The 72,089-nt window shown below is 44.1% G+C and overlaps 1 long non-coding RNA gene across 1 annotated transcript; it reads right to left on the bottom strand.

Annotated features, from left to right (window-relative positions):
• Nucleotides 1–17,704: 17,704 nt before the first annotated feature.
• LOC136644773 (uncharacterized) lies at nt 17,705–64,965 on the bottom strand. The gene is made up of 3 exons (XR_010794110.1): nt 64,877–64,965; nt 22,572–22,772; nt 17,705–18,424 (listed from the first exon to the last, which is right to left on the bottom strand). It is a non-coding gene; the product is annotated as an uncharacterized lncRNA (long non-coding RNA).
• Between the last annotated feature and the right edge of the window lie 7,124 nt (nt 64,966–72,089).

Genomic DNA, 72,089 nt, shown 5'->3' with positions numbered 1-72,089 from the left:
AAATGCCACAGGGTACCAAAGGCCTTCCTAATCTTCTCAAAGATGAAGTAAGAATAATGCTTAAGACCAAGGGGCAAAAAGGCCTTTCACTTCAGCATGATTGGTGAACTTTTAAATCAGGAGATTGACCTCCCCTTCAAAGATGTTTGAGGAGCATCTGTTTGCATTAAAACAGGTATACTAGACCACTCTATTAAAAAAAAAAATCTTGGTTCTTGTCATAAAAATAAAGTCTGGAAAGTTTTGCCATGGAAACTTCTTCATCACCTCTCAGGTCATCACTGGTGAAGCAACCCTTGAGTAGGACATCAACTGAAACATGTTCCTCCTCTCACAGATGGGAGGATTGTCATTTTGCCAGGGGAAAAAAAGGGCCTGGCAAACCGCATACCTTGAATAGCAATTTCACGTGCCGGAATTAGTTGGTAGAACTTATCACATCATGGGTGAACAAAGTGTGCATGTAGCTATTTGGTAAGCCCCTCACCTGCATTATTCTGCAGACTGGTAATGAAAATCCTAGCACAGTAAATTTCACTCCTTTTTCATGCCACAACCCCAAAAAATAAATTCATAAAGTATGAAACTGGGGACCCGCTGCCACTCTTGTTCCCCTCCCAGGACCTGATCCACCTGCTTCCACCCATCCTGTTTCCACCTATGTCTTGTGCCTTCACAACAACCCTTTGAGGTAGTAGCCTGAGCAGGGCTAGCAAGATAGTGAGAAGAAGCTGTGCTGGGTTATGTCAAGAACAGAGTTTTAATAAGGCATTATCATCATTGGATTGGATCCAAGCCCTCTCTTGCACAGGCTTTGAAAGGTTGCCACAATCCCCCAAATGAGGCTGTGCAACCTCACTGGGTCGCTTTGCGACCCTATTCTTCTACCCCACAGGTTGAAGAACACTGTCCTAGCACATCTCTGAACATAGGGAGTAATATGATTCTTTTCACCACTTGCCAGAATGCTGCATCTGATCAGTTTACCAAGTGGTTATGTGTACACCGTAGCAAAACTTTACTTATCTGTAATCACTCAGAATTATGGACTGAGTATCAAATGGCTTCAGAAGGCACTGCTGAAGGGCAAGTTGGCCATTCTGATTGAGAAGTGGGCCACAACCTTCTGCTTCCTGGTGGTCTGCCTGATTCCTCCTTATCTGGTTTTAGTCCTGCTCCGTCAGATCCTATGCTCTGTGTGGGGCGAAAAAACCAGACAGAGCTCCTTCAGTTTGCACCAGCAAAATAGCTGGTGCTGGCTGGAGGAGACCCATTGTGGTCCCTGCACCCTTACTTGGGGGAAGAGGGCAAAAGTCCCCATTCCACCAAGGAGGCCTCTGGCAGCCCAAGTGATGCTGCTGGAAGCAGCGGTAGCCATTTTGGCACTGCTGCACCCAATGGAGCTTCCGGGGATGGGATTGGGCTGTAACACCACTACTCCTTTGGAAGAAGATACAATTTAAAAATGCATAAGTGAAAAAGTAAAGCAAGTTTAGACTTATGACATAGAAGAAAATCCAAGAGCAAAGCTAATGAAAGGAGCAAATAATTCTTTCTCAGTGAACAATACTGATTGAGGCTGAAAACCTATGCATATTTACCTGGGAGTAAGTCCCACTGAACTCAATGGAACTTCCTTCTGAGTAAACATGAATAGGTTTGGGCTGTGACACTACTACTTTCAAACATGCCAGTGTTTCCCTTATCCTAAAAACAAACTGTTGATCCAACCTCTCTACAACCACCACCTAATCCCTACAAACTCTTACCCATTCTCTGCTTTTAACTTCCAAGCTCTTGGTTGGTTTGACTGCAGCTTATTCTCACTGTCTTGAGTTTCTGCCCTCCAGCTCCACATGTGTTGCTCCTTAACTCCTGATACTGGCTTCCTATCTGCTCCCAGCACAAATTCCTTATCTACAAAACCCTTCATGGCATTGGACCCTTATCTATTAGAATTAATATCCACGTACACTCCTGTTTGTGAACTTTGCTCCAATAACTCTACCACCTTCAATCTCAGAATATTTCCTGCTCCCTTGATTACCTTCCTTGCTTCCCATGACACCTGGCTCTGAAAACACCTGCAAGATGCCACCTCTCTTTTATCCTCCCGCTCTACTCTAAGTACTTTTCCACGAAGATTTTGTCACAACCCATTAATCCCAACACCCTTTTGCAGTGGTTCCTAATTTTTTTTGACTGGTGGCTCCCTTGACCTACTGGTCCATTGGCAACATCTCCCCATTAGGGCTACAATCCTATGCATTGTATAGGGATGCAGATTTTTCACAAGGATTCCGGAGCTTCCTTGGCTGGTTTCTGCAGCTTCCCAGGGAGCCATGGCTCACAGTTTGGGAACCACTAACTAACCATGTAACTAAATCAAACACATCTTCTTCCTCTGTTTACTTGTGCTTTCATCTCCCTTCTCTGGACAGAGATTCGTCCTGCTGTACATACTGATAGCATAAAAGTGATAATATGCCCTGTATTAACATCTTTAACTTCCATGAATTGCATTTTTTTTAAAAAAATCTGCCCAATTATAGTTACTACAGCAACATTTTGTGGTGAAAATATTTAACAACTGCTATTTCAATAACTGATGAATGTCAAGAAGCATATATTTGGTGAATACAGGTATGCACCACTGAACGACAGGGATACGTTCTCCAATCTCCATTGTTATGCGATTAGGTCATTAAGTGAACATTCAGTACAATTTTTACATTCAGTAAATCAATGTCGTTACATTCAGTAAAATCATTATGCATTTTAACTAGAAAAAAAATGTGAACATCCCAAGCAACTTTGGAGATTTGCATTCTAACTTGTCGGAAAAAAAAAGCACTGGGTGTTTGGTATGGCGTTTTCTAATTGTTACTTGTCAGAACAAGAATCTCCAAAGATGCTTCGTGTTTGGACAAGCTGAAATCGGAAACTCCCAAGATGCTTGGGACAGAAGCTTCATGTTTTTACTAGCTTAAACAAGTTCTGACAGATTTTGCACTTTTAGTACAACAAGTTAACACAGACTCTTTCTTCCAGAGGTCGTGACAATAAGTTCTTTGTCACAACATGTAATTGCTGGGAAATGCCAATTCACCACCAGGGATACTGGTGTTATCCCTAGTAGTTCTGTGACCCCCCAAAAGGGATTTGTGTTGTACATTTGGGTAAACTGGACATGTGGCTAGAGCCGAGGTTCAGCCAGCAGACAAGCAGCAAGCTTTACTCTATAGATCACTTAAACTGCACATTGCTCTCTTCTTGATGACAGTTGATGGTTTTCTGGTTCCTATGGAAAATGCTATGTTTAGATTGACTTTTCCCTTCCTGTTCATGTGCAGGCTCTTGGAGTCAGCGGATCTGTTCTAAGAAACAGCTTTCACCCACCACCCAGGATGTTTAGAAATGTTTATTTGTCTGCCTCTATATCAGCATGTCCATGACTGCGTGGGCACATGTGTTTGTAAGTTTAACCAAGTTTAAGTAAACTTTCTGGTTTGATACTGATAAGGGTCAGATGAAAGTAATCAATGCAATGACTACTTTAAGAAATAATCCAAATGTCTTTGCACTTCATGACCACCTAAAAAGTAAAGCCTCTTTGACATTAAAGTATAAAATGGAGAATGGCAATACATGTAGATAACAGCCCAATCCTAATTAAATCCCCATATGGCGATGCACCGAGAGGAACTTTTGTTTGCTGGTCTCCTGAGGATAAGGAACACTGTCCCAGTAAGCCCCGGGAACCACTATGAATCGACTTGGACCTGTGCCAGTGATATTGCTGGTGCAAGTCCAAGTTGATCCACGCAGATCAGCCCCGGGTAGGGGCTGCTCCTGAACCCGCCTCCATCCTGGGCCTGATCCACCCACCCCTGCCCCATCACTTCCCCATTCTCAAATAAATTTACTTATCATTTATATCCCTAAGGTTGTTGTCTAACACAAGATGTCTACATGAGTCATTCCAGGTCTCTTGACCACATTTTATATGTCAGCAAAGCCAGATATTGTGCACAGCCATTTTGAAAAATACAGACTACTAAGGGGACATGGGGCCCAATACTATCCAACTTTCCAGCACTATCCAACTCGAGTGCAGCTGCAATGCAACCTCGAGGTAAAGGAACAAATGTTCCCATACCTTGAGGAGACCTTTGTGACTGCCTCCCCAACACAGGAAGCAGTGCATATCCCATTGGCACAGCAGCACCAGCACTAGAAAATTGGATACATATCAGAACTGCCAGAAAAAAACCCAAACAGCTGCATGTTGTGTCCCTTCCCCCTACTTTAACATGTGATTCAGCCAACCCTGTGCCTAGATGTCATTATGCAGAACCTTTCTTTTCCTTCATTGGCTGGGGAAGGAAAACTCTCAATGGAAAACTCTCAGGGCTGGAGGGAGTTTGTACTATATAGTGCAAATGGGGAGGCAGAACCCTACATGTGGTTGCCATTGACATCACTTTAACATGTGATTCAGCCAACCCTGTGCCTAGATGTCATTATGCAGAACCTTTCTTTTCCTTCATTGGCTGGGGAAGGAAAACTCTCAATGGAAAACTCTCAGGGCTGGAGGGAGTTTGTACTATATAGTGCAAATGGGGAGGCAGAACCCTACATGTGGTTACATGTGGTTGGTAACGGCTCCATATTTATTGTAACCCCTAGTTCCTCCTACTGAATCTAATGTTTCTGAGGACCTATTTGCAGATTTGTGCAGTCTTTTTCTGTGCTTCCAGGTACTGTACAAAGCGGGAATTAATGCAACTCTTCACAAGGTTTCAAGCCATTTTGGCCTTTTGGCATGTGGGTGGGGGACTTGTGAGGGGATCACCTCGGGCAGGCAAGCAGAGAATCCGCACCAGCCACTCAGACTCCTCCTTAAGCAGGCAGGCTCACTCCATATGTGGGTTCACTTTTCCTCCCCTGCACACAATAGGGCTTGCTTACACCCTCCCTTGGAAAGGAGATACTGCTATGGTACAAAGCCACCATTGTTGTGTCCTCTTCAGTGGCTGATGGAGAAGGGAAGGAGCCTTGCCACCCAGATATACAGCTATGCAGAAGTTGCTGAGCTTCCTCCCAGAGGCTCTTCTGTTGTCACAAGGGCTTGTGGAAGACGTCCCTGATTATTAGTGGGAGAAGGTAATGACAAGAGACCAAAGGAGACCAGAAGTTACAATCCATGAATCACAGATGTTGTGCAATCACAGGTTAGTTCAGCAGGCTCTGTGCAAGTGCCTGGCAAATTATTAGACACATTCCCTGAATTGAGGAGGTTTGTTGTGAGCATTTGCTTCGGTTCCAAAGAGGTGAATGATCTACAGAACCTTAGGTAGTTTTGTTCTGGAGATGATGTGGATCTGTTTCATAACACAGCTGGCTTTTGAGTCTATGTATACACTTTAATTCCTTGTTTAGCTTCTGATGATTTCAATGCACTGCTTGTTTAGCGCAACATGGTTCAGTGCCTCCAATCTACCAACAGAGCTGAACAAATCTGGAACGTACACGATGGCATTTGCATGTGGGTTGCATTTTCAAGTCTGCACATAAAGAAATGTAAATATCTGATGTTTTCATGATAATAGAAAAAGATATTGTACTAATGCATCCAGTCTGTTGTACAATACTCAAGGGTTTCTATAAATTGCCGTCTCCAAATTTACTTTTTAACAGAGCGCTATTTCTAAATAATTTACTACTAAAAATCTTTATAGATTCTTAGAGAACTTTAAGAACTCTGTAAAATATAATGGAGTAGGCTTTTTTTCCTCTCCAAGTCTCTAGCATGACATTGGGAACAAGGTCAGTAAAAAATGGATGTTTCTCTAGTATGATGATCAGAATGTCACCACAAGCTGCTCAAAATCATGCCATTTTCCAGCAAGATTATGATATTGATGAAATGCACAGCATGCTGTATCTGCTGGGGATAAACATCCAGGAAGTGACATTACATGCAGTATACATAAGATAGATTTGGGAGGTCTCAGTAGCATATGGGGGGGGATGGGACAAAACAGTAAATACTGCAGGCTTTGCAACGCATCATGTAAGTGGCCCCTCCCACTCACCACCAGAGCCATTCCGGACAGCGATGGCAATGCACAGGTGCTTGCCAAACCAAACAATGTCTCCTGCACATTGCTGTCACTGCCCGGAATGGCTCTGACGGTGAGTGGGAGGGGCTACTTACATGGTGTATTGATGCGCCTGCAGTACTTAGCATTTTGCCCCTCTCCAGTTATGCTGCTGGGAGATCTGCTCTCTTCTTGGAAGTTTCATGTGTACATTGATCTAGAAATATCTGCTGAGACCCTGGAGAGCTACAACCGGTCAGAATATGCTCTGACACGGTAGAACAAAAGAACAGAAATGATTCATGGGGCAATGTTATTATTAACGGTATGATTATTACTAACAGTATTTATATATCACTTTTCAACAAAAAGTTCACAAAGTGGTTAATAACCATGATGCAATGGTGCACATGTTGGGTAACATCAATCAAGCAGGTACACAGTTTTACAGTCCCATGGTAGGCTGAGCCATGAAGTGATTTGATGCATCGGCAGCAGATGCGAGGGGGCAAGGGGACAGCATATTTGGGGTGCCTTTCATCCCAAGTTTGCCACTACCACCCTCCAACACCCACTACAAATGCAAACTGCATTGATCTAATTCCTTACCATGCTCTGTCTCATGGTTTTTGCAAACTTGGAAATGCAGGGATTGTAGGAATGAAGAAGTACCTTCATCTGTGAGGTGAGTGAGCAAAGCAAACCAGCCTAAGAGTGTAGGGTGAGAAGGGAACTGGAGCACCAGTCTCAGAAAACCTAATCCTTAGCACTGAGCTCAAGAACTGTTGTGGATTCTTAAACTTCAGCAAACATTGGGCATCATACAGCCGATATTAGGCAGTTTTAATTTATTGATTTATGTTGCTACATTAACCACTTTGTGAACTATTTTTTGTTCAAAAGTGCAATACACATATTCCTAAAAAAACAGCAATAAAAATAAGGCCAATGGTTTTGAATCGTACTCACTAATTTCAAACATTTTTCCACAATTAATAAAGGGTATGAATCTTTAAAAAAAATTATGAAAGTTGTGCTTCTCTAAAAGGCATCTTTGAGCACCATGGACAACATTCCATAAACTTCATTTCCCAGGTCCTTCAAATGACAACAAAATGAAATGTGGAGAAAATGCCAGAATTGTGGCATTGCACTTATTCATTCTTTCATTCTGGGGGCTAACTCTACAGAGCTCATCATTTGATTTAAGTAAGGTTCATGGAGAGAGTCCTGCAGCTTCAGACAGAGACTCTTTTGTTTATGTAGGATTCCACTTATATGAAAGTCTTATGATCTGATCTCACTCCTAAACTGTTAACAAAATATTATTTATTCTTATCGCATTAAGCTTTGGAGGAAAGCTGAGCCCTATGTTTTCAGTTGGCAGATAAAATAAGGAAATATAGAGTGGCCTTTATTCTCAGCTTTGACTGGAATAATGAAGAAGGCTATGAGTTAAATCTTTTTAAAAAAAAATGACGAGTAAATGATTGATTATGCTGTAATGCAGTGGCATAGCCAAGGGGGTACAGGGGTAGCGGTTGCACCGCGCATCAAGCTTTAGGGGGGAAAGCTGAGCTTGACACTAGTGACCAAAATTGTGAAAATCTTGATATGAATGAATAATACCATCATGTTATATATCATTGGAAAGGTAATTTAATGCAGAGTGCAATGAAACAAACAGCACCAGAATATCTGTTTTCTATCAAATGTTATGGCCAATTAATCAGAAAATGAAAACACGACTGACTTGTGGAACAAAAAGTGGATTTGCTTAACTCCAAACTGACCTATTAGATTGTTTGTTTTGAGTGCCAATGAGCTGTTATTATGATACAGCATAGAACCAATAACTTTTTATTTATTTACTTAATTAAATTTGATTTAACTGAAAACACCTGCTGCCACATTCAGCCCACTCATGGCAGCCGTGGGTAGCACGTCAGGAGAAGGGACCCCTTCTCCTGGTTCGTCCCCTTCTCCTGGTTAAGGGAAGTAGCCCCGCAATGGGAAGAACGTTTGTGTAGGATGCTGAGCCCCGCACAAACACTCTGGATCTGGTGGAGCTCCACCAGACCCGTCTCCCTCCTTCCCACTGGCACCAGTGCCAGTAGAAAGAATCAGAAAGCACAGCCCAAGTTAATATACTTTGCTTCAAGCTCCCAAAAGCTACATTGAGATCACTGCACCACCCCGCTGTATTCGTACAGTTTGCCAACAACCCCTAGCAACCTTGCACAAAAGAACAATACATTTTGCCACTTCTCACTATGTGCTTTTCCCTATGCGCTGAAGCAATCATGCCTTTGTTTATGCCACTGTGAGGCCTGTCTGCTTTCCTTCAGTTGTTATTTTTCAAGGCCCCTCAGAACATAACGTTCAACTTGCAGTTTTGCCATAGCAAGTAAGTTTGAGCAAGGAGGCCAAACTGACCCCAGCTATGGATTTCTACTAGCTGCTTCTGACAAGAGGGAGAGAGGCCTTCTGTTTTTGAACCAGAGTTTGGAGGCCCAGAACTGAATCACTTCACCACCTTTTATTCCCATCACTTCTATGGTTCAGATTTACTTCGGGCCCCTGTCTGTTGACAACAAGTTCCACACCAAGGGTGAGTCCCCCCACAGCTCCGCTTCTGCCTACATGCAAATCAGGGAGAAGGCTGTGTTAATTTTTTCTTATGCTGGTTTACGACATGCAGCTAGGGGTTTTTTGTTTGTTTGTTTGTTTTTGTATACAGAGATGCTAAAACTAACACCTCACACAGACAGTCAGAAGTGAAACAGTCTCCCATCTCAGCTTCACTCATTGTAATGTGTAGACTGGACCTAAAACAGGGATGTGCAGTGAGGGTATGGCAGGTGAGGCAGAACCACCCCATCCATGGAAAAGCACTGCAGCTGCCTCACCTGCGCTCCTTACAACAGCTTTTTCAGCTTTCTCTACAATGGGGTGGTTCTGTCTCACCCGCACCGCACATCCCAGGCCAAAAAAGTGTGCTGATGAAGTACTGTATTAAATGTATAGGTAAAACCTTGTAGGTCTCAGAGATTGCTTCCACGCTAGCCTTTTTATCTGGGATTGCCATCCTTTGTTCACTCAGGTTTTTCCAGAGCATCCACATGATATCGCTGCATTCCACTGTTTTCTGTGTCTTTTTTTTCTTTCTATCGTGGACAAAGTGCTGTTCTTTTAACAGAAAGTTTCCTGTTTTCAGATCCGATCCATTTTTCCCCCCTTTTGGCTTCTAGGTCAGTACGGCAGATGGATTACTACTGAATTGTCGCTGACTGAGTCCATTTTTGTTCCTTGTGTGTATGCATATTAAACCAGTTTTCTTTCCACTATTTTCCTCTTTTTGTATTTTACCAAGCAAGGAAGAAAAGAGAAAAGAAGTGGAAAGAAACCAGTAAGACGCATACATTGGTGCTGTGCTCCAAATTAAGGCCTAAGCCTACAATCCTATCCACACTTTCCTGGGAGTAAGCCCCATTGACTATAATGGGACTTACTTCTGAGTAGACATGCATAAGATTGGACTAAGTGTGTCACCAATTCAGATGCTCCCTTCCCTCCTATTTCTTCTACTTTCCCAGAAGGCAAATGCCCACTGAGTTTTAACAGAGATCTTAGTCCTGGTTGTGTAGTGCAACTGTATGCAACGTCCACAGCAGGCTATACATTTGAACTTGCTTAAACAAGACAGTGTTTAAGGTAATTTGTTTTTTAAATGTGCATCAAAGCTACCTAAATCTCCAAAGGATAAATATAATTACATGGAATTATTGCCAAACTGCCTAGAGACAAGGGATTATTCAACTAGCCGTGGCCCTTGTGCATAACACATCCAGCTGTTCCTCCTGTAGGCAAAGCAGTACATCTGTCCAGGCAGTTTGCTAGTATACTCTCTCTCTCTCTCTCTCTCTCTCTCTCTCTCTCTCTATATATATATATATATATATATATATATATATATATATATTAAATTGAGCTTTTTTCCCTTGCATTAGCAATGCACCAGCCAGACCTTACTTTTGTGCCACACAATCTGTTTTAAGTTCTGGGGCTCAATCTCAGAGTACATGGACATGTTAAACTGTCTCTCAGCAGGTTAAGAGTGCATTTCCTTCAACTCTGAGCATCTATAAAGATTCTTCACATATCAGATCTTTGAAAGATCTCTTGCCAAACCTTGCCATTGGGCAGGCAGATAATGCTGCACCTATCCCACTAACCCTGGGGGATTGAGACTAGCTGGCTGCCTTCAGAGGCCTGGTAGGAATTTTTTGCTTTACACCTGATTGGCAATTGGTGGAAAGTTTTTTTTTTCCGCCTACCCCAGACTGCTTCCTGATGAGGGGTGTTAGCTTGACCAGGCTGAACACTTTCTGGACGTACAGTTTGGCAATGGGACTAGGAGTAGGGATCCCGTGTGCATCCTAGGGTATGCAAGTGCCAGAGGGTAAAGCAGATCCAACTGATCTCTAGAGGCTATTGGACATGGGGACGCTGGCTGGCAATGCCTAAGGCCTGAACTGCAAATACCATCCTAAAGGCTTTCTGGCTTGGCTGCCTTGACCCCTTTTCCAGGGGTTGTTAGGAAAAACCAGAGGTTGGTGTGAGCTGATCATTGTTTGGAACCAGGGGGCTAACACCCAAAGAAAAAAACAGTTGTGTCTGAATCTCTCAGGGTAAGTAATTGCACTAAAAGGGAAGGAGTTTAATAATCAGGACCCACTGCAGAATTCATTAAATTGATTTATGTAATCAATAAAGTGGCCCAAGTCATACCAAATATTATCTCATGTAGGGCAGGAGGTGTGGACTGATGGTTGAGCTGCTGGTATCTTCTGAAGAGTTAGGCAGGAGATACTGTGGTCTTGTTTCTGAACGGGAGACAGAATGACAGGTTGTGACAAGCTGCTGTACCCGCTGTGGCAGAACGGAGTCGCTGATGAGTTGGTTAGCCATCGCTTGAGAATGCAGGGGAGTGTGTGAAGGCCAGCCAGCAAAGAAAGGAAAAAAAGTGGAGAACCTGTCTGGGCTTGATTTATGATCCCTGCTGAAGCTTGATGGCGCACAGACAGAAGAGATAACCCACACTGTGAAGGCAACATCTGGTGACTGAGAGCTCTGTGAGTCTTCCACAGAACATATTGTAAAAACCACCATTTGGCTTAGACTAATCCTGCCTATGAAAACTGCTTTGAACGCTATCTATATATCTATAAATACTGGTGTATGTATGTGGTATGTAATATGTATGTATGTAATTTGAGGAGGTGCTTGAGCAATACAAAAATTACAATACAAAAATGTGCGGACTGCTGTACCCGCATGGTTACTCATGCACACTGAATGTGAAGATCCTGATGACATTGCCAGAATGCACGATCCCATTTTCCATGCAAGGATTCAGTGTATGCGGGGGGTACACTTTGCAGCCCAATCCTATCCCGATCCGAACTGCCTGTGCAGCTACTGCTATATCCAGCTCAAGCACAGAGACTGCTGGAGTTCTCCAGGAGGTAAGGTGACTTTTGTCCCCTTGCCCCGGGGAAAGCCCCAGCAGCCACTATGGGGCTATTTGGTCCTGCACCAGCAAAATCGCTGGCACAAGCACATGCAGCTCTGTGTCAGGCAGATCAGGCCTGGGAGGGGGATAGGATCTGGCAGAAGCCTCTGTTGCTATCCCGGGCCTCTCCCAGGCTCAGCCCCGCACCACCCTCCCCTGCCCTGTCCCCATTTTGCTCCTTCCCACCCCAGAATGCTTCTGTGACACTCAGCCACAAACAAAATGCCATTGGCTCCCAGGACTTCTCTGGCCAACGTGCAGGCCCAGCACCTGCCTCTTCTTGGCCGCTGCAAATAGCGTTATGGTACTTTTGCAACTACTGTTGCCAGGGCAGCACACCAAAGACCAGGCTTCAGCCCTCACGGATTGGGCTGTTAGCGTAGGATTTATGAGGAGGGAATTTTTGTATGGAAGGACATTCAATTATGTTTAGTCCAAAGTATTACAGTCCAGATCTAGGTTTTTTTACCTTATTGAGAACTAGTCCTATGACTTTCTTTGGAAAACAGTCTCTTGGAAAACACTTCTGGTAACAGTAGAAGATTTTGAGTTCTGAGGGTTGAGAAAGCAAAGGAGAAATAAATGCCAAAAATGAAAAACATGCGCTTCTGCCATGCGCTTTCCACTTCCCTGCTCCCTTTTCTACCCTTGTTATTATAGGTCTCTTCTGAGAGACCTTGCAAAGTTTGTGGTAGAGAAGCTTTTGCCAGAGCTGATCACTTCTGAGAAGGGAAAATTTTCTGGCTTCCAGGACCTGCCCTCAAATTTCCTAAATCTTTGCATGCTCGGCTGGCGGTCTGCAGCAACAGCACATCTAATCTCAGTGCTGATGGTTGGTTTGTACAGACAGAAACCGGAGAGGCAATATTTACAGAAGTCAATGCAAATATTTTACACTGGAAGAATTTGGTTTGCCATTGGTTCTGAAGAAGGCAAACATCTTCGCAACACATGAAAAAGCCTTCGCATTTTACCTTTACCCATGAAGAAGTCAAGGACAAACTTACAGCTCAGTTGTATGGGGGAGGGGGACTTACTGTGGCAGATCTCATGAAAAAAAACCATGCTGCCATCATGCAGTTTGGGATGGCTGGCACATAGAGGCACAAGGCCCTTGGAGCACGATAGCCACTCCAAGATGCCCTGCAAGAGCAGGCATACTGGCAGTTTGGGACAGGGAGAAGGCCATGCAGTGAGTGGGAGGGGAGGATCGATTTGAATGGTAATTCTTACAATAATTCCTGTGACTGTGTATTGAGATAAATAGAATGGCAAAAATCTATCTGTGAGCCCTTTATTTAGCCATCTCTCAAGATATACCCAATTCATTTTTTGGCATGTTTACTTTTGTTTTTTAACACTTAGGCTCACATTTTAGTTTTGCATGATTTACCGAATTGAGGGTAGTTTTTTACACAAACATTTTTCTAGCAAACATATTTCTAGCAAAAGTGCCACATTCACTAAATATTATAGTCAGAGGTTCTCTGTGGCTCAGCTTAAGCGAATACAATTCAGTAAGTGCTCCTTTTCTTTCCTACAGTAAAAACATGTGCATGGTTTAAAAAAAACATGTACATGTTTTTAAGTGTCTTACCTGAAATTAGCCTGACTTTCCTGAGAGTAAAAAGAAAAGTAGAATTTGCTCAGAAAAGAATAACAAAAACAAGCCCACAGTTGACTTTTCACTTGACTAAACCAGTTAATTTTATGAGAGCTGTTTGGCATTCTAAGATGGGCCTCCCTGAAGTCTCCTTCCTAAATCAAGGAGAAAGTTTCAGATGAAAAAGGTCATTTCTGGAAAAGCAGACTTGATTTTTTGCACGCAGTGACTCTGCCAGTAACATCAGGGACACAGTATTTCAAAATGGAGATGGCAAAACATGTATCCACTTTTTTTTCTCATCTACTAGACTATTATATAATCGCAGCTATTATTATAGAAGCCAGTGTTAAAATATTGACCTTTTCCAAAAGCAATCCAACATAAACCAGGGCTTGCACCTGTTTAGCAGCTATCCTGAGATAGCAGCCTCTGAACTTCTTTCATTGTCTGCCTTGCTGACAAGCCCAGGTGCTGAATCGCACTGAAATAGGTAGAAGAGATGCAGCACATGGTAGGAGTAGCAATAGGAACAGTAATAATCATAGCAGCAGTAATGTAAGAAATGCATAAGAAAAGTCTTGCTGGGTCAGGCCAAAGGTCCATTTCTTCCAGCATTCTGCTCTCCAGCATAGCCAGCCAGTTACCTCCAGGAAACTCACATGCAAGTGATGAAGGAGATGGACCTCACCAGCTGTTGCTCCCCAGTTTCTGGTATTCAGTGGCTTCTGATCAGTATTAGTATTTGGCAAGCATCCATGAAATGAGGCACTGTCCAACATTTGCTAAAAGATCATGGGCTTCTAATTCATAAGAACACAAGAATAGCCCTGCTGGAGAAGGTCAAAGGCGTATCCAGTCTACATCCCACTTTGCACAGTGGCCTGCAAGGGGCTTCTGGGTAGCCCTCAGGCCAGAGGCAGATAGCCCTCTCCTGGGGGTGGGGCTGCAGGAAGAAGCAGCACTACAATCCTATTTTGATCACACCCTTCCAGGAACACTCAGAACAGAATTGCTTCACTTCTTCTGCTTGCCTCCTTGACTCTCCAATGCCCTTCCCTGCTGCTCAAGTACACAGGCTCAGTGAATCCTGCTGGGAGCAGAGTCTTCTGTGCTCAGTATGATGCACTTGAAGATGTGGCTAGGTGGGAAGCATCAGCTGAAGGTAAGGGCAAATCTCCCTCTCATTGACTTAGATGCCTGGGCTAGCAAGGATGGAGGTGGAATGGGGCATAATAATAATAATTAATAATAATAATAATACAGGCATGCATGTGATGCACATGCAAAAAAGAAGAGGAGGTGGAAATTAGTGTTGGAAGTGGAGAAAAGTGCAACAATGCTGCACAAGCATCCTGCACCTGAAGGGGGCAATACAGGGGGCCCTCCTTATATGTGGGCTTGGCATCCATGTATTTCATAATCTGCAGATGCTGCGGCCAGGCTTCAGAGGACCTTCTGAACTTGACCAGAAGGCACTTGCGGTTATGCCAGCAACTTCTGGTCACATCCAGAGGTGTTCTAAGGTAATACTGTGGATACCGAGGGCCCACTGTATAGCTAGGAAGCTCACCAGATGGGATGTGATAGTATCCCTCTAATTTTTTTCCTGTAAAGCTCTCTTTGGTATGCAAGAGATGGCCTTTGACATCATTTCCCTTGAGCTGGGCCTGGATGTACTGCTTCTGGTCCTGGAGGAGGAATACAGCCAGCATGAATGGTAGCCATGGATTATCTTGTCCTTTATAAAAGTGTCTAATCCTCTTTGAAAGTCTTTTATGCTAGCAGCCATCACTACATCTTGTGGCAGTAGTTTCATAGATTAATTATGAGCTGTGTGGAGAACTGCTTCCTTTTCTTCCTTTTGAAGGAGTACATTTTTCTTCTGTGCCGAGATCATCTTAGACAGGGCTAAGGGCATGCTTTATACGTAGAAGGTCCTAGGTCAATTCCTTGCATTTCCAGTTAGATGAGTCACATCGACTGGGAACAGGGACTTAAAACTCAAAATTTGGATGGCCACTACAAAGCAGAGCTGACAGCACAGGGCTAGATGGATCAATGGTCTGCCTTTGTTTATTTAATAAATATGATTTATACCCTGCATTTTACACACTCAAGGCATGTGAATTAAAAAAAACCCTAAACATTAAAACAGCATGGAATACATCTAGATCAGTGTTTCTCAACCAGTGGTACACGCACCACCAGTGATACTTGAGATGGTGTCCAGTGGTATTTGTGGGACCCCAGATCCCTGCCACTTGGCAGTGAGACCAGTAATGTAACATGACAAGCAGCAGGAGGAGGCTAGACATGGAGGGCAGAGCTCTAGCATGCACTTCCCACATGCTTGAAACAGCCCTCTCATTTGCCTTGAGCCTCTTAGTGGTGTTTATTGCATTGCATCTGGGCTCCCTTTCTGGAAGTAACTGGAGATGACATCATCGCCAGTTACTCCTGGTGGTACTTCCAATAGGTGGACCATGAAGAGTGGTACAGCAGAGGACAAACATTGAAAAATGCTGATTGAGATCAATCAGATTTTTTTTAAAGGCACCAGAATAAATTCCATCTAAAATATCTCAATCATGATAACAATGGCAGATTTGTTATATTTGTTAGATGGAGCTGTTGGAGTTCAGTCCAATAGAGACACAGAGCCTGTGAATTACCCAAGACAGTCAGCAAGGAAGTGTAACCTCCAAGATCCTTGTTCTAGAACATCTTATAAACCGATTGTGTAAACAAGCCCCAGTGAGATTGACAGCCCAAACCTTCCCTCGCCGCCCGATGGCAGTGACGATCCCCCAACAGCACTGACTGCCATAAAGCAGCCAGCGCCCGTCACACATGGCACTCCGAAAGCGTTCAAGTCAGCATGCTGTTAGGATTAGCAGCAGGAAGGCCTGTGCCTTCCTGTCCCCACTAGCGAGGGAATCGCCACACACCAGAGGAGGTAGGACGATGGGAGAGGTGGGAGGGGGAGGTGGGAGGATGGAACAGAGGCAGGGAGGGGCAAAACCAGGTGGGGAGGGAGGTGTTAACAGGGGTGGGGAGGCCACAGGAGCGGGAGAATCTGTTGAGGCAACCTACAATGGATCATATCCCTTCTGGCAGCAGCCTCTCCGTCCCATTTCTCTCCTTGGACTTGCGCTGGCACAGCGAATCATTGTGGGTTGGGAAGCTTACACAGAGGAATGGAGATTTTATAATCCTCTTTCCCCACTGAAACCTCCTGGCCCGCCCACCCCCCACTATGGATGCAGCGTTTGCCAGTTTGGTGTTGCTCTGTTGGTGGGGCGGGGGGAATACATGAGATTAGCCTCTGAGTTGCAAATACAGCGTGTGTCCATTATTTTATGCCGGAAATCATAATGCAAAGTAATTTCCTCTCATCTGTGGAAGAGACAGTATCAACCAGGGCCTGATTGCATGGTGCTCTGAAACATTAGTAGCTGAACACCTAATGGTGAGCAATGCAAGGGGCAAATTTGGGGCAAAGTGGTTGGAACTGGAGGAATGAGATGCTTGCTCAAAACCTCTGCTAGGGGTGAGCAAACATTTTGGCAGGAGGGCCACATCATCTCTCCAACACTGTGTTGAGGACTGGGGAAGAAAATAATTAATTTACATTTCAAATTTGAATAAATTTACATAAATGAATACATTAGAGATGGGACATATGAATGAATGCATTTTACTGAGCCTATTTATAATATACACAAAAACTATAATACGGGCATGTGGAACCACATGAGAACTATGAACTGTTTGCCACACACACTTCTTGCACAGCAAAAACATACAGACCAAGCCAGACCAAGTCAGAAACACCTGGAGACCTAAGTTGTTCAGAGGAAATGGGCAGGGGTTTAAAATAATGGCTAGGGAAAAGCAAAAAACACATGGAGAATATAAAATGCCTTTCTTTAACTAGGCCCCCAGCTCAAATCTGGCGGTCGCGATCAGCAGTTGTGGGCCAGTGCAGGCTCCAACAGTTTCTGATGGCCCAAAGGCTCCCTGGAGACTGGGGGCTCCTTGCAGGCCAGACTGGGAGTCCCTGAGGGCCGCAAATGGCCCCTGGGCCAGGGTTTGAGTCTTCTAGCAGGGGACAGCAGGGACTTCCAAAGTGGTAATGTGTGGAACTGGTGAAAAATAAATGTTATGTGCTCTTATCAACTTGTGTCCATCAATAATTTGGCAGCAGCATTCTGGATGAACTGACTCTTCTAACCATTTTCCAAGGCAGTCCTGTGTGCAGTGCGTAACCAGGATGTGACCATGGATAACTGTAGCCAGGTTTGAGTCTTCCAGGTGGCACAGGTGGCAAACTAGTTGAAGCTCGTAAACAAAAACACTGCTTGCCCTTGCCATTTGAAGTGCTGAACACTAAATCCACCCATTGGATTGGGGCAGAAGTGATTTTTAAAATTTCTTTTATTTTTTCATGAATACATAAAACAAAGTTGAAGATACAATTGTGGTTTATTTCTCTTATCTTTACAGTATACAAATCCTTCCTTCCAAGGAACGGATGTCGTTTCAATTACAGTTCTATCAGAATATTCTCATATTTTTGTGGATGTGCTAAGGAATAGGTAATTTATGGAAATACTGAGGCATGCAGCAGGGGAAGAAAGCAGATACCTGTGCTTTCTCCTGGCCTCCACTCTGAGAAGGTAAACGGAGACCACAGCAACAGGTGAGGGGAGGAGAAGCAGAAATAGAAAAAAGGATGATGGGAATTGTACTGGCAATAATTCTAGTCAGCAGGGAAGTTTTCTAAAAGTCTTGAAATGCAGGGGGTAACAATTTTGCTTTGAATTTGGAGGTGAAGACCTTAGGTAGGATTAACTTCCTCATGATCTTTCTCTTACTCTCATTACATTTCCGTGATCCAAATTGTAAAAATATACAGAAACGCAGATAACAAACATAGAACCACAAAAGCATCACAGGAGTACAACCTGCTCAATTCAGTGCTTCATCAGCAGAGAGAATAGTAGCGAAGTCTGTAGAATGACTCCATTCACCAGCTATTATGAGTGGATACCTTCCATTCTGCTGCATGACCGTTCTGTGGGTTGGCTCTTCCCCATATTCTGTTCCATCTGCCTCCCAGCTTCTCTTGGAAAATTTCTAAAATTAATTTTGGAATTAACAGGCATACGGTTTGCTGGCGTTCTCAGTTCACATCATTTTCCCCTTCAAATGACTTAACTATACAAGCTCATTTGCACATTGGACTATGGTTGGATAAAAATGAGGGACATTGCTAATATTGATGGTGATGACCTAAAGCAGAGGTCTCCAAACTGGAAATCGCTGTGTCCCAAAAAAGCCTTCCTAGTCCCGAGTGACGCTTAGCGTTCTGTCACTGGCGCCAGGTTTCTTTCAAGCTGATCTGGGCACAGGAATGCAGAACGGTAAGCACCACTCATGGGGGGGGGAGGGCTTTTTTCAAACCCTGGATCCGGCCCATGGGCCAGGGTCTGGAGAGCCCTGACCTAAAGTAATGACCTAAAATACCATACCTTACTGCAAAGGTTCCCAAACTGGGCATCATGCTGTGTTTCAGGGGCATCGTGGGACCCATGCTGGCCAAAATGCTTGGCAGCACGAGTGTGATGTGACACACTGGAGTGCCACATGGAGGACTGGAGCAGTGGGCTGGGCTGTCTGCAATGCCACAGAAGGACCCACATGCCCTCCCTGGGCCATTTTTTTTGCAATTTCCAAGGCTTGGGGGGAGCACATCCCAGAAGTGTCACTGGTGTCAACATGTCGTGTATCATTGGCACTTCTGGATCCAGAGCGCAATGAGGGTGTCACTGGCTGGATAAGTTTGGGAAGCACTGCTTTACTGTGATGTTGCACTGCAGACTTGTCTATGTATTGAACAAAGAAGGGAGGAAAGTGTAACCCTGCACAATTACAGAGGGAAGGCCCAGAGGGTATGTACAACCAGGGCTGGTGCCAGACTATTTTTGTGCCATAGGCAAGGTTAACTACTACCTTCCTCCCCCCTCCAAAAAAAATTGCCAACTTCAATTTTTATAAACAGATGTCTTGTAGCAAAAATGAAAATGATATTAAAATATATATAGTCAGCTGTATTTTTTACATGGGTTAAAAAAAACCTAATCTGTATTAAACTGTGCCCCTCATAGGTTGGTACTGCACTCTTCTGGGGTCTGCGCCCTAGGCGGCTATCTAGTGAGCATAAGGATAGTACCGGCCTTGTGTAACCTCTCATCAGAATCCTTTGCTCATAGTACACCTTCAATACAAGTAATGATTGTATTGCAGGTCAGCAGAATTAGGCAATGAGGACCGGCCCATTGAACTGAAGGGACATCTGGGATCCTCACTTGATAGCTCACATCATGTGAAGTCCTGTCACTGTGTGGAGCATGACCTGGGTTTATCCCAGGTTATGAGGTTGCTTTCACCATATGAACAAAGTTTTCTTAGGCTGCAATCTTTTGTGTACATACGTAGGAGTAAGCCCCATTGAATTCAGTGACATTCACTTCTAAGTGAACATGCTTTCAGCCTTTCCAGTGCTGATGCAGCCACAATGTAACCCTGAGGTAAGATAACAAATGTTTCCTTACCTTGAGGAAGTCTCTGTGGCTACGGTCCCACTGCAGGATGCAGCACACGTCCTGTTGGCAAGGCTGCATCAGCATTGGAAAGTTGGATAGGATCAGGCCCTTCGTCTTTGGGCAGAGTTACCCACATCACACAGAACATTTTATAATCTTAATTTGGAAACAGGCTTAAGTGCCTCACTGGAACTATTATTACTAGCGTGGATGTTTTCTTCAAAGCAATACATAACGATGTTTTTAATTACACAACCATGGCATCGCCATCATAATTTACTTAATAAAAATAACTGCAAGGTCTCCACCTATGTAAACAGCCTTTGGGGAATGTAAAGCATCCAATTTTATTTTATTTTAGTATTATTATATTTTCTGAACATGTTGCCAGATGTTTTGGGGCTGTTTTTTTAACGTAACCAGGAGGCATCGTTTATCATGTCAGCGTGGAAAGGTTCCTTTCCAGGTAATTCAACCCTCTCCTTCAGAAAAAGTACTTATTAGGTTACTGTTTGGGAATTAGCCATTGGGCCAGAGGGGAAAAAATATTTTGTTTAATAGCATGTTTGCGGAATGTACTTGTTGTATTGGCACTATGTCTTTTTAAGGGAATGTCAGCTGAACACAGAGATAAGAAGTTGCACTGGGCCTTCCTGTCTGCATGTATCTTATTCTTCTTTTCTTATATTTAGACATACGAGATCAGCTAAGGGAGCATGCTTCAAAATGAATAGGCTGAAGTTTTGGGAGGCTGCTTCTTACATTTCCATTCCATCTCACCTTTCTGTGGGCAGCTGTTCTGCCTTTTCCCTCACAAAAAGCCAACTCTTTTCTACAATTCACAGTTTGGGTTTATAGAGCAAATGCTTTTTCACTGATTCCATATAAGAGGCAGCTATGGGAGGAGTCAGTGTTAGGATACCTGCTCTGCATGCAAAAAGTCCCAGGTTCAATTCCGGGTTTCTCAGTTAGCTCTGCCTGAAAACCAGTGAAGCTCCTACCAGTGAGTAAGCATCACTGACCTACAGCCCAATCCTATGTATGTCTACTCAGAAGTAAGTCCCATTAGTGTCAATGGGGCTTACTCCCATGAAAGTGTGGATAGGATTGGGCTGCTAGATAGACCAATGGCAAATTCCTATGATGTAATACTTTATTTCATCACATCCCACCTTTCTTCCACGGAACTCCATGGAAGACAGCATGCATAGGATTTCCAGCAATTTCTTATACAGGCAGTTTCTCACACAGACTGAGACTTGTATAGCTTCAGCAATGATACTTCATCATATGCCTTCAGACCCATATCCTGTGATACTGAAACCTAATCGTAGCATTAACTAAACATTGTTAACATAAAACCTGACTAGCTGTGAAGCTGGTGTGACCAGTTGTAAATATGCTCCTGAAGGGCAAAAGAAAGAAGTCACTTATACATTGTTGCCACCAGTCACTTAAGTTTTCACTTTGGGACTTTCACCCCAGGAAAGAAAGATCAAGGCAGCAATCCTATCCACACTTACTTGGGAAAAAGCTTCTTTGACTATAATGGAACTTGCTTCCAAGCAGACATGCACAGGATTGAGCTCAAAGGAACAGAAAGGTTTTGCCTCAATTCTTAGTAACTGAGGTAAGGAGTTGTAAGAAAAAACAGTACCAGACAGAATCCTTTCATTGTTGTTCTTCAGGCCATTTTCTTGGAGGGCCTTGAAGATGTCTGTCCTGCATGGTATCCTTCTTCTGACTGAAGAGTTTCACATGCAGTTAATGATCCCCTCCTTGTGTCAGTATCAGGATCAGAATTGAAAACATTTCCCCATTATTTCAAATTTAAATTGTGCATTTCTAAATGCACATGGAATCTGACCATATTTCCATGTACCTTTTATTAATCTTCCATATAATTTCTAGTCTATAGAAAGCAGATTCACAACTTCTGGTTCTCCACTTTGTTCGTGACAAAACAAAATCCAAAGGAGAATGGAAAATTGTTGAGCCAGAAGCCACCATGACTGTTGATTAACAGCCTCACTACAGTCTGGTGGAAGCTTCTGGAAATTACTTAGAAGGTATTTTGTGTAACCACTGCAACAAGATTTCCTCAGAGGTCACCCCCCTGGAGCATGCCCGATGGAGTCACACCTACAAATTGCATTTGTAAGGCTAACTGAATATTAGGTTAATATGAATATTTCAACTTTGAGGACCCTTGAATACAAGTTGAATAAAAGTCTGGAATGCTTCTTGGGAATAAGCATTAAAGCAGCTTTTGTCTTCCTTAGAAAAGAATCTAGGGAAAATGAAATGCATTTCATATGGTCAAAATATGTTAAACTTCAAAGAACTAATATTAAGAACTGCAACAAGTTTCTGATTTTTTTTCCTGAGGTTTGAACATTATGCCAGATTTAACATTATAAAACATTAATGTTTTTCTACTGAAGGTCATTAGGCAGAAAGAACATTTAGCAAAACAGAACATCTTAACAATTTTCCTTGTGGCATTGTGTAACCCTCAGGGGTGGTAGCATCTTCATAGTTCTTTAAATTATGAGACCAGAGCTTAATAAATAAATAACTAATTATACTCCTTAGTTTCATGAATCTGTTTTTAGTATTTTTTCCCCCACTGTCAATTGGCCCATAGGCCAAACTGATGAACCCAAACATGTTGTTACCTGAAATCATGGCGTTTCTCCCTCCTCTTTCCATTCCCAGTCTTAGTATCCATTGGCAAGCCAATCCATCCATGACTTGAGCTGAGGTGGGTGCCTCAAGTTGGCAGATTGGCAGGGACTGAAGGAGACGCTGCCACCCACCAGTCGACTTCATCCACTTTACCCATACTGTTTCTGCCCCTGCTCTTACTCTCACAGCTCCTGAATTTGAAAAGGGGAACAAAATAGAAGATTAAATGGAAGAGAGGATAGTCATGGACCATCACAAGAGGTCTCAAAATCACCTCCTGGAAGATGCACTAGACCACCAGTTTCCTCCATATTTCCATTTTTGATCCACCTTCTTCTGATCTGGTTAAGGTTAGGCTCTAATGATTTGAAAATGACCCCCCCCCCCCATCAAGAAAACCTGGATCATGTACTGAACCATTTTAAGCCTGCTATCTCACCTGTCAAGCAACCTCCCCCAAAGCCTTCCACTTACATTCCTAACATATCCTTTCATTACTCCTGTGATAATAGTGGCCTCCTTTCTTTTCCCCTTATTGCTATAGAGGCAACACCTCTACTGTTCAAATGCAGCAAGCATGGGAGAAGGTCAGAATAAGTACAAACATGACTTCCATGTCAGATGGCACTGGCCACTGAAGAGGAGGAGGAAGAGGGGGAGAGAGTGGTGAGAACAAGGAGATGACCGGAGACTTCAACACCCTGCAACAGGTTCCTACAGCTCTTGGACTGCTGCTGCTTACACAGCCCACCTCCCCATGGCTCTGTTTAACCACATGACTAGTACTCAGACCTATACTACCCAAATGTTCTAGAGCCAGCTATCCCCCATCCCAGCATTTACCTTCTTTGAAAATCACTGTGATTACAGGGTTTAGGGGGGAAAAACACACCCTGTTTATTTCCTTGTTAGTAGGTACATAAACAAGTTATATAACTCCAAATTTGGGAACTGTTACAGATTTTAAAATGTGCAATAATTAATTTAGGTAACTCAGAAGACTGCATCAAGGAGATTAATGAGCATGTTCCTTCCAAGAATGACATTTGCAGTTCCATGCCTGCACATTTGCTTAAAAGGAGATTTCATCTTTTGCTGTACAAAGTATAGTTATTCTCCTAGCTGCTAATTATGGCCATAGAACCTGTAATGGTTTTCATCATTGTCTCTCCTCCCAGAGCTGCTCAGTTAACATCTTCACTATCCTTCTAGAGGCACATGCCTATACATGCCTACTCAGAAGTAAGTTCCGTTGTGTTAAACAAGGCTTACTCCTGGGAAAGTGTGTATGGGATTGCAGCCTGAGGGCCCAATCTTACCCAGTTTTCCAGTGCCAGTGCAGCCAGGCCAATGGGGCGTGCGCTACATCCTGTGGTAGGGACAGTCACAGAAGCCTCCTCAAGTTATGGAAACATTTGTTCCTTTACCTCAGGGCTGCAATGTGGCTGCACTGGTGCTGGAAAGTTGAATAGGCTTGGGCCCTTAGTCTCTTCTCTCTTCCTGGTATGTGACTAGTTTCAGAATCCCTGCGATTGCCAGCACTGGGTGTCTGCCTCCTGCTCAATTTACAACCCTGTGCTGCCTTCCCCTGCATTCCCCCCCAAGGTTACTGGTGGTAGGAGCAGGCAGCAACCATATAACAACTCCTTCCACTTTCTCCACCAGTTAATGGGGGCCTTGGTGGTGGCACTTTTTATCTGCCACCAGCTTAGAGGCCCTTCTTTGCCTAGGGGCCCTGCAATGATAATGTGTTGCAGTAGGGATTAAAAACTTTTCTTTTTTGCTTAGCATTTTCTGCTTGGGTGGGTGGGTGGGAGGAGGTTGAGTATGCTTTTATTTATGTATGCATTTTGAAACAGCCTGCTAGCCTCCCTGTTTCAGCACAAGTTAGGATTGCCCTGCCCCTGTTGCATTTTACTTGGTAGATTAGCATTGTTTTATGATATTCTTAAGTTACATTTATTGTTGTTGGTTGCCTTGGCCTTGGACATAGAAGAACATGGAGGAGAGGCAGGGTTAAAATTTATTGAATAAATAAATAGTACAGGGAACTCTGGCGGGTACTTTTGTAGATTGTAATGCATTTGTAGACTGCAGGCTTTGTAGATTTTCTAGCACATTTGTAGATTGGAGCGCCAAGTGCAGCTGCTGTGCCATTGCTGCCACCAGTACTGGGGGGTTTAGGGGTTGGTCTGGCTGGCTGGGACCTCTGAAGGGCATGTGCTCTTGACCAGTGTCTAACCTGGTCAACATGTGACACTGCTCCTAATTATGGGGGCATTTTTGTTCTCCTCCTTTCATTTTGAACAAGACAAGAGGAAACAGTGATTTTCTCTATGATTTTGACTGACGCAGGGCCATAGCTAGGGGGGACCAGGGGTTTTTTTCCCCCCCCAGCCAGGAGTTTGCCCCCCCCTGGCATTTTTTCCACACTTGTCATGTCAATGTGTTTGACTGTTCTCCAATTTAGCTCCTGTTCCTTGAGACCTCAGCCCCTCCCTGCAGACAGCCTCCTCCTATTGGCTCAGGCTGCTGTCGCTCAGTAACTCACCTTAGGGGCTTTCAAGACAAATAAATACTACCTGTATCATAGTGATATGTTTTACTTTTGCAGTGTTGCGAGTCTGTGTATTGCACTGGTGTCCAAAATGAATGGATAAGTTGCATGTTATTTCTATGTAGACAAATAGATTTTACATTGCATACAGAGATGCATTTATTCTATGCAGATCATTGTTAGATTGCTTTACAGATAATGAATGCATCTTTCAAAAAAAAAAAAAAACCCAAAATATTTCCTCCTAATGAAATTTGGGTTAGTTATGGGTCTTTGATGTTTCCTCATACTTATCCTTCATTTTGCACACCAGTATAGATACCTGACATAATTGCCCCTCCCCCTGAAAAAATGGTCCCCCCCCCCCACCTCTAGAATCCTGGCTATGGGCCTGGACTGATGTTTTTATTTGCTTGTGTAGAACCATGTCTGAGTAGGAACCACAATGGCTTAAACCAAAGCCAAGAATTCAACAGAATAGTGCAACTGAAACCAAGAGATTTATGGTGATGAAAAGAATATTTGGACCTCAGATGTTTCCACCTACAACCTCTTGGAGTTGTTCTGTTGAGGACATGCTTAGGGCACTTAGCGGCAATAAAATCATGCTCAGGTTTGAAATTCTTCTCCCTCTGGATGCCTACCTTCTGCCAGCCCACAAGAAAATGGTTCCTTCCCAGTCTCTGGGATGGAAGAACATGAAGCTGAAAGTGATGCTCACCTGGCACAGTATTGAAGAAAACGGTGCCTCTTGACTGGAGCATGTTAGATTTGGACAATCCCACTCAAAAGAGCTCTTCACCTTTTAACATCCTGAGATAAAATTAGCTTCCATAGTGCAAAATAGAATGTGTTATTCTTTTATAATCTCTGGCACTGAGTTTTGAGAAAATCCATAAGGAAAATGCATCTTAAACAAACGTGCTTCAAACAAAGAGCAATACTGTTTGGAGGTGGGTTTTTTTTTCCTTTTTTCCTGTCCAGTAAAATGAAGAGCCAGTTTCCAGGAAGTTCAATCACACTCCTGGCTTTACTAGAGGGCGTTGCAAATGTGTCCACACTGGTGGTCTCCCTACCACAGGATTTCCAGCGGCAAGTTACTTTGTTTACTAATGCAAGTATGATAACAAGTCTGTATATAGGCACAAAGCAGACTTTATTTTTGTTAGTAAGATGGAAGAAAAGAATGAAACGTAACTGCATGTATCTGGTCTTGTACAAAACAGAGCGTTCCTTTGCATGTCTGAAAAGCATTTCAGCTAAACTCAGTTCTTTTCTATGGAAAGTTTTCTATGGGCCTTTACTGGCAATCCGCTAATTGGTTCTTAATCTCAGAATTGTGGGGGGCGGCGGCAAGAGAACTGACATTCCCATCAAGTCAAAATAGTAAGGAATATAATGCAAAAGTAAAACTGATAACATATACAGGTGGTAGAAACAGTCAGCAGCAAAGAGGCAGGCTATGCCATTGACTAATCTGACAGTTCACCTTGACTGCAGGTGGAACAAAGGCAGCCATTCTGAAGCTTCTACCGTGAACAATGGCACAGTCAGTAGGTCGCAGCAGCAGAAGTGCATGGGAAGTGGGCCGGGGGAGGAATGAGGCAGTGTCTGGGCAGAGAGGGGGGATGGCGGGCAGGTACTGGGAAAGAAGGGGATGGATCCAGGCAGCAGCAACTTGCACTGGGATTCTTCTTTCCTCTTCTGTACTCTCCCTGAACTTATGCCAGAAAAATAGATGGCGTAGATCTGAGGAGACCCATAGGAGAACACTTACCCTGAAGTAAGGGAATGAAAGTTTCCTTACCTTGAGGAGGCCTTCATGACTGCCCCCTCCCACCACCACTGGTTGCAACACACATCCCTTATGTATGGCTGCATCAGTGCTGAATGACAGCCCAATCCTAGCCACACTTTCCTGGGAGTAAGCTCCATTAACTCCAAAAGGACTTACTTCTGAGTATATATGCATAGGAGTGGGCTGTGAGGTAGGATTGTACACTGAAACAATGCACAACTATGCGGAGCATTATTCAGTGTTAAGGCCTTTCCCCAGCTAGATTCATCATTTTTCCCCAGATAAGATTCCAGTATCTTATCAACATCCTTCTTCATGTTATTAGTTATTTGTTTATCAACATCCTGCTTGAGCTGAGCTGCTCCAAACTGAATGTGGTACAGAGTCAGACTTACTAGTGTTAAGGGCAACAGTGCTAAAACTACTCAAGATTGAAATAGTTCTGTTGATGTACAGTTGGACTTTACAGCATCACTCTGTTTATATAGCCCCTAAATATTTTTACAAGTGTGACTGCTTACTCAGTAAGTCCCAACCTACACTATAATGTTACCATATATCCATTTTATACTACATTCAGGGCTGGCTCAACCATAAAATGAGTTGAACTCCTTGTCTCAGGAAACTCTCAAGATGCCACTTTTGTTCAAATGAGCTGTGCCAGCAAGGTGTGGCCATTCATGGAATTTCCCAAGAAACAAAAGCCAGGCAAGGTTTCTTCCAAGCCAATCAGCCAGCTTTTTTTGTGGGGGGGGGGGCATTGCTCTGACAGATCAGTGGCTTTCCTTGAGGTTTGTGGAGTCTGAAGCCTCTTGCTATCAGTTTAGATTAAAGCTCTGGCCTGTGTCATACTCTCCTTGCAGGTACCCAGCACCAGGTATATGTATAAATCTTATCCTGCACAAAAATACGGGGACGGACGGACGGGGAGCTCAGGCAAAAATAGCAGTGAGTGTCTGCTCTCCCTTGAAGAATGCCAGGTAACTCAGCCATTACAGAACACCAGTGCAACTCCCCATTGAGGAGGAAAAGGTAGCACTCTCAGGCACCATGCTGTCACCCTCCATGGGGCACCACTGATTGTATGCTCAGGTGGCACTTACTCTCTCACAAGTCCTGGGTATGCATTCAGATCCAGAAGCCACTGGTGGTGGCATTCAGTAATGTTCTGGTTTTAATATGACTTAGCATTAACACAAATATTTAAAAACCACATTTAAAAAATGTCACAAAATGGTTTTCAGAGGAAAAAAAAATAACAAAATGGCTCCTTTTCCCCAAAGTGCTAAAAAGATGCAGAAGAAATACCAGCAACAGCCACCAGAAAAGGCACTGTGCTGGAGTGGCCATTATTCTGCCCCCCCCCCCATATCAGATATGTGTTGAAGGCTGCAATCCTATCCACACTTACTTGGGAGAAAACCTCATAGACTATAATGGAACTTACTTCTGACTAGACATGCATAGAATTGGGCTCTGAGGTAAACAGTTACTGTTGATATCTATTCAATGTGATGATCAGGAGAGGGGCTGTAGGGTGGTGTGGAGTATATAGTTTGCATGCTGAAGGTCTCAGGTTCAATCCGCTGCAACTCCAGACAGGAAGGATCCCTGTCTGAAAACCCTGAAGAATTGGTCAGTGTAGATAATACAGTCTGAATGATATTTCATCATCCTGACCAGCTCCTCACAATGTGGATGTATGCCCACATACTGGCTCTTCCCCTTGCACCCAGGACACCTGCCTGAATGGCAAGGAGAAGGGTTTGTCTGCGGTGCGTATAAAGAGACAGTTGGGACTCACTGTTCCCGATGACTAAACAAAGCAGCCTTGACAAAAAGAGAGACCAGGTTGTGTGTGTGCTGTGAGCATGAACATCCTTAATTGAATGGGGCTGGTTAAAATGATGAAGCATCAACTGAACAGATCCTTAAACAGCCTACAATTAATGAGGCCGTGCAGATTTAGATGGACCAAGAGACTCAGCAGAAAACTGCTTTGTATACTCATCTGTGAAGTGCAAACAGCCAGATGTAGATCTCTCAGTTAAATGTAAGACACTTGGGAAAATGGTCGTGGTTGTTATAATAAGACCCAGCAAATCCACAAATGAGAATTTACTCCCAACTTCCTCCTTCAAAAACTTGCAAGACACCACATGCTCTCTGGCTCCAGGACACTTCCTTAAGCTCAGGAGACATTTCAGCTCCTTTTATTTCCTGTACATACCATTTAAAAACTTTAAAATGCTTCGATATGTGTCAGTTTGTATGTGTTAGCTGATCCAGTTGAAATGTACACAATAATGAAGTTGGCGGAATATTTATACAACTGAAACGTGGTGAAAAGTTCAAGCAATAACTGAGCATCTCTAAATATGGAAGAACCTGCCAAGCCTTTGGCAGTCGGTAATGCTGCTGTGTAAAACAGACAGCATTAGAGGTAAATGCCTGCTCTTTGGGGGATAATTGCTTGCTATTATTTTTCATATCTCATTTTTCCTGTCTCTCTTTCTCCCCTCCTCTCCTCTGGAATGATCTGGTTGGTTTTGGATGTGTGTATGAAATAATGTATGAAATAATTTCACACGGTAAACAGAAAAATATGGGAAGATATACCAGGTCATCTCAGACTCCTTACTTTTGTGACCTACTTCATTCGCAGTGGGTCCCAGGCCCATGGAGACCAGGAAACCACAGTAATTTGTGCCGAACCCAAAAACCACTTCCAGGTTGCGATGGCCCACGGTCCACGTCATTGGGTGCATCACACAGTGTCACTTCCACAAAGTATTCTGGGGCACAGTGTGGCCAATGATGCAGTTTGTGGGCAGTGTGGCTTGGAAGTGTCTTCCGGGTCATGCGCTATTTTGTCCACGAGCTTCCTGGTCAAAATGCTGGCCTGGCACACACTAAAAATCAGGCTGCAATCCACTGGTGGCCTGCATGGCCCACAGTTTCAGAAATGTTGAGATATACACTTTTCTTCCTTCTTTGTTTAATGTCACAAATAAATGAATACTGTAGGTGGGGGCATACTCTGCCACCTATTCAGAGTCCTCACATGCCTCTTCTCCAGGCTGGAACTCCATAGCTAAGCCTGCAGTTCTTCTTGTTTGCATTGCAGTGGCTCTTAGTGTGAGTTAGGCAAAACTGGGACAAGGTTCATGGACAGTAATGCATTTCACCTGTTTCTATTCTACCCCCAGTGATCTGTCCTTGTTACAAGCACACATGCGTTACTGTTCTTTTAGCTCAATGGTTCTTAAACTTTGGGGGGGGGGGGGGGAAATATAGTTCCATGCCAGAACATTCCAGGTTCAGTTCTCAGCATTCTCCCCAACTCAGGCACCAAGACCAAACCAGCAAGAGTAGACAAAACTGTGATAAATGGAGGAATGATCTGATTTTCTAAAAGGTAGCTTCATAACTTCCACTGTGGTACAGGCGTCATCATGAAGATTTTGTTATCTTGAACGTTTTTCAATCTGAGTTTCACGGAATCTAAGGCAGTGGACCAAGTGCCCCCAATCCATGGCATGCTTGTTTTCTCTATTAATCCTCTTCCTTCTGCTTACCGTATTTGAAAAGGATGAAGGAAATGAAATGGAAGTGACTGAGTGGAGGAGTGATGATGATGCTGTAGTCCACCCATGGGTGGCCTGTCCATGAGGTTAGGTGATGCAGATTGCATCAGCAGAGGATTGCAGGGAAACAGTTGAGTACCCTTCATCCTGAGTCTGTCACTGACATCTCCATTCAGCTGATCCACGTTCTGTCCACTAAAAGACAGCAGAAAGCAGATCCATCTGCCTCCTTACTGTGATCCCTGTGCAGGTTCTTCAATTGAAGAAGTGCAGGATTTCCTATTGGATTCAAGGGACCATGCAAACAAAGGAGCTCCTTCATTTGCATGGTGTTTTTTTTAAAAAAACTGGCAGCCCTGCACTTCTGCAAATGAAGAAACCACAAGAGGAGCTCAGTAAGGGGCTTTAAAAAAAAACAGTGCAGAGGAGGCAGCCAGAGATTCAAGGCAGCATCAGGTGGAATTCTGGGTCGTGCCCCCCCTGAGCCCACCAGTCTCTTTTTCTCCACACTTTGGCGATAATGACATAAAAACACACAACATAGCTTTCTGCATGTCTCATTTTTGTAAAAACAAACCCTGAAATCTGTGAAAAAATAAAACCATTTTATTTGGGTTTTATTTATTATTTAATGAGGGGTGCATGACTGTGGCTCCATCCCACTGACACTATACCATTTACATCACCTACCTAGTACACTTTTTAAGCAATTATAATTTATAATGTAAATTTTGAATAAAAACACATAACAACACCGCTTGCTGCACTTCTAACTTTGGAAAACATCAAAATCCGCAAAAATAAAACCGTTTCCTCTCACCTCTACATATAACTATGTTTTATATACTGATCGGAGATGATAGTGAAGGGAGCTACCAAAGCTCTGTGGTAGAGCACATACTTTGCATGCAGAAAATGTCACATTCAATTTCTGACTTCTCTAGGTAGAATGGGAAAAATAAGAAACTGTCTTATACTGAGCAGGTCTATTACCTAAGCATTATCTACCCAGCTCTTGAGGGCTTCAGCACCTTAGATCGACCTACGTCTCAGTATGAGCAGCTTCCTATTGAAATAATGTTCTCAGATCATTTTAGATCATTTTAGCAAATCATTTAGCAAAAGATTTAATCTAGGCAAATGCTTCTTGTTGCTATAGCTTTATACAGAGTGTGTGCGCGCGCATATTTGCCTGTATCCTGTGGTCACGAAAAGGGAAATTTCCCGAAGCATGATTGACAATGCCTTGCTTTTACCAGAGCAACTTCAAGCACTTTGAATGCTGGCCTCTGTAGGAGGTTTGAGGAAGCTTTGCAAAGCTCCTGCTATTTTTCTGTGAGGTTCAGATGGAGGAAGATGCCAGGAACCTGTCAATTTTTATTATACATATAGACTTGGAGGTGTAATTTGTATGTTTTATTGAGGTGGGAAGACCGTCTGGGATAGGGGAAAATGTGTTGAGCACAGGATAAAAATAGCACATTTCTCTTGCTTGTTTTTCTTCTTTGCCCGCTCTCTGCCTGGCCTCTTCGAATGACTTGTCCCTCGACTTTGCCACAGCTGGCCCCAGACCTGTACAATTTCAGTGCTTTGTGAAACAGAGAGGTATACCGAGAGGGGGAAAGGAGCTTGCCTACGATGTGGGATTTGCAGCCCTAATTTTCTTGCTTTCTTGCTTTTACCAGAGCAACTTCAAGCACTTTGAATGCTGGCCTCTGTAGGAGGTTTGAGGAAGCTTTGCAAAGCTCCTGCTATTTTTCTGTGAGGTTCAGATGGAGGAAGATGCCAGGAACCTGTCAATTTTTATTATACATATAGACTTGGAGGTGTAATTTGTATGTTTTATTGAGGTGGGAAGACCGTCTGGGATAGGGGAAAATGTGTTGAGCACAGGATAAAAATAGCACATTTCTCTTGCTTGTTTTTCTTCTTTGCCCGCTCTCTGCCTGGCCTCTTCGAATGACTTGTCCCTCGACTTTGCCACAGCTGGCCCCAGACCTGTACAATTTCAGTGCTTTGTGAAACAGAGAGGTATACCGAGAGGGGGAAAGGAGCTTGCCTACGATGTGGGATTTGCAGCCCTAATTTTCTCCGCATGTGAACATGTGTTCAGCATTGTAAAGAGATGCTGAGTAATTGCACATGTGAGACATCTTCTCTTGAACAGCCCCAGCATGTTCAAAGGCTTTTGGGGGGAAGGTGGAAATGCCCCCAGTGACAAAAGTGTTGTGGCCTTTTGTTTGTTCAGAAGTGGGTGCAGCATCTTGCGACGCTATAATTAGTAGCACTTGTGCAGTCATGTTGCCTGAGTTGAGCCACTGCAAAAGACTGCTTTTTCTGTTGCCTGGGATGGCCTTTGGAGGCCCTGCCTCCCTAGGATGAGAAGAGGCAGCCCTATCAATTCTGTCCTTTCTGGACTGAAAGATATTATTTGTGTGGGTGATTGATCTCCCTGCCATCATTAGTTCATATTGACTCAGTGCTTAATTGTTTCTTAAAGGAAAAGTAGGGCACTCCGGATTCCTAGTAACCACATATCTTAACTATAATTCAGAAGTGTATGTGCTGCTTTTTCTGTCCATTGGGAGCATTGGAAGCTGAGTCAGATAATCAAATTTAGTATGATGTACACTGATTGGCTGCAACCCTGCAAGATTTCAGTCAGTGGTCTTTTCTGGAGATATCAGGGACTGAACAGGGAATTCCTGCAAGCAAAGCATGGGTTCTTCCACTGAATCATGGTCCCTTTCCCCGTAGCACAGGAACACACTATTGTTGTATGCAGAAGACCTTTGTTATTTCTGTGTACATTCTACAGTTGAAGCTTGGCATGATAAGAATGTTCTGAGGCTCAGCCCTGCTTCGGGTTAAATCCTACTCAACACAAAAACAGTTCATATGAGGTTGCAAAAAAAAAAAAAAAAAACCAGATCTATGCCAAATTCAAGTAGCCAGATCATTCAACCCCAAACACCCATTCACCTCAGGACATACAACATTTAGGGTGCAATGCTAACCTCTTATGTCAGTGCTTTCCAGCACTGGCATAGCTGTGCCAATGGGACATGTGCTGCATCTTGCAGTTGGGTGTCACTCACAGAAGCCTTCTCAAAGTAAGGGAATGTTTATTCCCTTACCTTGGAGCTGCATTGCCCTTATGTCAGTACTGGAAAGCACTGACATAAGGGGTTAGGATTGCGCCCGTAGCAAGCTACCATTAGGGCAATTATAATGAACAGATTGTAAGAAAGTCTTGAAATGTATAAAAAGGCCATATTTTGTTGTGGTTATACCGTAATTAAAAGAGTATTTTGGATGCTGAACAATAACATGAATTAAATTAAATATTAAATATTATTTAATAATAATATTATAAAGTCTGCAAAGCAAGGGCACATCTAAAAAAGTTGGTTATGCTTAATGTAGACTGCTATGCTAAAAAATGGCCTTTTCCCTTGCTAAGAGGTAGGTGCAGGTATGCAAACCAGATGCTTTGTTTGTCAATGTATTCACAACAGAGCTGCAGCAATTGCTAAATTGCCACATTGTGTAGCTAGTGTTGGTAGCAGTGTTGCCAGGAGCCTTGGAGCAAAGTCCTGCATTGTCAACTCTGAAGCAAGTCCCGCTGTGTTCAGTGGGATACCTGCTCCCAAGAAAGTTCAGCCAGGCAACCCAATCCTAACCTTCCTGGCTGCTGCTGGAGCAGTGGTGCCAAAGCGACTCCAGCTGTATCCAGCGGGTGCTGAGAAGCGCTGGGAGTCTCCTATGGGGAAGTGAACTTTTATCCCCTTCCCCCAGGGAAAGCACCAAGCCTTGCAATGGGGCTTCTCAATTCTGTGCTTTTCAGACAGGCATGGATGTCTATCAGGATGCAGCAGAGCAGAGCTCCGCTGGTTCCACCCCACTTCCTCCCCCTGCCCTTGTTTGATCCTCTCCCCACCCCCAGAGGCCACACTGCCAATCGGCAGTTTCACTTCCCCCGGGTGGCAGCGGGTCGTCCTCCTGCTGGTGCTGGGCCTGGTGCTGGTGCGGGCTCATCACCAGTGCTCCCTACTCATCAAGTGCCATAAATGTGCTTTACTGCACATTTACAACACCCAGAGCCAGTGCTAGGGCTCAACCACTGGTGTCACTAGGAGGTGCGGGCCACACCGGGTGACACGCCCTGGGGGGAGGACGTGCTAACTTAGCGGGGTTAAGAGCTACCTCGTCATGCCATACACCGTTGGATGTGGAATCGCCACCGGAGTTCAGAATAAAAAAAAACAGAATTGAAATAGCTCCTTCAGTTCAAAGTTATGGCCAAAAAACCAGAAGGAAAAAATGCATGGAGTCCTATGCAAAGAGAAAGTGAACCATATTGCATGTTTAGTCGCGAATAGGAGTACTTTCCATAGTCCATCGGAAAGGGCAGGCTGAGAGGAATCCAATGACACCAGAATGGTCCTGATCCAATGAAAGCAGCCCCCCAAAAACACCTGAGAAGCTCCCCCCTCCCAGCTGCAAGTCTGAGCCCAAAACAAAGCCTCGTTTACTCGTGAGTAGGCAGACTTGCCTTAGTCAAGGCAGGCTGAGAGGCTCCAAGGACGTCAGAATGGTCTTCATCCAATGAGTGCAGCCCCCAAAAACACCGGAGAAGGAGGTTCCTCCCTCCCAGCTGCCTCCCTCCCAGTCTATGGAGCCCTATGGAAAGCAAAGCAGTCATGTTTACTCATGAGTAGGCAGACGTGCCTTGGCTGGTGGTCAGGCCAGGCAAAGGGGAATGTGAGGACACCAGCAGGGGAGCTGCTCCAGAAGGCAGTCGCCCCCCCCCCCCCGAAAAAAAAGAACAAAAAAGAGGCTTGAATGGTAAGGGGAATGTTTACTATTTTGCACTTGCAAAGCCAGGAGGGTCTTTATTCTGATGTGCCTGAAATAGAAGAACTTTAAACTGGGCACTGGGAGAGCTGGAAATCTCACTGATTCTTTGGGGGGGGGGGTTATTGCAGGCAGACTACCAAGTAAGCTCCGTTGACCACTATGGGACTTACTTCAGAGTAGACATGCATAGGATTGGGCTCACAGGCTGCAATCTTACCCACACTTTCCTGAGAGTGACCTATTGACCACAATAGGACTTCAGAGTAGATTCACTTGGTGGAACAGGACTGGCTCCCCCTTATTTAATTATTTTATTTTAATTTACTTATTTATAATTATTTATTTAATTTGCTTGATGATGTCACTTCTGGCCATGATATCACTTCCCCGGGGGTCCTGGACAGATTGTCATTCTAAAAAGTGGGTCCCAGTGCTAAAAGTTTGAGAACTGTTGCCATAAGGTGTTAGTAAGTTGACACAGGTGTGTGTGTGTGAGACTCTACAAGTTTTCAAAATCACTAAAATCAGAATTTGGAGGAACAAGACCATCTTGTTATATATCAATCAATGTGTAATTTCATGCAGAATGCAATGAAACAAACCACATTGAAATATCTGTGTTCGAACAAAAGGTACAGCCAAAAAACCAGTGGGGGCGGGGCGATGGAACATCACCACGCCCACCTGGGGCATTGCCCTGCCCACTACATGGGGTGATGCACAGGCCTCCCGCATCAGGTGACGCAAATCCTAGTGACGCCACTGGGCTCAATGCTGGTACTGGGAGCGTTTAGGATTGGGCCCTGAGATTCCCTGTGTAGTGAACCCTTAATTTAACAGACCTCAATTTAACATACTTTGGAACAACATATTTTCTGTTTCATTAAAAATCCAATCATATACATATACAGTTTGCGCATGTGTGTCATCAATGACTTAAATGCACTTGGATGTAACAAATTTGCAGCATTAACATGCACCCCTTCCTGCCATTCGAACATTAAATTGAGGGTTTAATGTACTTCTTTTCTACAAACCTCTTTAAGAAAGTCGTTTTTCTAGTTGTTTGACTATAGATGGCAGCATTGATGAGCTGTCAGGATTCAATTATGCAAACAACGATTTAGGGGACTGATAAAAATGAGAACATTGCACCTCCTTATTTGTTGCAAATTTGTAGCAAAGAGAAACATTCCATAAGGGCAAGATGAAATCTTATGAACCTGGTAAGGCTGAAGTTCATAACGTGCTATTTTTTTTTAAGGTATCGGAGGATAAATTTTGGTTTTAAAACCTCTTCAACTTTTCATCACTGAACAGAAACCAATTTTGTGACATGGTAGAAAAGGAATGAATAGTAAGAGCAATTAGGTTTCATTTTTAATTATGGAAAGGCTCCAGAATAAAGGAATATATGAGGTGCCCCGAGGCTGCCTGCATATTTTACACTCATGTTACCTCTAATTTAGCTATTGAAATGCAGGAAAGGAACTCTTGCATAGAGGAACATGTAGAGTCTATCTCAGTTCATCATTCACTTGGCTCTGCTCCATAGAACAAGAAGTGCTTTTCATTCAGGTGTGTTTGTGATGGGCAAACCTGACCCAATGTTAAGGCTTCTTTGTACTATAAAGTGATGGTATAATAAGCAACGTTCGTCAACTGGAAAGGGATACCTCTTCTATGCCTCTCCTTCTTTATCATGGCTGACCTTTCTTTAACATCTTCTACACCAAAAGGAAACAGACACTGGAATGAAATGTTTCTGCGCAAAACAGTGATGTGTTACACCTGACAGATAATAGGCAGAAGAAATGCAAGAAATAGTAATTTGATGGTTGAATTATATTGATGATGCAAAGTGGGCTTTCCATCTGGTATTTGGAATCCTGTGTTAGACCCCATTGTCTGCGTTGCTTCATCTACTGTAAATTCATCAAATTAAAAGAAGCACATATGGTTTCCCTGATTTCTGCTGTCTCCATATCCTCCCTCCATGTCTCCTTTTATGTCAGTACCTAGATTTGGAAGCCCTTTGGGGTAAGGAACCAGTCTTTTCACTCTAAGAGTACAATCCTAACAATGCACTTGGCAGGCACAAATTTCTTGCGCCAACCTGGGAGTGTTGCAAATGTGCTGTAAAGCATGTTCATGACTACTCTGAAGTTGGGGAAGCTGGCACAAGGACATGCACCAGCCTCCATGTGCAGCTTCCCAGCTCAAGGAGGGTAGGTTTATGCCAGCTGAGAGCGGCCAGTGCAGAGGATTGAAGAGGGTGGTGATAGATGTTTTTGAGCAGGAAGAGGATGGGTTGGTGCAGTGGCATTCCTGGGGGTCCCAGTGCCCAGGGCAATCCCCTGTTTTCCACACCACCAAACCCCGTTTTCCACCTCCCTCCGTTCCTGGCCCGGAAGTAATTGCGGTAACGTCATTGTCACTGCAATTACTTTTGTGCAGCTGCCTCCTCCATTTCCCCTTTGAAAGAAAGGGGAACAGAGGAGGCAGCTGAGGCGCCAATGGAGCCTTCTGTGACACTTGTAATCGGCGCGGAAGTCTCCACCGGAGTGGTTTGGGGCCACTGGCAGGAGCCCCAAATGGGAGGGCGCGCGCACCACTTCCCCTCCGCCTCTGAGGGACGTAGAGGAGGGGCGCCCAGGAGCGCTGTAGGGAGGCAGTGGGAAGCTACCTCTCTGGCAGCAACTCAGCACTGGATTGGGCCGCCCCCTCTCCCCTCCTCCTTTATAGGAGGAGAGGAAAGGGGCACCCTAGAGAGGCAGCGCGACAGGAGTCGTGACTCCCATTGCACTGCCTCTCTAGGTTGCCTTCCCTCCTCCTCCAGAGGATAGGAGACGCATGCCCTGGAGTGTCAGCGCGATGGGAATCATGACTCCCGTTGCGTAGCCTCTCTAGTGCGCCCTCCCCCCTCCTCCAAAGGATAGGAGACAGGCATCCTAGAGCATCAGCGCAACTGGAGTTGCATCTCCTGACACGCTGCCTCTCAAGGATGCCCCTTTCCTCTCCTCCTGTAAAAGGAGGAGGGGAGAAGGGGCAGCCCAGTGTGGTGCTGAGGTGCTGCCGGAGAGGCAGCTTCTTGCTGCCTCTCCACCATGCTCCTGGGTGCTCCTCCTCCAGTGGGGGGGGGCGAGGCTCAAGGTGGCACCGCCAGAGGATCGGGCTACCCATAAAGTGCCAAGCACACTGATGATCTGAGCACTCCCCAACAGTGCATCTGTAGTTTACATATGTCATACCCAGCAAATTGCTTTTCCTTTCAAAGTGAGCCTTTCTGTATTTAGATTTATTTCATTAGCAATAAGGCTAATATTTTCCAGTGCTTAAACAGATATAAAACTACAGTCAGCAGCTTTGAGCTGCTGAAGGTGAAACATCAGCATTTCTACACCTCCTTTTTATGTTTTCCAGATGGCAATAATAAAAAAGTGTGACAAGCATTACCAAAACAGAATCCATCTTTCTGGCTAATAGAGTTGCTGGGTGAATATATTGTCGGTTTGTCTGTGTATGTACACACACACACAAACCTTTGAATAACAAGAACAAATTATGCATGAAAAGAAGCCTGGGAAGATCACAGCAAAGGCAGAAGGCTCCCATGTAGCCCTGTAATTACCAAAGGACAGCATGTTATTTGTTTACAATAAAAATACAAAGTTATGTTTTACAAAAAAAAAAACCAACTCTTTTTCTGTAAACCTTTAAAACAGGGTAAAACTAGACATGACATTTAATGCATCATACTGGTGCGATGTGCCTTGGGAAGGAAGCAGCTTTAGAGCCTATAGCACCTTCTGGACAAATCACAGTTTCAGGAGCAAGTTTTTGTAAGAACTGTGGCACAGAGGGAATAATCAACCCCATCCTGTGCACTATAGTTCCAGCTGGACTGGTCCTCCCCCCACCCAGACTGGCTGCTACATTTGCTTGGTTGCTTGCTTGCTTTCTTTCTTTCTTTCTTTCTTGCTTTCTTTCGTCATGTTTAATATCATGCATGGTACGACACATTAAGGTTCCAGTCCTATCCCCCACTGTCAGTGCCGACGCCAAAAACAGCATGTGCAGCATCCTGTGGTGGGGGTGCACTTGGGCAACCTGAAGGAGGTTGCCCAAGGAAATATTTTTACTTACCTCCTAGTATGCTGTGTGAGTGGCAGTGGGTCTCCTTGGACACAAGTCACTTCTTTTGGTGATTCATGTTTGAAGAGAGGAAAGGGGCATGAAAAGGAGGGGATAGGATCTGGCATGTGCCATTGGTACCAGATTCACTCCCTCTTGCTTTCCCCACAATCGTTCGCCCCCTCCCCACCTGGAAACATCCCTGGTCCTCCCACTCCCCCATTCTTTTCCACTTCCTGCTCCCACAGCCGATTCACCTCTAGCCAGCAGGTGGAGGCCTTGCCTGAGGACTATGCATGCAGCCACTAGAGACTGTGCTTGATGGTAGCAGGGGGAGTACACAACACTATTGGAGAGCATCCACCAGGATCCAGGCATGTTTACCTGGATTCTGCTGTCTCTGGTGGTGGAAAGCACATTCCACCAGCAGAGACCAATGAGTAGGATTGGGCTGTAAGACTGCAATCCCATTTGCCTTTTCCTGGGAGTAATTGCCATTGCACATAATGGAACTTACTTCTGAGTAGACATGCATAGGATAACAAAATTATGAAGCTTAGGAGAAAATAGCACATTCAACTTCTAATTTAGGTCTTTGGGAGTCTTAAGGATTTGATATTATATTCTACTCTTCAAAAATCCTTGTTTATTTGTGTAGCTGTTAATTGCAACACTTCTTAAAACGTTTTTTTTTTAATTGTGTGCAAATGTATAATGAGATTAATAGCTGAGATAATGAACATTCTGGCAAGGCACAAAAATAGTAGTGAGAGAAAAAGAAGAGCAAGATCTGAAAAGTTAATGATCCATTAAAGTGAATTCTGGCTCTGTGTAGTTCCTGCATTGTTCATTATTGCATAATAAATTTAATTGACAGTGATAGATTCAGCCAAGAAAGGAGCTCATCAAATCAGCAAGAAAACCTCCTGTGTAATTCAATGGGCAGACACTTGGGCATTGAAAGATAATTGAATTACAGTGTATTATTGGTATTAATCCGCTAAGGGTATGCCCAGTCTACGGAAATATCCTGATATTTTGCAGAGTGATTAAAAGTGTTCTATTCTTCATAAAATAATGAACACATGAGCGATCATGCTACGGTGCTATCACGTTTCAGGGGAAAGTACAGATGAGATTGCACCTTAGGGTAGGGATTTTCAACCACTTTGCTGAGGTACATTGACTGGTATACTATGAATGGTTAGCAGGCGTGCTGTAGGAGTTTAGGGTAGGGTCATTTAGGGCCATTGGAAGACATGAGTCCCTGCTGGCAGTGTGGTGTGACTTGTCAATTGTAAAAAAACTGATGGTGCGCCCTGAAAATTTTAGCACCTTCTCCATGTTCTATGAGATGAAAAAGGTTGAAAATCACTATCTTGGGGGAATTACATTACCTCTATACTTCTGCTCCTAGCTACTAGAATACTCTTGTTTGTCCTAGTCATGCTGAGTTGTCATATCCAATAGAAAATATAATTTTTTGCACAATTAGCCAAAACAATAATAATCTGATCAATGATCACTCAGTGGTTTATCTTCCTCAGGAAACAGTGGAAAAGAACATGCAATCTCTTCTGGTTGACTATCTCCAGGCCTTTCGTACCCCTTATACACTGACAACACTCTGCTATACCTTTCTTCTCCAGTCCTGTCGCTCTCTAACCATTCTTGAATCTCTGCAAGATACATCTATCCACTCAGTTGTCTCAGCCAGGGCTGCCCCCAGGGTGGGACTAGCGAATGTGCCACTTCACCGGGAACTCAGCTCCACCCCACCTAGGATTTGGGGATGAAATGGACATTGTAATTTATGATACAACAACTTGCATTGAAAGAACAAGAAGTTGATTTAAAAACAAACTGTCATGTTTTTAAAAAGCTTGGCATTTGATTTCTCCCGCCCTGCCCTCCCCAAAGTGCAGTTGTGCTTTAAATTCCAATCACCTGACCCATATAGCTCTACACACTCAAGATTTTCTTGGCTCAGGATGAAGCTGTCATTATGACAATCACCCTTACGTATGTGATTAAGGACCCATTCCTATCCAATTTTCCAGTGCTGGTGCAGCTGTGCCAATGGGGCATGCACTGCATCCTGTAGTCAAGGGGCAGTCACTGAGGTCTCCTCAAGGTATAGAAAAGCCTTGGGGCTACATTGCAGCTGCACCAGTGCTAGAAAGTTGGATAGGATTGGGCCCTAAGACTGCAATACTATGCACACTTACCTGGGAATAAGCCCCACTGAATTTAGTGATACTTAGAGTAAACATGTACAGGATTGCATTGTTAGTCCACCACTCTACACCAGCTCCACACTTCCTTCCACTTCCCTACCTCTGCCTTTTCAAAAGCCAGGAAGCAAGAGGGGGAGGAGAAACAGAAGAAGGGGCAATGACATTTCTACCAGGTAAGGGGGAAACAAGTTGTCAATCAGTTCAGGGGGAGCAGAGCACCAATACGTCTCCTGAGACAGCTGCCTTCCTGCAACTCATTGGTAGGCTGGCTGTGATCCTACCCAGAAATGCGGTTATCTCACCTAGCAAAGAAGCCTGGCTACAGCCCTGGTTTTATCACCATCCCAGACTCAGAATGTCCATTGCTGAACGCCTTTTCTTTCTCCTCCGCTGTCTTCCTAGCTGTTGACAACATCACTGCTCATTGTGTTGGGCAGCCACGTAACCTTGGCTTTGATTCCCTTCATAGTTTTACTCCCCACATTCACTGTGTGGCCAAACTGCATCACTTCTACTGGCATAATATTGCAAGAATCCACCCAGTATTCATGCCGGGTTCTGGGGGCCTCTTCAGGCAAAGCCCTATGCTGGTCCCTCAGGGGTACCCCAGTCATGAAGCAGCTTGCATTAGTGGCAGATTGCAAGGGGAGCAAGGGGTGGCAGATTTGGGGTGCCCATCATTCCAAGTATGCTGCTGCTTCCCTCCTGCACCCTTCTTCTTTTCAGTTTCCTCTTCCACACTGCAGCCCCCTCACCTCTGCAATGCAAAATTATTAACCACCTCAGAACTAGTCTTTGCTTTGATTCCTAACTAGCTATACTGATCATGTGTAGCAATCAGATTATGAAAGCAATCAGATTGTCTGTGCCATGGGAAAGTGAATGGCTAGTTAATAACCCCAGTTCTCACTAACTTGATTGTTTCAGAGTTTGGGGCTTTTATATGTTTCCTTTGTTCCTGTTCCCCTCCCACTCTCCCTGCCAGCGTTGTGGCTGCTTTCTAATGGTAACTTAAGTTTGAGTAAGCTGTTGGGGGCAGGTTTTGTGATACATTTCTGCTAGAAGGCTTTGCTTGATTTGTTCTCTCCATCTAACAGGTCAGCCAGGCCCAGCTGACATTACTCATTCTATCAAGCAACTGTGATTTCAGCTGAATTCTATTGGCTCTGTCAGGAACAAAAGCCTTTTCTGTGTTCACTTTTCTGGGCCCTTAATAAAAAGATGAGATATGCTCAAGTCAGGCTATCGGTTTTTCTTACATCTTTCAAATAGTTACATGTTCAGACTTCATGAGCAGAGATTTTTCTCCATTTTTCCCCCATAAGGAAATTGTTTTCTGCTACTATTTTCAATTCCTGTTACACAATGAGATGTGGAATAGCTGCATGGCAATGTCACAATACCTAGAAGGTGGTATGCTTTCAACAAAAACAATGAATTGTTCTAAAGGTGCAGAAAATTCAGTTTAAGAGGCGCATAATGGATCATTACCGCCCAAAGGCAAGATCTGGAGGGCTTTGCTCATCGTGGGTGATAGGAGGGGGACATAATCTCAGTGCATCCGGCCCCATGCAAAATTCCCCCTTCTCATTTAGGCTTAGCCCTCATTCTTCTTCGATTCTTATATAACACAATTATGTAAATCTATTTGCACTGCATTACTACCTAAAGAATATGCCACAGATGGGCCTTGGTTTTATAAGACTCACAGCCCAATCCTAACCTGTGCCGGTACAGCTAGGCCACAGAGACATGTGCTGTATCCAGTGCAGGCTGGGTAAAGGGACATTTTCCCCCTTACACTGTGTTGAGCCTCTGCATGCCCCATGGGGCTACTGGGATATGCAACAGCTATTAGCTGGTACAAATCCGAGCAGCCCATGTAAGGCTGCCAGGCCCAGGAGAGGGGGTTAGGATACGGTGTGCACTGCCACCGCTGATCACATCCCCTCCCAGGCTGGATCCTCTCCCTTTCCACCCTCCCCTGCCCAGAAACGCCCACTCCTCACCACCCGGAATGCCCTCCTGCCACCCTCTCCCACCCCCTGCACTGCCCAGCACAAACTCACATTTTTTGGCTAGCACAAGGATGGGATCTGGAGCCGGCAGGCCGGTGCATGTCATTGTGCCAGCACAGCCAATTTATGTCCTTTAAGGCACATTTGCGACTGTCCTGAGCCAGCACAGGGCGCCTGCACCAGCACAAGGCATAGTTAGAATTGTGCCATCAGTCTACACACTTAGAAAATGTATGTGGTACAGCCCTCTGAAGACCGCACCATTTCATAATACAGAAGCTGCATGGCTGAATACTCCACCATGATTTTTTTTTTTTATCACTGTTAGTAAAAATCTTCCACATCATGTCAGAGGATAACATGAGCATAACTCCACATTCTTGGTGACATGCTTGTTTTCCACACACACACACAAGGCACTTTTAACATGGAAGAGCATTCGGATATGATCACGTATATTCTGAAGTAGTATAATGTAGAAGGATGGTGCAGCATGTGCTTTTTAAGAATGTATGGATTGGCTTCCATAACACTAGCGACATTTAACACTCAGTCATTCATAAGTGTCCTTTCATACTCTTTCCTGAAGTGTTGGTAGTGGTTAATCTCTTCCACATTTGATTTCAGCACATGCTTAAAAACCCATTTGCTTTTATGACTACTCTATATAGCAACGTATAGTATTCAAGGTGACACCTTTCCTTCTTCTATCCTTTCTGGCGCTGCTATTATGATCGCACAAAAGAATCTTTGTTAAATCCACTGCAAAGTTATTTATAAGCCCTTCGCAACACTTGCTTTGGAACTATATTCTCTTCACTGTGGTTCTTCCATAGAAATTACGATGTGCACTTTGTAATCCAGACAATGAATGCTAATCATACAGTATTTTTTAGGGTTGGATAGCAACAATGTGGGCCTTGCTTGCATCATGTCTTATGGCACTGCCCTGAGCCCACTTTAACCTTGTTAATGGCAAGGTTGCATGCTTGAAAGGACATTTGTCTGCATTCTTAACCAGGTGCATGGGAGCAGTTTCACTATAGGCAGGTTATACTATCGCCTACTAAACTGAAAACTGGGCAAAGAAGCACCCTTTAAAACCCAGGTTCCTAATCTGTGGGTCACAACCCCCAAGGGGGTTGCAAAGTGTTTTCTAGGAAGGGGGGGGGGTCACCATGGTTATTCCAAAACTCAAAGGTTTTTGGAGCACTGACATGATGTTCAACATGAAAGGCTGGTGGGCCAAAAAAGAAAGTGTCTGAGGGAAGCAGTCCCAGTGGTCTCTGAATGGTATGTCACCTTTTGAAACGCCCATAAAGCATTCTGCTCAGCTGGACTGTAAATTCCGGCAGCACAGTGGCCTGATATGACCGGGCTCTTTAACAACTAAGGCCCAAATCCTAACCAACTTTCCCACACTGACACAGGTGTGCCATTGGGGCATGTGCTGCATCCTGTAGTTGGTTGGCAGTCACAGAGGCCTCCCTAAGATAAGAGAATGTTTGTTCCTTTACCTCAGGACTGCATTGTCCTTACTGCAGTGCTGGAAAGTTGGTTAGGATTGCGCCCTAATTATTTGTTATAACCCTTGTCAATTTTTCCATCCCTCTACTCTCTATACATGCACCCCCTTATGTTCAAATTCTTCAGAAAGCTCCTTGTACAACCAGTCTGGTTTCTTTAGGCATGTATGCCTCTCCTTCCTGATTGGGATCATTTGAGATTGCACTTGCACTTCCTTTTAAGAAATTTCCATCCATTCCTTTGAGGGTTTCTGATCACAGAACATTGCCTAGTATTTCCCTCTTTTTCTGAAGTTTGCTTTCCTAAATTCCAGGGTGCACATCCGACTCCACTCAGCTTTCCCCATCTCCATATCTTGAATCCCAAGAGGATGTTGTCACTGTAAATGATGAATAATTGAGCACATATATACATCCATAATGTATGCATTTACTCAGTGCCATAGCTAGGGGATCTGGCACTCGGGGCCCATAAATTTTAAACACCCCCATGCATGGCCTCCCCAGGCCTCAGAAAGGCACCCCCTTGACACCCTCTCAAGGCATGGTTCCTGGCAAGGCATGGCAATGGACCCCCCGCTCCCCTAAGCTATGCCACTGCATGTACTTGGTAGCCTTTATATTTTTTTCTAGATTGTAATTTCATATCTTAGCTACTCTGATAGGGCTTTATAAGTGACAGAATTAATTTCTTAAATAAATCAGTTTGGGAGAATGGCATTTCTAATGCTGTACTGCAGAGATGTAGAGAGACATACACAGAATGAAGCATTCACTTTCACTTGGACTATTAAAAAAAAACATTTTAAAACACCACTATTAAAGCAGCATGATATAAGGCCATTTTACAATGCAGCCTGCTCTGCAGTAGAAACAGTGCAGAGAGAGAGAGAGAGAGAGCTTTGTGCTTCAGTGTTAGTGCAAGACAGATACAGAGCTCCCGTCAGGAGACAGAGAAGTTTATATTAGAAGGCCTGACCCCACTAGGGCACAAGTACAAAGAGGTGTTGACTGGGAGCTACTTGCAGAACGTTCTTGTAAAAAAAGGAGGAATTTGGCACACAAGGCAACAGGGTTTATTTATTTTTCAAAGTATATCACGGAACTAATCCACAGAGCTCCAGACCTGGATTCTGCAGCAAAGTCATTTGGAGGCTGCGAGTTGCCTTATTTGTGTTTCCAAATCATTCAGTAGTATGCAATTTTAGTGTCCCTGCCCACCCTCAAAGTCCAATTTAACAGTGCAGCCTGATCTTTAAAGCATCCTGCAGGTAAAAGTCCCACTGACAACTGAACAGTACTGTTCATACACGCAGTGATAGGTGGTTGTCTGAGTTCCTATTTTAATAACTACAGTGCCTTCTGGTTTGCTCCTTTATTCAGCACAAACTTCTGATCGTTATCTTCAAAGCCAATTCTGGCCTTGCTCCTCCTTACCTCTCAGCTCATATTCCATTACACTCGTTCCAGCCACCTTCATCCTTCCAGTTTCAGAGCCCTCTGGTATCAAAAGGTTTCCTGCTCTCTTAATAGCTCTGTCATGTCTTCCTTGTCTTCCTTTATGAATGGAACTTCCCTCCTTGATCACCTGCCACTTCAAATTTCCTGCCACAATTTCCTTCAAATTCCTGCTCGAAATCCACCTTTTTAGCATTACCCCAGTCCCCTTACCTTACTGCAACTAGGGGCATGATCCTGAGTCGCCCTTAGGCCAGCCCAAGTCCCTTGCACTGGCCCAGGAGGGTAAAGCATGTTTGCGCCTCCTTGTGAGTCGGCTGGGCCCGTGGAAGGATGTGTGCTGGCTCGCAGAGGCTGAATCCAGCCTCTGCGTCAACTTCATGGAAGAGCCTTGCATGGCTGAGCTCAGCCAATGCAAGGCTCTGGAGTGGGCGGGGAGGAGGTGGGCAGGAGGTGTTCTGGGTCAGGGGTAGGGCAGGCGGAGGGCTGTCCCAGCGGAGTGGGAGGTGGGGCTGGGATCTAGCTGTTATGCCAGATCCCAACCCCCATTCCTGAGCAGCGCGGAGCGGGTTCAAGCCACTCCACTCTCCTCTGACGTGCCACCTCAGGAGGTGGTGTAAGTCCAAGAAATCCCACTGGGGCTACAGTGGCTTACCTGGGGGTAAGGGGAAGAGTTTTCCCTTACCTCCGGCTGAGCCACTTTGGCACCCTATCTTGCGCTGGATGCAGTGCAAGCCTCTTGGCCTGCCTGTTGGTCTGAAGATATACAGGCCTCCCCATCTCTCCTCCTCCTCAAAAATCTGAAAATCAATGCTTTCTGGGTTTTCATGAGAAAGGACCATGAAGATCACAGATTAAAAAAATTAGCAGGATTTAGGGCAGGGGTGTCAAATGTGGGCCAGATATGGCCCCTAGAAGCTTATTATTCAACCCCCCTCCCATAATAATTGGGTTGTTGCATGCATCACCCTTTCAGCAGTGCTGCTACTGCCAGTTTTCTGGGAGGGAGAGACAGAAAGGGGCCTCAGAAGGCAAGAAAGGTTACAAGGTAAGGGACAGTCACTGCCAAGCTGCTTTTCATGATCACAAACTGGAAGTAGATCACAATCAAATTTTTTTCATTCTCTGCACATTGGGGGGCCCTGTGGAGGCATCTGTGGGGCTCCCCAGACCCCCCGGGATGCTGCTGCTTCCTTGTGTAAGTAATGGAAAGCTCCTGGCACCCCCCAATAGCAGCATGATCCTGGGGATCGTGCCATTGCATTCCCTGCTCCGCTGCCGAGGCTTACATCCGGAGCTTTACTCCTGAGCTTTACTGAGCTTTACTCCTGTAAGCTGCCATTGCTATTCTATGTAGGAGTCTGTACCTGGCTTAATTTGAATAAAGCAGGACCCTCTCTTTCTCTGCTGAATGGTTGTTTTCCTTAGCAAACTTTTTTGATGAAGTAAATCTCTCTGCACTCTGCCTCCTCCTCTCCAGCCTGTGTTGACTCACCTAAGCCTTCTATTTCCTGTGCATAGGTTTGTGCTGGAATCAGCCCCTGTATCACACAGGGAAACTGCTTGCTGGACTACTCTACCTATAAAAAGCAGTGACAGGTTAGCCCCTGTAGTCTTATCAATCATTCCCTTAGTCAGACAAAGTTCCCACTGACATCAAAGGGCTCAAGAGTGCATAATTAAGCCCTATGTATAACTAGATTCTAAATTCACCTTGGTCCCTGGCTTATATTTGTGCACAAGATGAAAGTAAGCAAGTGATTATGTGTTCGCAGATAATTGCAGCACACATTATTAGTCTTCTGTGTAAGACAAAGCTTCTTTATAAACAGAAAGTTTGTCACTGCCAGAGGTCCGCTTTAAAACTTTCAGCTGACCAGTTTCACAGGCTACCTAAAAACCAGACCCTCTGCAGAGCACAAACTCCTGTGTTTAAATTTAATTATCATCAGTTCTAAAGCAGCAGTTCCCAAACCCCTATAGGGGACTTGAGAACCAGGTAAGTGTTTGCTGGGGGGGGGGGGCAGCAATGTCCTCTGTGGCTGTGTAAACAATTCTTATCTCCAACCAACAGTTACTTCCTGTTTAGCTGCAGTGCCGTTGCTGCAATTGGAGCAGGGCCACTCCTCTTAAGGGTGAATACCCTGCTTCTGGTTCCCATGGTGGGTTGCGACACACCACTTTGGGAACTGCTATTCTAAAGTAATTTACAATCGAGTAATGGTATTGTTTTCAGAGTATTAAAAAGGTCTTGTCTTAATTTGAAAATCTGCAATTGGTGCAGAATGTGGTGGCCCGAGTGGGCCAGACGTTATGACTCAGCTGGACCACTGCTCCAGCGGCTACACTGGTTGCCCATCCACTTCCAGTCCCAATTCAAGGTTCTAGTTCTAACCTTTAAGCCCTCCATGACCTGGGTCCAGGCTACCTTAAAGACCAACTCCTTCCATACATTCCAGCCTGCCCTCTCAGGTCAGCTGAAAGGGCTCTTCTATAAGTGCTGCCTTTGTCCAAAGTGAGAGTGGTAGCAGATTGGGCGCAAGCCTTCTCTGTCGTGGTGCCACAGCTGTGGAATGCCCTCCCTGGGGAACTGAGAACTGCTGCCTCACTCATGGGTTTTCAGCAAGGGCTCAAAACATACCAGTTTTATCTGGCTTTTGGCTGCTATGTGCATGTTTGCCCTCTGCCCTTCTCTCATACTGTTGTGACTTAACAACCTCCCTGGTCTTATTTGTTCACCACAGGCTCAATGAGTACTTTTTTTTCTTTTCCCCTTAAACTTTGCTCTGTTTTGATATTCATTTGTCACCATGTTGTTTTTACTTGTTGTGATACTCTGTACTTGACCATAAAGCTTTGCTGGCCACCTTGGGCATTTGCTTCGGCATGGGAAAGGCAAGGTATAAATTTATTTATTTAAATAAATAATGTTTTGGTCTATTATTTGATTTACCAACAATTCTTTTATAGAAAATTGAAACAAATAAGACAGTTTCTCCAGAAACCGACGAATCAATTCAAACATTCATTTTGTTTTAGCCAGGCAAACCCCCTCTGATGTCTCATTCATTCCAAGCAAATCATTTCAAGCAAATCATCAGATTTCATTATAAATATACACTTTATACCAGCAGGTTTTACTTGTGGCTCAAGTTCTTCAAAGGCCGGATCTGGCCAGGAACCCATGAAAGATCTTGGTAGGCTTTATTGTATAACAAGCTGAACCCAACATTTTTGTTTATGTAACAGATATACTAATAAAACCAGTTGGTGCCTTCTTTTCCTCATTCTTGCTTGTTTCCTTCTTCTTTCTCTCTTCCTCTTATTCTGTACCTCTTCTGCCTTTTCCTTTTCTCTATTTTCTGTGCTTGCTGTGACCATGTCTCTGTCTTTTCCTCTGCCTATGAAGCATCTCACAGCTATATTCTTTATACAAATGTTTTAATGCACTGAAATATTTGGAAAATGAGGCAGATCACTGGTGTAGTGCCACCCAGAGACCAACAGGTACCTTCCATATGGAGGCAAGTACACTGTCATAAATTGGCATATCATTTGCATTTGTCGAAGAGTGACTACGAGTGACAAATGCAGTCACCCTGTGATAGTTGTATGCTGGATTCCTTATCTCACAAATGTTTTGAGTCAAATCCTTTAAAGTCCTGAACATATCTTAGTGCAGCAGACTGATCAGGTAGTGCACATTACTTGCGTGTATAGACCCCATCCACAGATTTCATATCCAGATCTCAATATCTCTATATTTTTATTGATTCTCTAACCCAGAGATTTTCTGCCTTTTTGATCTCATGGCAAACTGGCAAGGCACTAGAATGGTCAAGGCACACCATCCGTTTTTTGACAACTGACAAGACACACTGTACTGCCAATGGGGGGGGGTCTCACATTCAGGGGCCCTACCAATAAATGACCCTCTCCCAAATTCCCATGGCACACCTGCAGACCATTTGTGGCACCCCAATGTGCCACGGCACAGTGGATGAAAATGGATGCTCTCACCCCTTTAATTCAAATCAGACATAAGCCTCATGGGATTTTGAATTTGTCTGCCTTACTGAAGAATATGCCTTGGATTCAACTGACTAAATCATAGGACATAGTAACAGTTTATATTGTGAACTTGTTATAATGAGTTTTAAGTGATTGTACGACAATCTCCTCATGCTGTGAATATAACCTGGTTGAAAACAGAACCATTCTGAAATAGAGAAATTTTGGCCCCCATCTAGATGGATTATTTTATTTTAAAGGCTACTTCCTAGAATCTGCAGAAGCCTCATTCTATTGGAACAGCAGTATAAACATGCTAAAATGGGAATTAATGAGAGCCTATGATTCCAGCGCAGTATAGTTGACAACAATCAAAAATAATAGCGCTCACAGGAACACTGAAAAGGGCACTGGGCAGAACAAATCACTGGAAAAACACTGACTACATGGGATGCCAAATACTCAACAGACCAAAAGATACAGGAAAACAAATTGTTCTGGAAGAAACAAGAACATTAACAGGGCAGAGCAGACTTCAGAGTACACTGAAAAAGCATTTCCACTAGAGGAATGTCAATAACACGATTTGAAAGACTATTGTTGAATATACTAGCACATGTAGAGCCCACTCATGTACTTTCTTTGCAATGTCCGTGCTCCTCTTCCACTGGCACTGCCGTAAAGCAGTCAACACCATTGGTAAATGGCATTCCAACAATACATGCTGCTGGGAGCACTGAGAGGAAGTCCTGCACCTTGCTGCCTGTGTCATTGGCTCTCTCACTTCCTGCCAGAACAGGTAAGTCAGCAGAAGAGGAGGTAATGGAAAATGGAGTGGGGAGGAGAGGGTGAAGCTGGGTGGGGAGGGAGCAGGGGGTGTCAGGATTGGGTCCAGGAAGGGGGTAGGTTTGGAAACAGTGGTGGCCACTGAATCCTTGCCCCCTTCCTGGCCCCAGTTTTACAGCGCAGGTCCACACAGACCTGCAATAGCTATTTAGCTAGTAGTGCATGTCCCAGTAGATCCCTCACACTGCGGATCCTTACCTTTACAATTACCACCCCCCCCCCCACTACAGGTTGCAGTGGCAGCCATTTTGGTGCTTAAATCAATTTTGGGTTTGGGACTGGATTGGGCTGTTATTTTGTGAAGATACGTTGTTTGTATGCTGTCCAGTCCATGGACGCCTACAAAAATCTTCTCCTGTTCCTGTCTGATGATACATTGATGATAAAAGAGAATGAGGTAATAATTGGTCTTGTAGGAATGGCTCTAAAGGAGAAAACAATCCATCACTAAAGACATTTTGCTTTCTTTTCATGTGGTTCACACACAAATACTACTGAGCCTGCTTCAACCACTAAACCCTCTTCTGCCTTTCAGAACTGACAGTGAGGTCTATAAAAACTTATACCTGGTCTCACTGTGAGTTGAAAGTTGACCTTAGAATGATCTTAGTAATGCAACCTTCTTAATAGTCAACTGTTTCTTCTTTACTTTAAAGTTGGTTTTGATGTGTCCGCTTTCATCACACAAAGCATAGACTCCAATAATTATATTCTTCCTTCACCTTTCTATCACTCCATCATTGGTTGGCTGCTCTCCTTTTCTACCTTTCCCAATTTTATACCAAACTGACTCTGATTCTGGAATGAAAATATCAGCTAAGCTGAGCTACCCTTATTGCTTGCTTGGCATCACTAAAACTGTGGATTTCCCTGAGTCAGCAGTGACCATTGTTAAGAACATAAGAAGAGCCCTGCTGGATCAGGCCAAATGCCCATCTAGTCCAGCTTCTTGTATCTCACAGTGGCCCACCCAATGCCTCAGGGAGCACACAAGACAAGAAGAAACCTGCACCCTGGTGCTACTCCCTTGCATCTGGCATTCTGAGGTAGCCTACTTCTTAAATCAGGAAGTTGCACATACCCATCACGGCTTGTAACCTGAGATGGACTTTTCCTCCAGAAATTGGTCCAATCACCTTCTAAAGGCATCCAGGCCAAATGCCATCACCACATCCTGTGGCAAGGAGTCCCACAGATTAATTACACATTTGGTAAAGAAATATTTTCTTTTGTCTATCCTAACTCTCCCAACACTCAATTTTATTGGCTGTCCCCTGGTTCTGGTGTGAGAGGGTTAAAGAACATTAGTTGTGATATTGATTTGTGGCATCATCATGTGTTCATTGTCTTGTGATGCAATTATTATTTGCACCACTGATCTTTTTCCAAATAAGACAACTACATTAACTGCATTTATCTAATGATAGTTTTTAGTACATAGTTGTAGGAGATCAGAAATGTCCTCTCCTGTTCCTCTTCTAATGGCATTGTTTTTTAAATAATCCACAGATCCTTGCATGCAACAGGAGGCTGCATGCATATGTATGTAGATCTCTGGAGCCTTATCTCTGTAGAAAGATTAGTGTTTGGTAGTGTTAGGAGGCCCACAAGATACAGTAGGTACTGAAGGTGGAAGGCTATATGGTATACTTTCAAGACTTCCAGTGTGATTATGAAAATTTCCAGAAACAGAGGTGAGACTGGGAAGTTGCATCTATACCCTACAACCTCCAGTATATACCCTACAACCTCCATAAGATGATGGTGCTCTTTCTGATTCAGCCATTTTTACAACCCAAAGGCTATGGAGTCATTTTCTAATGCTGTGTTCTATTATTACATTTGCAGATGAGTCACAAAGGAATTTAATGCAAGGGGATACTTTTTGTTATTGGTAAAATTCTGGTTTTATACTTTCAAAAAAAGGTCAGTTGTTTTGGATATTGAATTCATTGCCAGCTCTAAACTTTATAAAACTTCTTCTTTATACAAGCGTGGGCCCCTCATAAGTTGGTGGACATTTTTGCCAAATGGAAAAGAGAAAATCCAGAATATGGCAAAAGAGAATGCTCATATGATTTGAATTAGACTTAATATCAAAACTTGGCTCATCAAATTTTTAAATGGGAGTCCATTTGAATGACTCCTTGAAGACTTCTCTTTTGCTTAACTTTGGTGCCTAGAATTACAAGGGACTGCTCCTTTCAAAAACAGAAGGAAAATAGTCCAATCCTTTTAAAGAATTTACTACAGTCTTGTCTAGACTTTTTCAAAGTGCAAGGGTTTACATTACAGGTCCAGCCTATTTATACACTGATTTTTTATACACGGATTTGACTCAACACGAATGGCCCCTGCAAATGAGAAAGAATGTGCTGATCCCTGGAGAAGGGGAAAAATGCATCCCTTTAAAATCAGTTTTAAAAACTGAACAATCCTTTAACAACAGCCTCCTTAATGAGAGAGAGGGGGGGGCAGCAGACTAACAATCCATCAATCCTTCTCTCTCCTTCAGACCCCTCCCTTCCCCCAGCACGTGAAAGAAAGGTGATCATTTTGCATTGGTGAAGGGAGGGGCTGAGTGAAGTGCTGATGGATTGTCTTCTTCATGACACTGATCTTAGAGTCAAAAGGTCAGCAAGACTGTTTTTCAATCACTGGAGCAAAGAAACTTTGTTTTTTAAATTGATTTGCTATAGTTTGTTTTTTATCCACGTGAGTGCTTGGAATTGAACCCACGCGAATAATTAGTCTCAACCTGTATATCTTTGTGTAGGCACCTTGTCTGAACTCTGTATTATTGTAGTTGGGGAGGTATATTATATTGAATTTTGACAAGATGACAGTCAAAAGCTCAATGGGAGATATTGCTCTGGCCCTTAACTATATGTTTGTGATCTATTTGGCGAGAGTCTTCTAAAAGTTTTTGTGGAGCCAAGTAAGGTGATCAGTGAGAACAAAGTTGCATGCTGTGGAATTAATTGAAACTGGAAGCTAGAAAGGACAGGCAAGAGTACTGAATACAGAATCCAGGATCCTACAAAGAGGAGCCCAAGCAGCCTCAGATGTGGCCAGGGAAAAGGGTTAAACTGCCTGCTTCCTCCTCCTGCCTTCTCCTCTCAGGGATCACAGGCAGCCACCCTCATAGGGCCGATACCTACCCTTTACTGTGCTCCTCATCAGCTGCTGGGGAACCTTTATGCACATGTACCTCTGGTCTCCACCCTGCTCCTTCTTGCCCTTGCCCTGCTGTAAGTGTTGCTCCTTTCACAATCCCTGATCCTGAAGGAAGCGTCCTCTCCCAACCTAGTTGTTCAACCAGCTCTGCTGGCAAGTCACTGAGGCTGCACGGCTACATCATTGACCCATCTGTGACCCAGGTGCCTTGCATTGCATCAGGCACCAATTGCGTTAGCCAGCTGGGTTCACCCCAGCTGACCCAGCAACAACTGTGTTGCTGTTCCAAGGGGAACATTGTGCCCCGGACAACCAGCAATGCACCCAATCAGGCTGTGGCAAAGACCACCAACTGTCAGAGCTCTGCCATACAACCTACAAGGACCGGAGCTGAGTACTGTCCTGGACACAGCCACTGAATGCAAAGAAGAGGAAAAGGCCAGAAATAAACAACCATTGCTGTAATCCTATGCACAATTTCCTGGAAGTAAGTCCCATTGAAGATAGCTACTACTTCTGAAAAGACATGCATAGGATTGAGCTGAAAGTCTTATAAAAAAACTTATCTACTCATACATTCCTACTACTTGACCCATAGTTCCCTTCTAATCTTTGCAGATAAGGACTGATCTCTACATTCAAAAGTATAACATGGTATTTATATTCCTAACCATATCAGTTCATTATAGTAGTAAAGCAAAACTACCCAAACCATAGTCCTCAGGCCACATCTGCCCCACCAACAATTTTGATGAGTCCTGTGAGCATTTTCATTATGTGCCATAGGGCTGGGTGGTAACTTTAATTTGCAGAGTGATTCAAAAACTGTAATACAGTAATCTCAAGCCTTTCCACGTTCTGACAGGCTGACAGAACATGGTCACAAATTCAATTATGCTTCACTAGAGGCCTATACAAAGGAGTGTGTCAAAATTATAAATTACCAGTATAGTACCCCATCTCAAAAAATTCTTGCATGTAGAAATTAATTTATTAGTTAGAACCTGTTTATTCGATCTGCTTGTTTTATATGTGTAGAGCATTGTTTTGAGAGAGAACATTCACTTGGTCTCCCATATTCTTGTACAGTGCCAGGAGGGTCATAACCATATGATTTTTAAAATCAAAGGGGACTCTTCAGTTCCAGATTTTGTGAAGTAGGTCAAATCATGATCTTTGAGATCATCTGCATATGGAACTCTATGTACAGTGTGAATCTGGAACTCATTTGTCCAGAATTTAAACTTTTCTATGCCAGCATTCAGGCAGTATTACTCATGATCCTTTCAAATTGCTTGAGGGAAATGACCTATATACACCAACTGGAATTCCACAAACATATCTAGTTTTGGGTCAACCCTGCAAGCTCTCAGAAGGAAGAAGGGCAGGAGGTCTGGTCTAGAGGGTAGAACCTCCATTTGCCTGAAGATAACATCCACAAGGTCGCCAGTTCGAGGCCACCGGCACCGTGCGACCTTGAAGCAGCTGACAAGCTGAGCTGAGTTATTCCATCTGCTCTGAGCGTGGGAGGATGGAGGCCAGAATGTGAAACCAGATCAGAAAGAAACATCTGAATGTTGTGGTTCTTGAAAGACAGAACCTTCTTTCAATTGTAAAAATCCCTATGGGGATTTAAATAGCCTGCCTATGTAAACCGTCTTGAATAAAGTCTTGAGTAAAGACCAAGAAAAGCGGTATATAAATACCTGTATTATTATTATTATTATTATTATTATTATTATTATTATTATTAAGGAAGAACACATCTGAAAGGAGATGATGACATTCTAGTTAGGATGTTAAAAAAGGTAATCCAGTGACATCAAGAGTAATATCTCATGGTGCAAAGAGGGGAGCAGAATGGCCCTGTTTTGAGTTGTGTGCATCATCATTGTATGCAGCTGTTTTGCTGGTAACAATTTATGTAACCCTTCTCAGTCTTCCCAATAAGGAACTTCAATAATCATGCATTCTACTAGAAAACAAAGAAATTGTTTATTTGTTGGTGAAATGATTAAAACAGAAATGGGCACAAACTTTCCCACGAGGTTGGGGGAAATGGACATGCCCATGATGAATAAGGACACGCTCCATTACAAAGCCACATCAACTGAATGCCAAACACACAGACAACTATGCAACTATGTAGGCAGTAACCTACACTGGTATGCCAAAAGTTAGCCACACCCAGACTGAAGGGAGTGTAACTTTTGCCTTCCTTGTAAATGTTTCATACACAAAACTGTATCCTACCCTGCTGTGAAAATGAAATAGTCAAGATTTAAAACTGGAAGAGATTCCAACCTTCATTCATGAACCAGTAAAATTTTTGATGCAACCATTTTATATCAGCCATGTTCAGACCTTGTCAATGTAAGTTCCTACTGCAACTCCATGACAGCAGAATTCTAGTGCATACCTTAAGCACTGCACCAGTGGTTCTCAAACTTTTAGCACTATGATCCACTTTTTAGAATGAGAATCTGTCAGGACCCACCGCAAGTGATGCCATGACCAGAAGTGACATCATCAGGCAGGAAAATTAACAATATTAGGGCGCAATCCTAACCCTTTATGTCAGTGCTTTCCAGCACTGACATAAAGGCAATGCAGCTCTGAGGTAAGGGAATAAACATTCCCACAGAGGCCTCTGTGAGTGATGCCCAACTGCAGGATGCCGCACACATCCCACTGGCACTGCTATGCCAGTGCTGGAAAGTACTGACATAAGGGATTAGGATTCTGCCCTTCGACTGCAATCCTACCCACACTTACCCAGGAATAAATCCCATTAACTATCATGGTTAAAAGCATATACATAGTAACCTGCTCAAAGTACAGATCTGTAAACTTTCCCCAAATTCAGTCCCATTCCATGGTAGCATCAAGTCTAATATATTAAAAATAAAATGTTGAAATGAATGGGGACCCACCTGAAATTGGTTCACGACCCACCTAGTACGTCCCAACGCACAGTTTGAGAAACACTGCACTACACTAACTCATTTTTTTAAGGGATTCCTTCTTCAGAGTAATACCTCTGATGTCAGGATTAACAATCTATCTTTTCTCTCTAACAGCTGCCATGTGCTTGTTACGCAGTCCAATACACACTAAATCCCTCCCTTCTAATACAGCCACACCAAGGAGATGTGTGTTGCATCTTATGGGGGGGGGGCAGCTGGAGAGGTCTCCTCAGAGTAAGGGAACTTTTGTCACTTGCCTTGAGGAAAGCTTTCATTGTCCCAAAGGCATTCCTGGAGTGTCTTCAGGTGCCTGGATGCCCATGTAAAGCCACCCCTCCCCCTCTGCTTCTGAGCCATTTGGGAAGGCAAGAGCAAAGTGGAGGAGACACCTTGACACGGGCATCCAGCTTCCTGAAGACACTTACTGTTTTGCCCTCTTCCGGGAACGCCTCTGCATTGTTCCCATGGGGCTCCCCAGTTCTGCATCAGCTGTTTTGCTGGTGCAGCACCAAGGCATGTAAAGGCAACAGAAAGGGGTAGGATTCGTCCACATCTGCTGCTGAACCTGCCCTTTCCCTTCCTCATTCTGCCTCCCCCCCCCCACCCAAGTAAGTGGTAATAGGATTATAGCAGTGGCAGTGACATTCCCTGCTCCCCCCACACACAATAACCTATATTAAATTTATAGGATTTCTTGTTGCAAGCTTACCGATGTAAAAGAAATGGCAAGTGATTTTGTAAGCACTTTTCCCAACGTAACACAGATTATGTAAGGCAGCATTGCATGAGTTTTTTTTTGGGGGGGGGGAATTTCTGGAGGAAGAAAAAGAAAATTAGAATTGGGGCCCAAAGTAGAGTAATACAAAAGAGTCAGCAGAAATATTTGTCTTTGCATCAATCGTCTAGCAACATAATTTTCTTTAGGAAAGTTCTGCAGGACATGACCCATTTAATTTTGACATCTGTATGTTTTACATGACAGGAAACTAGAGCACGGTATAAAACAACAAACTACATTTTGTCTCTAACAAATTCTGCTTTCATTGGAGAGAATGCACAGCTTTCTCAAACATTATTAGTTTTACATGTAGCCTTAACATTTTTATGACTTACCCTTTAATTATTTCCCATGGCTTTGCACAGTAAACCTGGTTATGTTCTACTACACAGTGAAAGATTCCTTCTATTATTATCTCTGATAATGAATAATAACCAATTAGCTAATGATTGCTGTTTGACAATCCCTGCAAAACTTTAATACAGTCGGGGCCATCCTGGTCTCATATCATGGGGAATTCCATATGCTGGGTTTCACAACAAAGAAAGCTTTATTGTAGGTTGCCTCCAACCAAACCTTCAGTGGTGATGGCACAAGGCCTCCTTAGATGCCTTCCCTCTTTCATCTCTTCCCACCCTCCAAAGCCATCTCTGAATGAGTTTTCTACAGGAAACTAATTTGGAGATGGGCAGGGCAGGAGAAGGGATGAAGTGATGTTCTCAGTAGAGCATGTTGTTCTGCCACAGTTCTACATAAAGTTGAACCCTAGAGGAGGCTTTCAGGGTCATGCAGAGGGCCCTCAGGTGCTTGTGAGCCCTCAGCTAATGTCTGGTCTGCAGGGAAGTGCAACCTAGACTGCCACATGATGCCGCCTCGGGTCCACCACTGCTGCCTTTCCATGATAATAAAAGGAAAAGTCACTTACGATGCTCCTTGTGCATTTTGTCAGCTGCAGAAGTGGGTGGTGGGTGGCCAATCTCTACCAATCTCTGGAGGATCTGGAGGGCACAGGGGCCTCTGTGGAATTCTTCCATTTGTAGATGCAGTGACACAAAACTCACCGGTGACACAACGGTGACAGACAGCGGTGTCCAACTTGTGCCACCATCACCACCAGGACAAAGGGGTTCAGGGGGTTGGCCTTGCTGACTGGGTCCTCTGATAGATGTAGGCACTATCCAATGCCCAGCCTGGCCAGCCCGTGATGCCATCACTGAAGTAGGTTGTGGAACCGTGATTGAAAGGGAAGGTAGGTTGTGTGATGGAATGTGCTCAACTATTCCTTGACCTCCCTTCAGCTTCTCTCACAATCAAAGCACTTAATTCCCAGCTGGGCTCACTGATGGTATCAAAGCTGAGAGAAAGTAACACTGGGGTTTGCACAATGAAGAGATAAATTGTGGGCAAAGGTCCAGCACCACTACTGATGTGTATGTGGGTGCGTGAGTGCACACAGTTTGTGCTCCCTCCCCCCCCCCCAATTGGGGCAAATCCACATTTAAAGACAGGGTTCTGCTGCTATCACGTTAGCTGAGTCCTAATAAATAACTGGGGCAACAATTTGGATAGCTTGGTTAGTTTGATTTTTGCCTGAACATGTCCTTACTTTTAACTTTAAAGGATGCCACAAACATGTGTAAGGAAATGATTGTTGTGAAGACCTGAAATGTGTTGACGAACACATTGACAGCTCCTAAAATTGAGTGGTGCAAGAAATCAGAACTGAACCTTGAGGGGAAGATTATCCAAGGGCTGCAGGTAAATGTGTATGCATTATTAAAGGCTTGATTTGTCATGCTTTTCGAGAACCCGATTTGTCAGATTTGGACTGAAAATACATTGTGGAGTTTTGAATTTGATATGGTTTTCATTCAGTGTAGTGAGAGTTCCATAAAAGTTTCAGGCAACAGAGAAATATGTGCCCCAATGCAGAGATGCATGTATCTAATAGTGGCCTGTCCCCCAAGCCAAACTGGTGCCCTAAGCAACACCCAAATTCCATCTCTCCTTTTTTGTTGGCTTGTTTTGCTCCCTATGCCATCACCCTGTCTTATCATCACTTCCTTCTTCACTTTGTTGCATTTTCAAAACAGACTGGGGTGGGGAGGATCATGTGAGCTCCTCTCCCAAGTTCCTCTCTATCCATCCAGTACTGGAGGCATGAAGGAAATGGAAAGAAGTGGAGACCCTCTTCCTGACCACTTGAGAGCAATTTGGAAAAGGAACACAATGGCTGCCACCACCTACCTCCTTCTCCTGCTCTTCTGCTGTAGTAGATTGAGAGCATTGCACACAACATATCCTCATCTCACTCGTTCTCCAAGGAGAGTAAATGAAAAGAGGATGGGCAGGGCATGGTGGAATGACTGGGCAGGCAGCAGCTGGAGGTGGCTACTGGCCCCAGGGGACAGCCGCTGGAGGAGGCAGAAGTCCAGTCCAGCAACTGGCTGGACTGGCGTTGTGTGTGTCCATTGCCTCTCCCAGCCATTCATTCTATGCAGCATGGGTCAGGCAACCTTACATCTAACTATACAAGCTTAACATCTCAACAAATGGTTGATGCTGTTAGCACCACTGACATTGTTTGTGCAGCTTCCAATCCATTGTTGGCAGTCATGGCTGTAGACCCCAGTGTTAGATGCAGTGTCCACACTTGATGCAGTGCACCTTGAGGAAATATCCTTGAGGAAGCTACAGTTGCATTCTGTACCTCAATGTAATGTTTCATACTGGGCATGGAAATATAGCCCCTTTTGTTCATTCGTAACCTCCACTAATAATTTTCATTGTTTCAATTATCATTTTGCATCAAAATTCTAACAATATTATAATGGAGTCTTGTTGATCATAGTATTAGACCCTCTAGTCCAGCCATTTTCAACCACTGTGCCATGGCACATTGGTGTGCCCGGATGGTCTGCAGATGTGACGTGGGAAATAAAGGGTCATTTATTAGTAGGGCCATTGGGGAATTTGAACCCCTCACCAACAGTCAATTGTCAAAAAACTGATGGTGTGCCTTGACAATTTTAGCACCTTTTCAGAGGCCAAGATGAAAAAGGTAGAAAATCACTGCTGTAGTCTATCCAGAGTTAGATCCTTTAGTAGTTGGTATTAGACTAGTTAGACCCTCACAAAGAGCTGCTCACAGAAGTGGTTTATTTCTAGAGCTGGGCTGAGTCCTCCTCCATTTTTACCAAAGAAATTATCTGTGACAAAAATGGAGGAGGGCTGGCATTCGTTTTGTGGGCAGAACCTATCCTTCAAAAGAGCCCAAGAAAACCAAAACTGCTAGGCCAAACATGTTCAGCCAATTCACATTTCTAATCACAGAGAAGGAGCGGCAAGCTTATGTAAATCCTCTTCTCCAGCACTTTCTGTCACAAAGCCACATCAACTGAGTGCCAAAACACTGACAAATGTATAATGTGCTTGAGAGGCAGTAACTTGAAACCCTTCCTTGGTATGCTATGTGCTGATTAAAGAAAGGTACTGAGAAAAAATGGAGAACTACCTTTGCTTTCTTTGTAAATGTTTAAATTATTACAGTATATACCCCTCGTGTGAGCCATTCTTCGAGAGAATTTGGCTGGCATCCAGCCCAACCCCATCTTACTAAAAATGCAGCAGCTCTCTTGCTGGATCAGACCAATGCCAATATTTCAAGAGTGGCCAATTTCACACAGATGGCACAATCCATCCATTCTGGTTCTTTCATGTAGGCATGACAGAGTTGAATGGGCAAGGATCTGTTGTTCCAACTTATGTCTGTTCTGACTTTCAGACAAGCCTCCAGAATGGAACCAGGATGTAACCTTGGGATTTAATATATTGTGAAAGGAGAGAAGTCATCCCTATCCAGTCTCTCCACTGCATGAATAATTTTACAACAGTGCAATCCTATCTTTCACTGGCAGGCCAGGAGGCCTGTGCTGTATCCAATGCAAGATTGGGGCCATAATCTGCTCAGCCAGAGGCAAGGGGAAACTCTTCTCTTACCCCTGGGTAAGCCATCACAGCCCCAAATGGGGCTCAGACCTGTGCCATCCTCAGGAGGTGATGCAAGTCCAAGGAGAACGGAGCGGCTTGGAGCCACTCCATGCTGCTCAGGGAACAGTGTTGGGATCCAGCATAACTGCTGGGTCCCAGGCCTGCCTCCCGCTCCCTGCCCACCCACCCCCTGGAATGCTCTCCACTCACCCTCCCTCTGCCCCAGAACGCCTCCCTCCCACCCCCTCCCCAGACCCCTGTGTTGACTGAACTCAGCCAGCACGCATCCCTGTGCCAGCCCAGTTGACACACGAGGAGGCACAAACATGCTTTATGGCATGTTTTCCACCCTTCTGGGCTGGCGCAAGGGACTTGAACCAGCCCAAGATGCATTTAGGATTGTACCCTAAGGGTGCAATCCTAACCCCTTTCCAGCACTGACATAAGGGCAATGCAGCTCTGAGGTCAGGGAACAAACATTCCCTTACTTTGAGGAGGCCTCCGTGAGTGACACCCAACTGCAGGATGCAGCACATGTCCCATTGGCACCGCTATGCCAGTGCTGGAAAGCACTGACATAAGGGGTTAGGATTGCGCCCTTAGTCTCACAGCCCAATCCATAGGATTGAGCTGTCACACAGAGTCCCTTATGACAGTTGGACCCCTCTACTGTCACAAAATAGCTGCCAATGGAGTGTGCAGTGCCCCATTGGCAGCCATTTGGGGCATGCTGCTGCAACTCTGCCACCAGATGCCACTATGCATACCAGATCAGGGAAGGTAGTGGTGGAGGTAGGGGATCGAGGAGGGAGTGATACTGGATGGAAGGGAGGAGAAATAGCCAGCAAAGAGGTGGTGGGAAGAGTACATCTCGTGGCACTGACATTCACAGATCCTATTCCCTGTGTTCAGAAGCTCCCCTCTTCTCCTCAGAGCTGCACCAGCAGAAAAGCTGGCACAGGCCCAACGAAACCCATTGGTGAGTAGGAATAATTCCCCTTTCTTCTTCCAAATCCCCTCATCCACCACTCTATTGGATACCCCTTTTTGGTGTGACTGCATCAGCGGGGGGGGGGGGGAGGAGGAAAGAAATGGGCTGTCAATCATGTCTCTCATTGATCTTTTATACCAAACTAAAAAGTCCTGAACATCACAGCCTTTTTTCATAGGGAAGATGCTCCTGCTGTCTGGTTACCCTCTGGTTACCCTCTGGTTACCCTTTTATGCACCATAATATTCCTGCTAACAGAGTAAAGAAGACTCTTTTATGTGCTGCACATCTTATATTCAGCAGGGGAAGGGTAACTGCTTCTTCACTCCAGCGCAGTGTCTTTTCTTGTGGTTACTGCTGATCTTCCTTCTGTTTCTTTTCAGATTGGGAACGATTTTGGGACGGGACCATTTATTTATTTGACTTTATAAAATACTATGTGAATTTTTTTTAAAAGTATATAAATATACTTAATTATAATATGTTTTGTTGCAGTGGCACTGTTTCCAACATCCCCATCTTAACCATATATGAACTGGCAAGCAACTCATCAAATAAGGTCAGTGCTTGCCGAATTCACCTTCTCCTTATAACCTCATTAGTTCAATTCTATGTATTTAAGCCTGTAGTTTATTCAAACCTTTGATCATCTCAATGTTTTGAATGTTCTCCGGGACTTTTGCTCTTCCTTTTTGGACCAATGCTACTCGTAGGTTCGTTACAGAATACTTAATTATCCAGTCTTTCAAAGAAAAGTCCTGGAACGTACTGTGCATTGGAAACTTTCCATACTTTTTTCCTTCTTTAACAAAGTAAAATATTTGCGGAGGACATTCCCTATCAATTTAAATGAAAGGCAATGCTTTTATTAAAACCACCAATGCTCAGGTTAAAATGCTCACTTTGGCTCTTTTTCTGCTAAGGGAAGTGTTACAAGATCCAAGGACAACATAGTGTAGGTTGAACCTCTGAGTTGCTAAATGGTATACGGTTTCACCAACATTAATTGCAGATTTATTTTCCTTTCTTATGAAACCCTTATTCTTTCTCACTCAGTCTAGGCAGGATGAGGGGAAAGGATTTCCAAAGGAATGATCATAGTGAAGAGAAGGAACAAAAATGGGATTATTGGAGCCACAAACCTGAGAGCTTTCAGCATCCCCATCTTGACACCAGCTGCCCCACACATATCTTGAAAAGTCCCATGAGGTCAGGTTTGCACTCCAGAGTAGAGCTGTTGGTGAAGCTCACCAGGCTCAGGCCTGGCTCTATGTTTCAGGAGCTCGTAACACATCACAGCTGAAGTGAGCATTAGGAACCTAAAAATTAAAATCCAAACTACAGAAGAATTTCTTACTTACCACCTTCTATCCACTCCTGCCTCCCTTCAGTGGGTGAAAGGCGAAAGAGCAGGGGAAAACTTTCCATCCCTCCCCTCAGGCTCCTGATGTGCCACATTAATGAAGCCAAGTTCCCCCCCCCCCCATTTTTCTGAAAATAGCTTGGCTTATTTCCAAGCCAATCTGATAGAGAGAGTTCACTCATATAAGCCTGGAAAACTTGCCCTAGAAGTAAAAATAAGCATACCCCTGTGCACATGCAGAAGCATTTTACATGCATGCACAGGCTTCTCAGGCAGCCACGTTTACCTCAGGCTGTGGTAAAGCAATGACGTCCCCATCACAAACATATGCTGGACTCACCTCAGATTAACACACCACCTCCAAGGTTCAAATATCTCAGTTAATTTACCGTATTTTTCGCTCCATAAGACGCACCTGACCATAAGACGCACCTATTTTTTAGAGGAGGAAAACAGGAAAAAAAATATTCTGAACCAAATAGTGTAACAAAATATTGAATAACCTATAACAGAATAACATTTGAACCACCCCCCCCTTCTGATCCCACTGATTCACTGATCCCAGTGAATGGGATCATAAACTGGCATGAAGATTCCTCCCTTTATTAGGGTGAATGGGATCATAAACTGGCATGAAGATCCCTCCCTTTATTAGGGTGAATGGGATCATAAACTGGCATGAAGATCCCTCCCTTTATTAGGGTGAATGGGATTATAAACTGGCATGAAGATCCCTCCCTTTATTAGGGTGAATGGGATCATAAACGGGCATGAAGATTCCTCCCTTTATTAGGGTGAATGGGATCATAAACTGGCATGAAGATCCCTCCCTTTATTAGGGTGAATGGGATCATAAACTGGCATGAAGATCCCTCTCTTTATTAGGGTGAATGGGATCATAAACTGGCATGAAGATCCCTCCCTTTATTAGGGTGAATGGGATTATAAACTGGCATGAAGATCCCTCCCTTTATTAGGGTGAATGGGATCATAAACTGGCATGAAGATCCCTCCCTTTATTAGGGTGAATGGGATTATAAACTGGCATGAAGATCCCTCCCTTTATTAGGGTGAATGGGATTATAAACTGGCATGAAGATCCCTCCCTTTATTAGGGTGAATGGGATCATAAACGGGCATGAAGATTCCTCCCTTTATTAGGGTGAATGGGATCATAAACTGGCATGAAGATCCCTCCCTTTATTAGGGTGAATGGGATCATAAACTGGCATGAAGATCCCTCTCTTTATTAGGGTGAATGGGATCATAAACTGGCATGAAGATCCCTCCCTTTATTAGGGTGAATGGGATTATAAACTGGCATGAAGATCCCTCCCTTTATTAGGGTGAATGGGATCATAAACGGGCATGAAGATCCCTCTCTTTATTAGGGTGAATGGGATCATAAACTGGCATGAAGATCCCTCCCTTTATTAGGGTGAATGGGATTATAAACTGGCATGAAGATCCCTCCCTTTATTAGGGTGAATGGGATCATAAACGGGCATGAAGATTCCTCCCTTTATTAGGGTGAATGGGATCATAAATGGGCATGAAGATTCCTCCCTTTATTAGGGTGAATGGGATCATAAACGGGCATGAAGATCCCTCCCTTTATTAGGGTGAATGGGATCATAAACTGGCATGAAGATCCCCCCTTCATTAAGGTCCCCAACGTGCACTCTTTTTTGCAGTATTCGCTCCATAAGATGCACACACTTCCCCTCCCCCACTTTTTTGGGGGGGGAAAGTGCGTCTTATGGAGCAAAAAATATGGTATTTAATGCACCAAAAGCTGATTCTGGGTGAAATCAGGGTACATGACTGCCTCACCAAAGACCATTTTGGACAATATGTCCAAACCAGCCCCATTCATTGTCCATAGTTTACTTTCTGTCTGGTGAAGATATCTTTACTCAATCTTTATTTAATTATTAGGGGCCCTGGAGCTCAGCGCCAGCACTGCGTGTTGGCACTGTGGGATTGCCCTGGCATAAGTTGTATTGCTGGGCCATGGTATGGGTTTTCAGGGTAGAGGGAGGCATTCAGGGATAGGGGGAGGGTGGGGGAGGGTAGGTGCAACTGGCATGTGGGGAGTTGTGACTGAGGAATCGCTGCTCTACTGTAGTCTATTCTCTAGGTCAGGCAAAAAAATGGCATAGAGGTTCTCCAGTCTGTGCTGGCAAAACAGCCAGTGCAAACTCAAGTAGTCCCATTGCAGGACTTGTGCCCTTACTCGGGGGAAGGGGACAAATGTCCCCTTCCCCCAAGGAGACCTCTGGCAGTCTCTGCAGCAGCCTACACAGGATACAGTAGTCACCATTTTGGTGCCACTGCACCTGGCAGCACTGCCAGGGATATGATTGGGCTCAGTGGAGATTAATGGAAAGGAATAGACTCAGTGGAAAGTAGATGAGTCAATCTAAAAGTGTTCTTATTTGAGATAGTTGATAAATCTGTTGTGGAGACTCAGGCAAGCTGGAATGGTTTCCCTTTGACCTCTTCCTTTGGAAATTGTTGATGCCATTTACTCTCGTGGTGAACTTCTGTGTTTGCACGGACCAACCACCCAAGGAAGCAATTCATCCCACATACTTGGGGGCATCATCTAATGTAAGTTATGAAGAAGCAACAGCTTCACCTTTCGTGACAAGCTGCAGAAGCCCTGCCTGTTCCCAGTATAAATCCAAAAAGCTTTTTAAATGTTTTTAAAAGCATGTATAGCGAATCTGATTAATCTTTCTCCATTTACACAAACTGCAACTAATATATCAAAAACAGAAAGGCTAAAAATACTCAACAGCAGGCCTTGACAGTGTTAAGCCTGGTATTTTACTGCTTTTCCAAAGTATTCTGCATTGCGCAGGCTCAAAAGACAGAGAATAGGGGGGTATGCAATAGGACCACATTATTCTATACCACAATATCCATTTGAAATGGTAGCAAGTGTTTTTCCAGCCTTTCTGAAGGTACTTGCGTTGAATGCCTGCTGTTTGGGCAAAGAGGCATCTTTTAAAGGGGTGGTTCTCTTATATCCATCAGGGGGACAGCAACTATCCCTATTCTACTCAGCATAGAATAGGCCTTAGGAATGGACCCCAACAAGTGGGAAACCTGGCCTCTGAGCAGCCCGCTTGGAGGCAGGCTGTGCAGCATGGCCTTTCCCAGTTTGAAGAGACACTTGGCCAACAGTCTGAGGCAAAGAGGCAAAGAAGGAAGGCCCATAGCCAGGGAAACAGACCAGGGACAGACTGCACTTGCTCCTGGTGTGGAAGGGATTGTCACTCCCGGATTGGCCTTTTCAGCCACACTAGACACTGTGCCAGAACCACCTTTCAGAGCGCGATACCATAGTCTTTCAAGACTGAAGGTTGCCAATATACTCAGCATAACATCTCTCCTAATGGCAGTTTGCTGGTGTCTTCATCATGCCTTTTTTAGACTGTGAGCCGTTTTTCATTGGTTTTCCAATGAAAACTACTTTAAGAACTTCTTTGTTGAAAAGTGGAATATTGGTATCCTTTAATATCATCATCATCTCATCATCATCATGCTGATTGCAATATAACACAATTTTTTTTAGAATGTGCATAAAGCAGTGGTTCTTAAACTTTGAGGGAGCTTTACTCCCTCATTAAGTTCTTGCAGGGGAGGGGCTAGGGCAGCAACATGACCCCCAGGATTGCGCCGCTAAGGGGGGCAAGGGGGGTGCTTGTGACTATGAAGATAGGGCTGCAGCAGGCTGCAGGAGGTGTGGGTAGCGGGTAGCCCTCTGCAGCCCTCCGCAGTGCTCCCTAAGGCTTGGCACTCTTTAACCAGTTGGTGGGCAACTGTAGGGCTGGGCATTACCCAAAAGGGGACAAGACTTGACTCAAGGGGTGCTTACCTCTAAATTAGGATATCTGATCAAAAATGCAATAAGAGTATGGTAACAGCATGGCAGATTCTAGTTGAGATTATCTACCAGAGCCATGGGAAATCAGGATGACTGCAGTTGCGGACCTGCCATTAGGTCCAATGGGGCAAATGCCCCAGGTAGGAGCCGCTAGGACCCCACGGAAGCCTCTCTGAGGCTCCCAAGGCTTTTCCGATTTTCCAGAAGCACAGTTTATAGCATCGGGGAACCTCAGAGAGGTTTGCCTGATGCGGGTTAAGGTCGCACGAGCCTCAAGTGAGTGTGTGTGTGGGGGGAGATTTTCACTCAGGGCGGTGGCGACAGCCCGCAGGGGGCACCATCGCAGCCCCAGGCTGGGGAGGTCTGCTGCTGGATGAAACCACTGTACGGTTTCCCTCAAAACATCTCATGAGTCACTTCATTAGATGGTGCCATCCATTCGAAATAATATGAGAATGAGGAGCCCATGAATATCATTATTAGAACTGAAGGGGAAATCAAAAGATGAGCATTCACATATCTTTTCAACAGCAGGGAATGCAACAAGCAAATTCAGAATTGTTGCCAATTCTTAAAAGTCAGAATAACTGTTTAATGGAATTTGGAACAGGCTCAGTTCCATACAGACCTTCTTGTACAAAGCTTTGCTTTCAGATGTTGAGATCGACAGTGCTGACCATATTAGAATATGCATTCCCATCAAGGAGATATCCCATAGTACTAGATAAATAACGTTCCCTAAACAATCTTTATATGACTGGGTGGCAGCCAGAGTGGTGTAAGGGGTCATCCAGGTCAGGCACTGGCTGAGGGCTCAACCCATCAGAGGGCTTCCCTGATCAGACTGACCCTTGAACCCTCAGTGGCAGCAGTCATCCCCAATGCATCATCAGGGGATATCATGGGGACCCACTGCAGGGCTTTTTCCCAGGGTCTCCAGCATTGGCATTGGCCCTGGTGACAGCACCTTAAGGTGTTCTTGAAATGCTTACTCAGAGTAACTATCAAAAGACTAAGGGCCCAATTCTATCCAGCTTTCCAGCACCAATGCAGACATGCCAACAGGGTGTATGCGGCATCCTGCTGTGAAAAGCAGTCGTGCAGTCAAGGTAAGGGAACCCTTGTTCTGGATAGGATTGGGCCCTTGGATATCTACAATTCACCAACAGGAAATAAAGACTTGGCTAAGAAGTGTGTGCATGTGCAGGATTCATGAAATCCCTCCATGATATTAAGAAGGAATCAGGACTTGTTGGGAATGCAGGCATGGGACAACTGGCTGGCAGAACAGGGAAGGTTGTGCAAACTTGTACACTCAGCATAAGCTTCTAAATGTTGTTCCAGTCCTAGCTGAGGTTAGCATTTGTACTAAGTATCAAACCAAATCCAACCCACATCTGGCCAACGTTAAGGTTCATTGCACTTAAATCCACACAACTTCAGGATGCCCTAGATAAACAGAGAATCTTGGAGCAAGGTGAAGAACTTCAAGGTGTTCCAAGAAAAGCAACCTGTATTTTGCCAAAAAATGTCTTACATGGAACTAACAATAGTTGAGGACTAAAATCATATTATTCTCCCCCGCCCCCAAGTCATACAGTTAACTGCAGCTTACAGGTTTCAACGGCGTTCAAGAACAGAGAAGTTAAGAAAAACAAAGGCTACAAAACATTGCATGGAATTTGACTTGCCATCCAAAGCTTGCAGTTCAATTTTCTTTTTATTAACGGGAGAGGAAACTCAGTTTACAGGACTATTTTTCATCATGTTTCCCTCCCTGTTGAATGGGTTTTAATTGGCTTGTTTTGTTTTTCCCCTCCAACTATCAAAACTGCTACCTGGCTGGATCTCACATCTTAACAAGAATGATGCGGGAGAGAAAATGCTTTCTACCCTAAGAACCACAAAATAACTACCATGAGAGCCACTTCTCCCTCATCTCATAGGAAGGAGAAGCCATTTCTTCATCTTTTATAAAGGCAGCAAGTGAATCAAAGACAATCTTCACAACAAACTTGAACAAAGGGTATCTTTACATTGATGATCCTGAAAACAAGTGATGCATTTCCTACTACTGGTCAGTGGCATTGCTAGGTGTATGTATGTGCGTGGACTGCACTGGGTGATGCACTTGGGCTGTGTGTGACATCATTACTGGCCAAAATGGTAAAATCATGGTATTTTCAAATAATACCATCATGTTATATTTCATTTGATGTGTAATTTAATGCTGAATGCAATAAATAAACCACTTTGAAATATCCCTATTATTATTATTATTATTATTATTATTATTATTATTATTATTAACAGTATTTATATACCGCTTTTCAACTAAAAGTTCACAAAGCGGTTTACAGAGAAAAATAAAATAACTAAATGACTCCCTGTCCCAAAAGGGCTCACAATCTAAAAAGATGCAAAGGAATACCAGCAGACAGCCACTAGAACAGACAGTGCTGGGGTGAGGTGGGCCAGTTACTCTCCCCTTGCTAAAAAAAGGAACTATCAGAACTCTTATTTGGTTGTGTGAGTGCCATCAAGTTGGCCACTGGTTTTTTGTTGTCTACTGATCTGTTGGGTGACCTGTACTGTTATATAAGAAAATAAATAAATGGGGGTTACACCAACCCTAGTGTTGCCACTGTATTGAGGCTGTGCATAAGATATTGTACTTTATTCTGTATGGTATGTCCTTCCCAGTGAGTTTGTTTTCAGTGAAGTGAAAGTACAGTGTATAAAAGACTAAGGCCCAAATCCTAACCCAGTTTCCAACACTGGCATAGCGGTGCTAATGGAATGTGTGCTGCATCCTGCAGTTGGGGGAGGCACTCACAGAGGCCTCCTCAAAGTAAGGGAATGTTTGTTTCCTTACCTAGGAGCTGCAATGCCCTTATTTTGCTGCTGGAAAGTGGGTTAGAATTGCACCCTAATTGGTAGATTAGGCATTTGGACTAGCAGTAGCTAATGTTCAAAGTACCCTCTTTCAGCACCTCCCCAAAAGGCCCAACCCTATAGCCGTTCTTACAGCAATTCTAGATGTAGTTATCAAAGTAGTTATCACTTTTTGCGGTTTTGGTGGAACGAACCCTTTGATACAGTGGAAAACAAATTGGCAGAAGTGGTGCACCATATGCTGCTACATCTTTAATCATTTTGGCAACTCCCCCCCCACCCCATATCCTAATTAGAACATTCAAATAAAATTAGAAATTAGAATTTCAAGTTTTCAACAGAATTGGATTTGGATTTGATGGGCTGGCATATGTCGGTTGTTGGGGCAGACAATATCTGTGGTGTTCATCACTACCTTTTA

This window comes from Tiliqua scincoides, chromosome 3 (assembly GCF_035046505.1).
Source record: "Tiliqua scincoides isolate rTilSci1 chromosome 3, rTilSci1.hap2, whole genome shotgun sequence".
Lineage (NCBI taxonomy): Eukaryota > Metazoa > Chordata > Lepidosauria > Squamata > Scincidae > Tiliqua > Tiliqua scincoides.
This window is presented reverse-complemented; position numbering and strand designations above follow the sequence as displayed.